General features: G+C 40.3%; 1 protein-coding gene, 1 long non-coding RNA gene and 1 pseudogene across 4 annotated transcripts; all 3 read right to left on the bottom strand.

Annotated features, from left to right (window-relative positions):
- Positions 1-14,114: 14,114 nt before the first annotated feature.
- LOC110140563 (small ribosomal subunit protein uS8-like) lies at positions 14,115-14,547 on the bottom strand. Its single transcript, XM_070458437.1, has one exon. The coding sequence runs from the start codon at positions 14,506-14,508 to the stop codon at positions 14,116-14,118; it is 393 nt and encodes a 130-aa protein (XP_070314538.1). The 5' UTR covers positions 14,509-14,547; the 3' UTR covers position 14,115.
- A 24,519-nt stretch (positions 14,548-39,066) lies between these two features.
- Positions 39,067-41,249, bottom strand: LOC110140565 (zinc finger protein 791-like; annotated as a pseudogene).
- Positions 41,250-52,177: 10,928 nt separating this feature from the next.
- On the bottom strand, positions 52,178-66,227 carry LOC110125770 (uncharacterized). Of its 3 annotated transcripts, none has more exons than XR_011486346.1 (5): positions 65,639-66,227; positions 58,337-58,790; positions 53,698-53,824; positions 53,274-53,334; positions 52,178-52,428 (listed from the first exon to the last, which is right to left on the bottom strand). It is a non-coding gene; the product is annotated as an uncharacterized lncRNA (long non-coding RNA). The 3 variants fall into 3 exon arrangements; XR_011486348.1 differs by having other exon boundaries at positions 53,702-53,824; XR_011486347.1 differs by lacking the exon at positions 65,639-66,227 and adding an exon at positions 61,781-63,684.
- Positions 66,228-72,089: the final 5,862 nt, after the last annotated feature.

The following is a 72,089-nucleotide window of genomic DNA, read 5'->3' as shown; positions in this document are numbered from 1 at the left end:
GAATGTGGGAAAGCCTTCATGTGGAAAGTGACTTTTCAAAGACACATGGTAACACACACTGGTGATGTACCTTTCAAATGTCAGAAATGTGAGAAAGCATTCATTATTTTCAGTGATCTTCGAAAGCATGAAAGGAATCACACTAGAAAGAAATCCTATCAATGTAAACAATGTGGAAAAGCCTTTAAAAGTCCTAAAAGTATTCAAATTCATGGAAGAATTCACAGAGGAGTGAAACCCTATGAGTGTAACCAGTGTGGTAAAGCCTTCAATTATTTGACTTCCTTAAAGGAACACAAAGGACATCACATAAGAGAGATGCCATATGTATGTAAAACATGTTCTAAAGTATTGATTTCTGCAAGCTCTCTTCAAAAACATGAAAGAATCCACACTGGAGAAAAACCCTATGAGTGTAAGGAATGTGGAAAATCCTACATATTTAACTATTACTTCCAGAAACACATGATAACACATACTGGAGATGGTCCTTATAAATGTAAAGAATGTGAGAAAGCATTCATTAATGCCAGTTCTCTTAAAATACATCAGAAAAGTCACATTGGAGAGAAACCATATCAATGTCATCAATGTGGTAAAAGTTATAGATATCAATCATATATAAATAAACATTTAAGAACCCATACTTTAGAGACATCCAGTGATTGAAAAATACTCAGGAAAACCTTCACTTCCTCTTATGTGCTGGTGTATGAAAACATTCACATTGGACAAGAATCCTATAAAATATGAAAAATGTGGAAAAGACTTTTTGTTTCCCTGTAAGAATAAACACCTTCCTTCTGTCAGGAAGCCTTTGGGTACTTTTTGTTACTTGTACCTCAATATAATCCCCCAATATGTTTTTTATTGTATTTTATTTTATATGATTAAAAGGGTTTTTTTTTGTGTGTGTGTGAAACAGTTTTTGTAGTTTCAGATATTTTACCGAGTCTTTTGGAAGCTTTTCTTACCTAAGAAACTAGGTTTTCATTTCTGGAAAGAATAAAGTTCCCATTTTACTTATGATAGTCTTTAAAACCTTGCAGTTTTTTTCAGTTAATCATTACACAGTAACAGTTACTTTTATCCTGTGCATAAAAGGTTAGCTACTTCATCCTCAGGCCATTTTCTTAGATTTAGTTACAGTTTTGTGTCAAAAGTAAATTTTTTTCCTTTGCTTTTTTTTTTCATGTATTTTTATTAGTTGGAGGCTAATTATAATATTTTAGTGAGTTTTGCCATACATTGACATGAATCAGCCATGGATTTACATATGTTCCCCATCCTGAACCCCCTTCCCACCTCCCTCCCCATCCCATCCCTCTGGGTCATCCCAGTGCACCAGCCCCGAGCACTTGTCTCATGCATCCAACCTAGACTGGTGATCTGTTTCACACTTGATAATATACATGTTTCAGTGCTGTTCTCTCAGATCATCTCACCCTCGCCTTCTCCCATAGAGTCCAAAAGTCTGTTCTATATATCTGTGTCTCTTTTTCTGTCTTGCATATAGGGTTATCATTACCATCTTTCTAAATTTCATATATATGCATTAGTATCAAAAGTAATTTCTAATTTTTTTTATAATTTCTAATTTTTAACTGTAGAAGTTAAATCATAGGATGTTTCAATACCTTTGTGCCAATGACCCTTAAGATCACAACTCTACTGGAGTCAATTACTGTGATGAAATAAATTCTATTAAGAATGAATACAGATAAACAAGATCCTAATGTATAGCACAGAAAACTGTACTTAACATCCTGTAATAAAGTAGAAATATATGAAATGAGATATATTTGTATATATATATTTGTGTATATATATATGTATAAAAGATCACTTTGCTGTAGCAGAAATTGACATAATATTGCAAATCAACTCTACTTCAATAAAAATTAAGAAATGAATGTTACAAGCCCATAAGACTGTGGTATGTAACAATAAAAGGGCACTCAAAGGTCTTCTTCTAGAAGTTGCACTTGTGTTAGAGGATTGGATTGCTACGCAAGGGAGCAAGGTGCTTTTCTTTATTGAATGCTTTCAGATGTTTACTTTATCACTGATGACTGGAATCATTTTCTTCAAGGCAAAAATTTTCTCATGCAGTTAAACTTAATTAGTAAGAAGTTTCATTCAATCACATTAGTAAGGCAAGGGAACTATTGGTTATTTTTATGATTTCATTTTTTTAAATCACTGAGTTGGGGTTGTAAAATACATAAATTCAGTTCTTCTGTATTCTAGGTAATATTTTTTAAATCTCTCTTATGACATAATCAAGGCCTATAAATTTATGTAAATTGTGAGACAATAAAAGATGGCTTGAGAGAAAGATAGGACCATTCTGCCAGTGAACCTTTTCTGAAAGACTTTACAGTTTTCAAAAAATTAATTTTATTGAAGTATAGATGATTTACCATGTTGTATTAACTTATGCTGTATAACAAAGTGATTCCATTGTATATGACATTGTTTTTATATTTTATTCTATTAGAGTTTTTCACAAGATATTGATCCTATACTATACTGTAGGACCTTGATGTTGATCTGTTCAATGTATAATAGTTTAATTAGGTCAGTTTGAAACTTCCAGTTCATCCCTCCTCCCATCATCTCTCCCCTGTGGCAACAAGAAGTCTATTCTCGATGTCTGTGAGTTTGTTTCTGTTTTTTAGACAAATTCATTTGTGACATATTTTAGATTCTACATATAACTGATATCAGCTGTCTGTCTTTCTGGTATCAGAAAGGGAGGGAGAACAGTTTCCAGGTAAATCCCAATTTATGGAAAGATTTAGTGTGTTACTTCTACTAGAAAAAAATCAGGAATCAGTTTCCTTAGGGCCACTGTAGTTATTTGTATGTCAGAGTTCACTAGGGTTTGAAGCAAAACCTGATCAAAAATTTCCTTCCAGTATGAAATGTAAATAAGAGTGTTTAATGAATTATCTCACAGTGTGTTTGAGAAGAACCCTTGCATCCATCTGGGCTACAGGGTTCAAACTTCTAACCAGGGCAAAGTGTTTTAAAATTCTTTACCTTAAGTACCAAATCAGTGGGGATTGGAAAGGCTCAATGCTGGGAAAGATAAAAGATTGAAATGGATTTAGACTGGGATATCCCTGGTGGTCCAGTGTTTAAGAATGCACACTTCCAAATCAGGGGGCACAGTTCTTTTCCTGGTTGGGGGAGATCTGCATGCTGCATGGCAATGCAAAAAAAAAATAAATTATGATTTATTATTAAATCATTGCCCAAGTGTGCCTTCGGGTGGGATGTGGGAGGAGGTTCAAGAGCAAGGGGACATATGTAAACCTATTACTGATTCATGTTGATGTATGGCAGAAACCCACACAACATTGTGATGCAGTTTTCCTCCAGTTAAAAAAAAAATTCTTTTTAATTAGGATTCAGACTGTGTTACAGATGATGGAGAGGTCTCAGTATGGTGTTGGTGTGCCAATATCTGAGGAATGTATGTGTTTGAATTTGTTCTTAAATCACATACAGGTGAATTACAATGGAACCAGAAAGGGAATAGATTCTAGAAAATCTATGTCAAATATTACTCACCGGCAGGATATCTCCAACTCTAGATTTATTTTTGGATTATCACAAGTCTCATAGTCTGTTCAACAGATACCAGTCAGAAGGAAAGACAAATCATCTACCAAACTGCTTGGACTTCCCTGGTGGTCCTGTGGCTAAGACTCTGCTCCCAGTGCAGAGGGCCCTTATTCCATCCTTGGTCAGGGAATTGGCTCCCACACGCTGACACTGAGAGTTTACATGCTGCAACAAAGATCTCAAGTGCTGCAGCCACATAAACAGAAATCAACATTTAGATAAAATATCAAACTCATTTTTTTCAATGGCCCATTACCTGTGAATGAACAGACCATTATAAACATTTAACTCTAGTTGCATTGTAGAGGTAACACTGAAATTCACCCATGGATTCCACAGGCTTCAAATGGGAAGCGAAAAAACTCAATTATTTGATTAAAGGAAAAATCTCTACCTTTAAACGTTACATACTTGTGTTGAAAGATAATTTACAAAATTAACATTAGTATTCATTTCTAAAATTTGTGGAAATCCACCTTTTAAGGATATGCTTGAAGAAAGATGCTTAGTAAACACAACATAATTATAAACTTTAAAACAACTCTTTTAAGATTTCTGAAACATGAAGCATTGATTACTTTTCATCAAATTATCTCATGTTGGGACTTCTCTGATGGTCCAGTGTCAAAGATTTCATACTTCCAGTGCAGGGGATCCAAGTTCCATCCTTGTTCCAGGAACTTCATCTGGCATGCCACAACTAATGAAAGGTTGTTGCTGAACCATGAAAGACGCTGGGATTCTTGGCCTCTGGAGGAGAAGAATTCAATCCGGGACCAGAGACGAGGCTCGATCACTCAGACCTTTTGTATAATAGAGTAAAAGTATAAAAGAGACAGAGAAAGTTTATGACATAGATGTCAGAAGGGGACAGAAAGAGTGCCCCCTCGCTAGTGTTAGCAATGGAGTTATATACTTTTTAATTACTTATTACAGTGAATCAAAAGAATGTCTGGAGGTTGCAAAGACCTTACTAGACCCACTCCCATAATTTACATCTTAAGATAACAGGATTAGCCAGGTTTTTGCCAAAAACTGTCCTCATGCAGGATACATTATTATTATATAATCCTAAGGAATGTAGAGGGGAAAAAAATTTGTCCTTTCCTCCTCCTTGAAAATTCCAGACCCCTCTCCCCTTGGGGATCCCCAGACTTCTTATCAACCTGTCTAGGAATTGACTCTCTCACTAAGAGTTCTCATTCCACAACTAAAACATCCAGCATCCCTTAAGAAAGATCGAAAATCCTCTGTACTACAAGTAAGACCTGACTCAGTCATATAAATAAATTATTTTAACTTATAAAATAAATTATTTTAAAATTGTTTAAAGTCTTTTATTGTAATATTTATTTTATTTGGCTGTGTCTGGTCTTAGTTGTGGTATATTTCCTTGCAGCATGGCAGGAACTTTCATTGCACCCCATAGACTTAATGTCTAGTGGTGTGAAGGCATAGGTCCATCATGAGCTTGTGGGATCATAATTCTCTGACCAAGAATCAAACTCCTGTCTCCTGCATTGAAAAGTGGATTCTTAACCATGGCCCAACAGGGAAGTCCATAATATGGACTTCCCTGTTTATATATAGGGAAGTCCATAAATATATGTATATTTTTTAATTGTCATGATGACTCATGTATATACAAATATCCTGAAATGTATAAAATGTACACTTAATGGGTGCCTTCTAACAATATGTGTAATACATCTAAATAAAGCTTTTCAAATAAACCAGCAGATAAAGTGTTTTTTCACAATGGAAAATAGTTTTGCAATGCAGTCTCTTGGGAACCTAAGACTTGCCTGTACACAATACATCAATTTCTTCACTTAGTTGCCTTCAGTTTTGTGTGGTGTGGTCAGAATGCTGAAGATCCGCTGTCTTAGGACATTTCAATAGTACAATACAGTACAAGTGTATCAGACCATCACTTTGTAATCTTTAAGTGCAACTTTATTAGTCATTTAGTTATACCTCAATAACACTGTGGCCACGGGGTGGCAGGAGTTTCCAGGTGCATTCCTATTTTACCTATAATTTATAATTTTTTTCATTTATCAGTAGAAATGGGAGTACAATTGCCTTATATATATATATATTATAGCTGTTGACATTGCAAAGTTTTCTAGGCACACAGGGAGCACTGATCTAAAATTTCCCACATGTCAGGCTCCCAGTGCCAGAGCATCAGGTCACTCTGAATTCCTGCCATTGCCACCATTCAGCAGCAACTACATATAAAACATGACATTAGAGCACTCCTTAACACCATACACAAAAATAAACTCAAAATGGACTAGAGACTTTCAAGTAAGGCTGGGCACTATACAACTCTGAGGAAAATACAGGCAGAGCCCTCTTTTACATAAATTACAGCAATCTATTCTTCAGGCCACCACCTAGAGTAATGAAAATAAAACACAAATAAACAAATGGGATCTAATTAATCTTACAAGATTTTGTGCACAGTACTCTTGTCTGGAGAATCCTATGGATAGAGGAGTCTTTTGGACTACAGTCCATAGGGTCACAAAGACTTGTACATGACTGAAGCAATTAGCACACATTCATATGACAGAAGGTAAAAGTTTAGACTTTGTCTCCTTTTGTGTACAGTAACTTTCATTTTATGTGTTTTGTGTTTCCTTTTTAAAATAATTGAGCCAAAAAGTGTGCTATGATCATATTTTCTTTCTTGAAGAAAAAAGTTGGTTTGTTGCACCTGGAGCACATTCCACCCACCCACCCGCCCCCCATTCTTGTTTTCCCAGTTTTTCTTGACTTGCAGACTTAAGTTCCAACCCCTCTGTAAAATGCCACTTAGTAAGACTGTACAGTTTAAAAAAAAGTTTTTGCACAGCAAAAGAAAACATAAGACCATCCTCAGAATAGGACAAAATATTGGCAGTTGAAGCAACCAATATGGGAATTAATCTCCAAAATTTAGAAAAGAGCTCATGCAGCTGAATATAAAAAAACAAAACCAAAAAAAGGATGATCTAAATAGACATTTCTGCAAAGAAGACATACAGATAGCCAAAAGTGCATGAAAGGTTGCTCAATATTACTAATTGTTAAAGAAATACAAATCAAAACTACAAGGAGGCGTCACTTCACACTGCTTAGAATGGCCATCATCAAAAGTTCTACAAACAGCTTCCCTGGTGACTCAGTGGTAAAAAATCTGCCTGCTAAGGCAGGAGACACGGGTTCAATCCCTGATCTGGGAAGATTCCACATGCTGTGGAGTAACTAAGCCCATGCACCACAAGTATTGAGCATGTGTTCTAGAACTGGACACAGAGCAGATGACCCCACACACCATAGAGTGCTTGCTCTGAAACAAGAGATGCCACTGCAATGAGAAGCCCTCCCACCTCAACTAGAGGGTAGCCCCCACTTAGAGCAACTGGAGAAAGTCAGTGCAGTAACAAAAACCCAACACAACCAAAAATAAAAATATATATATATGTGTGTATGTATATGTATAAAGATCTACAAAAAATAAATGCTAGAGAGGGTGTCGAAAAAAGGGAACTCTCCTACACTGTTGATTAGAGTGTAAGTTGTTACAGCCACTATGGGGTACAGTATGGAAGGTCCTTAAAAAACTAGAGCTATCATAAGAGCCAGCAATCCCACTCCTAGGCATATACCTGGAGAAAACCATAATTCAAAAACATACATGCATCCCAATATTAATCGCAGCAGTATTTACAAAATCCAGGACATGGAAGGAGACATAGCTGAAAAACAAAAAGACATTGAAACAACCCAAGTGTCCATCAAAAGAAGAGTGGATAAAGGAGATATGCTACATATATACAAAGAAATGTTGGCCATAAAAAAGAACAAAATAATTTTCTGCCATTTGAAGTCCCATGGATGGACTATGACATTGTCCTGCTGAATGGAATGGGTCAGACAAAAGGATGGATGTCATATGTCATCAAGTATATGTGGGGTCTAGAAAGGGGGACAAATGAACTTGTTTGCAGGAAAGAGATAGTCTTTTCTACAGAGAGCAAACATATGGTTACCAGATGGTAAGGAAGGAGAGAGAAATTAGGAGATTGGGATGAAATGTACACACTACTGTAGTTAGAATACATAACTGATGGGGACCTCTTGTGTACCTGAGAACTCTGCTCTGTACTCTGTGATATGGGAACAGAATTTAAGTAAAGAGTGTATATGTGTGGTTGATAAACTTGCTGTACACTTGAGGCTAGCACAGCATTGTAGATCAGTTACACTCCACTAATAATTATAAATTAGTAAATTAATTACATTTCCTTACCTAAGAAGTTAATGAACACACCTCACAGCCTGTAGGTTTGCTGATATTTGTCTTCGCAGGCAACTTGTTTTAGTCACAAAGTCCTGTCCAACTCTTTGTGACCCCATGGACTGTGTAGCCCACCTGGCTCCACCTGCTCCTCTGTGGGATTTCCCAGACAAGAACAGTGGAGTGCGTTGCCATTTCCTTCTCCAGGGAATCTTCCCAGATATTGAACCTGGGTCTTTTTCACAGGCGGATTCCTTACCACTGAGCCACCTGGAAAGCCCTCACACCCAGCTAGGCCCATTGATTCAGACCTACCAGAGCAAAGTGCTCTGGGATTCTTTCACTTAGGTTCCAAAAGACTGGTGATAGGGCAGATATGGTTGGAAGCTGTAGCTATGTCAAGGATCAAAGATGAAAGTGGAGCGAGCCCTTGGTTAATTCTCATTTAAGTGTCTGCATTTCTTAAGGAGAAGCATGGCTCTATGTGCAGCCACAGAGCCTTGCACCAAACCCTTGACCCCTGGGGGACATCAGACCATCTTACTGGCAGGTCTGGCCCTGGCCATCCTCATATCTCTACTTGCACCATCTTGAAGTGAAACAGGAATTCCGATGCAGGAGAAGATGCCGAGGACAGCAGAGGCAATCCCAGGGCAGGAAAAGGTTCTATTTGAAACCAAAACCATGCTTGAATAGGTCACATCCCACCTTGGAAAAGACCCTGATTCTGGGAAGGACTGAGGCAAATGGAGAAGGGCCTGGCGAGGATGAGATGGTTAGATAGCTTCAACTCATTGGACATTAAGCAAACTGAGAGATAACTGAGAATAGAGAAGTCAGAGCTGCTAAAGTCCATGGTGTCTCAGAGTCCCGCGGTCTTAACAATACCTTCCATATGTCCTCACTCAGGCATGAGGGGCGGGGCATTACAATCTGTCCAATCAAGAGGCCATTGAGTCAGGTGGGCGGGGTGATGCTTCCTGGGTGGGGACTTCTGTCTCTGTGCAGAGACTACTGTGTCCTGAGCCATTCACTCGCCTGGTCTCTGTCATGTACCTTTTGTTGCCCTTTAATCTGCACTGCTCGTTGGAGTTGCTGGGATGGATTCAGACCTAGGAAATCTTGGAATGGTTAGTGTGGTCCCCCTGGGCTAAGGATTTTGCAGAGGGACTGGTTGGCACTGCCTGAAACTGGTCGTTTTTTGACTCAGCACCTCGCGGTCAGTAACATATCTGGGGATACCCAGAGTCTGGATTCTTCTGGGTCCTCAGTACCCCCGGGGTCTCAGCGGAAAGGTTGGCCCCGCGACTCACCTCCTGCAGCCCTTCTTCTCCCTCCGATTGTGTGGTGACATTGTGCGCGGTCTTAGGATGACTACGGGGACTTTTCTCCAGGGTCTGGACGTGGGATTAGCCATTGTCTGACTGGTCCCAGCACCTCCTTTTTGTCCAGGAGGCACCCGTTTTCCTCTGAGTTTTTTTAATGCTTCAGATGCAGAATCTCAACTCAAAGACTTTAGCTCAACAGAGTGTCTCTTTGTAGGGCTGGCAATGAATTATTAAATTTCCAGATCACGCCCCTCATTTCCAAATTCAATTTTGCCTCTGCTATTCAAATGTATTGATATAAACTATTCTTCTCCGTGGTACCTTTCATACTAAAAGGGGAAACAGACCTAGTTCGCAGAGCTGAAAACTGAACTTTGTAAACTGGCAAACACTCACACAGGCAAAGCTTATTTTAGAGGGTAGAGCTACAAAGCTCTCAGCATAGAAACTGAGACGGGTGCATGAGCCCCCAAAGGCAAGAATAGCAACAGTTTATATCTCTACCATTGAACAATTGATCTGTTCATTTCTGGCTGGCTTGGGGCACCTGATGTATGTAATTTTTGACCAATCAGTTTAAAAAGCTACAATGTCCAGTTTGTCATTTTTATGACTTTTTGATTCCCCAGTCCTTGGGTTTGTTTTTTTTTCAGGCTTTCAGTTGGCAGCCTGCGACTCTTTCTCATGACCTCCCGGCTATTGTTTAAGAACCAGATGTATATTTAAAACTTAATGATCCAGCTGGTATATTTTTCCTTGATAATCTGTATGGCAATTACTGATTGTCTTATCATGGGTCTGGATGTTTTATGGCCCTTCAGACCAGGAAGGCATTCCTCTGAATGCCTGAAAACTGTAACAACAAGTATAGCTATATAGATTTTATATATATATATATATATATATATATAGCAAGATGCTTATGTGAAATTAAAGTTGGACTTAAAAACTAAAATTGAAAAAAATAACCGAGGCCTCAAGCCTTACACTGACTGCCTAACAACTTTTGCCTTAATACAAGTTCAATATTTTAATTTTTTATCCTATTTGTACAGTGGTGCATGGCATTTTTGTGAGGGCAAATGGTGGGTGGTTGGGGGAGCCTGTGCATATTTCACCTGAGGGGAAGCCTGCAATAACCACGTGGAAGTAGGTGTATGAAAGCCTTTCTCCTTCCAACTTTTTACTGGAACAGATACACCATAGTAAGTTCTTTCCTAGATATTGTTTGCTTGTTTTTTAAACTTTTCTTCACAATCAACCCTGCCCATCCCTGGTTAGTCCCCTTGAAAAGATTTACTTATTTATTTAAGTTTATTTTTTCAATGTATAAAACATGTTGAATTAATAAAGAATGAAAAACGATATAAAGTAGTTCCAAAGTGGTAGTGTAACAGGGAAGAGTCAACTTGGACTTTCCCAAGCTAGATCTATTTCTTTAGCCACTTTTGTTATTATAATCACACATAATGGCCTGCCTCATAATCCTGTCCCTCTGCCTACCTGTTAAGCTAAAGTGCCTTTGTTCAGAGCCCTGTCCACCTGTAGATGGCAGGAAGGAAGAAATTAAACACATCCCCCTGCCTGAGGCTTGCCATTCTAGGAGATATATGCAAGATTAAATAGACTTTTGTTTCCTCACCTCACTCGATCTCTGATCCATAAAAGAACCTGGCATCCAGACCCTGACAAGATGGTTATTTTGAGGCAATAGTCTGCCATCTCCCGGGTCACCTGGCTTTCTGAATTAAAATAGTATTCCTTGCCTCAACCCCTCCTCTCCCCAGTTAATTAGCCTCAGTAAGAGAGGTGAATTTCAGAGGGAAGAAATTGCATTGTTACATTCCATTTATTTAGAATTTTTGTTTTACCTTTTTCATTTCCTGAGTATGGTGAGTTCTTTTGTATCACCGTTTGTTTTATTTGATGTCAAATGATATTCCAGGATTTAGACTTGCAGACAAAAAAGTATTCAAGTATGATTCATTGTGTAATAAACTTGCCTTGAAAATAATGATTGACGTATTTTTTTCTGAAAGGAATAGATGTTAGGGGTTTTCTGGGTGAACTATTAGAAGTGGCTTATAATTTTCTTCTCTCACTTCCACATAAACACATAATTCATAATTCTCATTCCACATAAACATAATTTTCATAAATTGCCCCCTTGCAGCTTGTGAGGGGAAGTACTTGAAGGCCCTTATATATTTGGAATCATAGAGTTTATAGCTTTGTCAGATTGGCCTCTTTCAGATAGCAATACACTTCTATGCTTTCCGTCATGTGTTTTCATAGCTGGAGATTTCATTTCTTTAATTAGGGAACAGTTTTTTTTATCTTATGGATGTACCAGTGATTATTTGACTCTTTCAGGATATGCTGCTTATCTATTAACTCATGCCAGGTGTGAATTAAGCCCATACAGGTATTTCTGTGTAAGTTTTGTGTGAATACAAGAGTTGACCTCTTTTGGACAGATAACAAGGAGTGGTATTGCTGGGTCTTAAAATATGTAGTAAGAGTATATTTTGTTTTCAATGAAAGCTCCTGTCTTCCTTCTTAAAGGTACCAAATTCCATTACCCTAGCACTGAGTCTGCCTGCCAATGTGGGACATTCAGATTTGGTACCTGGTCCAGGAAGAGAACCTAGAGAAGGAAATGGCAACTGACTCTAGTATTCTTGCCTGGAGGACCCCATGGAGCCTGGCATGCTAGAGTCCATGAGGTCACACACAGTCAGATATGACTTAGTGAGTGAACAACAAGAACAACAGCAGTGAATGAGATTATCTTCACATCTATTTGGTGTTCTGAATGTTTTCCTTTTATGAAATGTGTGTAGACGAAATGTATAGACAAAAATGCTTGAAATAAATATCATTTTAAGAACATTGATTTTGGTGTGAAAAGTCTTTCACCTTCTTCATTATTATCCACCATCTGCAGCACATTCTGGAGAAGGCAATGGCAACCCACTCCAGTACTCTTGCCTGGAAAATCCCATGGGTGGAGGAGCCTTGTAGGCCGCAGTCCATGGGGTCGCTAGGAGTCAGACACAACTGAGTGACTTCACTTTCACTTTTCACTTTCATTCATTGGAGAAGGAACTGGCAACCCACTCCAGTATTCTTGCCTGGAGAATCCCGTGGACAGGGGAGCCTGGTGGGCTGCCATCTATGGGGTTGCACAGCATCGGACACGACTGAAGTGACCTAGCAGCAGCAGCAGCAGCAGCAGCACATTCTAAGATAGAGGGTAAAGTCTGCATGAATTTTTAATGAATGAGTCTTCTGAGGAGAACTGGAAGCTTTTCTTCCTATTCCTATCACCAAACTTGGGCATCCAGGAGGCCTGTAGAAATCAAATTTTTACTAAAGTCCACCTGGCCACACAGTCCTAAAGTCCTCCAGGCCTTCAGAAGTAATCTAATGTTCCTGACTAAATGTAAATCTTCTTGTGGGGAAGCCCTGCTTTTAAGTTGTCTAATAAAGATCACAGCCTATGTGCTTCCTTTTCTTCTCTCTCTATAATTTCATGCAGCTGGGAAGTTATTTAAACTTAGAGCTCAGACCTGAGGAAAAAGCAATAACAACTGAGACCACAAAAGCCCTCTACTCGTGTGTCTCAGAGCTTCTACCAGCCAAACTAAAGAGCCCACACTGAGATAATAGCCAGAATAGCTCTTTCTGGTCAAGCCCTGTCCCCTTGAGGAAAGGATAATAAGAGCTACAGATAGCAAGCATATTCACTGAAGTTCATATGCACTGATGGTGAATTTGCCCATTTAAAGGTTTCATCAGTGGATTCCTCCAAAACAACATAAAGTCTCCATTCTGCAATTGCAGGACCTAGTGTTTCCTGAGTAGACACCCTAGCTGCTGCCTGGCCGACTTCCAGTCTGGAGTTTATGGCATTAGAAGCTGTGATTCCCAATCTCATGAGAAAATTTGAAGTAAAGTCTTCATGAGAATCTCATGAAAAAATTTGAAGTAAAGTCTTCCTAGAACAATGAGACAGGTGACTTCAAAGGGTAACTGGTGTCTCCAAAACTGGGAAAGAGAAAATAAAGAGGGTTCTCAAATATGGCACAAATATTGTTTTTAAGGCCTATGCTGGGGGGAAAAAAAAAGTTGTTTTGCATTACACATGCAAAAATGAAAGAAAAATATCCATAAACCTCAGAATAACCTTCTTTAACACAAGATTTAAAATACACATAATGATAGTAAGTGAAGGAAAAGAAAGACAGAAACAGAAGGTATAACTAACAATCACTGAGATTTTCCAAAAATTACGACAGACAACAACGGTAGACCCATGAAGCTCAGTGAACTTTAAATATGAAAACACCTGAAATGGAGACCAAAGTATATCATATTCAAAGCAAAGAAAAATCAAAGGCAAAAGAATATATTTTCAGAATCTAGAGTAGGTGGGGTGGGAAACATCCCTGGTGGTCCATGGTTAAGACTCTACCCGCCGATGCAGGGGACACAGCTTTGATCCCTGGTCCAGGAGGATCCCACGTGCCTCAGGGCAACTAAGCCCTTGCATCCTTAGAGCTAATGCTTTGCAACAAGAGAAGCCACTTCAATGAGAAGCCCATGCACCACAGCTACACAGAAATCCCTACGGGACTCAACCAGAGAAAGCTCACATGCAGCAACAAAGACCCAGGGGAGCCAAAAATAAAGTTTTTTTAACTGTATAGGATTCTATATCAAGCAGTATCATCCTTAAAAAATAAATAAGAACTTTCTGAAACAAAAATTGAGGGTGTTTGTCATTACGTTGAAGTTGATGTTAGTCAACCTGCTTTTCTTTTTCCCCACCTAGGGCATTTTATTTGTACATATACATCCCTAGAAAAAGAATCCAAGGATTTTCCCTCCTGTATGTTTTCGTCTTGCTTCTTCACGGTCCATGATGCCAGCTGAGGTTGTCAGTACAATGAAACCAAACTGACAGGATGGGAGCAGGTTATTCTGCCATTTTTCTAGATCTTTGAGTTGCACATCAAATCTGGGGCTGATCACTCCACACTTATTTAGCCTGCCTGTGAGGTTCACAACAATTTTCCCAGCCCTGTGATCATCAATAATTTCAAATTCGCCAATGTAACCATGCTTCATCATCACTGTTAGAAACCTGACGATGACTTTGGAGCATGGTCGAATACGGACCTGGTGTTTGCCTCTCTTTTCAGTGTTGTTGATACTTTTGAGAGCATCAGCCAGGACATTCATGCGCACCATTCTGGCGGCACGGAAAGATGGCAGAAAGAGGACGGGAGGGGCGAGCGCATGGAATTATGGGTTCAGTCAACCTGCTTTGAAAGAAATGTTCAAAATTCATAAAAAGAAAAAACTTCATAAAAAGAATACAAATGATGAAAGCAGATTAGAAGACAATTTTTTTATGATTGTTCTATAATTGATTTATTTTTTATTTTTTCCATTTATTTTTATTAGTTGGAGGCTAATTACTTTACAAAATTGTAGTGGTTTTTGCCATACATTGACATGAATCAGCCATGGATTTACATGTGTTCCCCATCCTGATCCCTCCTCCTGCCTTCCTCTCCATCCCATCCCTCTGGGTCTTCCCAGTGCACCAGCCCTGAGCACTTGTCTCATGCATCCAGCCTGGGCTGCTGATCTGTTTCACCCTTGATAGTATACTTGTTTCAATGCTGTTCTCTCAGAACCTTCCACCCTCGCCTTCTCCCACAGAGTCTAGAAGTCTGTTCTGTACATCTGTGTCTCTTTTTCTGTTTTGCATATAGGGTTATCATTACCATCTTTCTAAATTCCATATATATGTGTTAGTATGCTGTAATGGTCTTTATCTTTCTGGCTTACTTCACTCTGTATAATGGGCTCCAGTTTCATTCATCTCATTAGAACTGATTCAAATGAATTCTTTTTAATGGCTGAGTAATATTCCATGGTGTATATGTACTACAGCTTCCTTATCCATTCGTCTGCTGATGGGCATCTAGGTTGCTTCCATGTCCTGGCTATTATAAACAGTGCTGCAATGAACATTGGGGTACACGTGTCTCTTTCAGATCTGGTTTCCTTGGTGTGTATGCCCAGGAGTGGAATTGCTGGGTCATATGGCAGTTCTATTTCCAGTTTTTTAAGGAATCTCCACACTGTTCTCCATAGTGGCTGTACTAGTTTGCATTCCCACCAACAGTGTAAGAGGGTTTCCTTTTCTCCACACCCTCTCCAGCATTTATAGCTTGTAGACTTTTGGATAGCAGCCATTCTGACTGGCATGTAATGGTACCTCATTGTGGTTTTGATTTACATTTCTCTGATAATGAGTGATGTTGAGCATCTTTTCATGTGTTTGTTAGCCATCTGTATGTCTTCTTTGGAGAAGTGTCTGTTTATATCTTTGGCCCATTTTTTGATTGGGTCATTTATTTTTCTGGAATTGAGCTGCAGGAGTTGCTTGTATATTTTTGAGATTAATCCTCTGTCTGTTTCTTCATTTGCTATTATTTTCTCCCATTCTGAAGGCTGTCTTTTCACCTTGCTTATAGTTTCCTTTGTTGTGCAAAAGCTTTTAAGTTTAATTAGGTCCCATTTGTTTATTTTTGTTTTTATTTCCAGTATTCTGGGAGGTGGGTCATAGAAGATCCTGCTGTGATTTATGTTGGAGAGTGTTTTGCCTATGTTCTCCTCTAGGAGTTTTATAGTTTCTGGTCTTACATTTAGATCTTTAATCCATTTTGAGTTTATTTTTGTGTATGGTGTTAGAAAGTGTTCTAGTTTCATTCTTTTACAAGTGGTTGACCAGTTTTCCCAGCACCACTTGTTAAAGAGGTTGTCTTTTTTCCATTGTCTATTCTTGCCTCCTTTGTCGAAGATAAGGTGTCTGTAGGTACGTGGATTTATCTCTGGGCTTTCTATTTTGTTCCATTGATCTATATTTCTGTCTTGAAGAAGACAGTTTTTATATTATATATAACAAATGTAAAAACTAATTTATGTAAAAAAGAAAAAACACAACGATGACATTGCTAATGAAATCCTTGTGGAGTGAAATAAGAGATGGGGGAATTGAGAATAGTCTGGTATGAGGTACCTGCAGAACCACTGCAGAAGTCAAGTGTTACTTGACAGAGGATGTGGGTTAGTTCTAAATGTATACCAGAAACTCAAGAGCAACTACTAAAAACGTTGTTTTTTTTTTTTTAAATATGTAATTGGTAGCGTAAAAGAGGATAAAATGAAGAATCAGGTAAAATGCCCAATTAAAGCCAGAGAAGGTTGAAAAAAGGGGGAAGGAAATTGAACAAAAGAGCCAGGGCAACAAACAGAAACAGTAGAAGGTATGGTAGATATTAACCCAACTGTAATCACCACTTCAATCACCAATAGTCTCAAAACAAATGAAAGACACATACACTAATGTCAGATGTTAAAAATTCTAATTTTATGTTGTATACAAAAAAACTCATTTTAAATATGAACACACAGGTAGATGAAAGGTAAAGGGATACAGAAAGATGTACCATGCCAAAACTAATCAAAAGAAAGGTGGCATTGGCATATCAATTTCAGACTATGCAGATTTCAGACCTAGGAAACCTAAGATAAAAAGCAGCTTTACATAATGACAGTAAGCTGCATTCTCCAAGAAGGCAAATGAATCCTTCATGTGTACACTCAGAACAACAAAGGAGCAAAATAAAGCAAGGCCTGAAAGAATGCAAGGACAAATACATGAAACCATCATTACAGTCATACATCCTCACCCTCGTGTCAAAAGCTATAAATTTCATTAGGCAGAAAATCAGGAAGGACAGAGTTGAACTGAATAAGCACTATAAAACAATTTAATTGTAATTTATGGAATGCTTTATGCAACAAGGACAGAATACACATTCTCAAGTTTACCTGGAACATTCACCAAGACAGAACACACACTCTGGGATATAAAACATGCCTTAACAAATCTGAAAAAAAAAAAATCATATAAACTATATGAAAGTGAAAGTCGCTCAGTCATGTCTGACTCTTTGCGACCCCATGGACTATATAGTCCATGGAATTCTCCAGCCCAGAATACTGAAGTGGGTAGCCTTTCCCTTTCCCAGGGGATCTTCTCAACCCAGGGATCAAACCCAGGTCTTCCGCATTGCAGGTGGATTCTTTACCAACTGAGCCACCAAGGAAGCCCCTGAAAGACATTTATCTAGATATAAATAATAACAACAATAAAAAAGAAACAGATGTCAATAACAGCAAGAAAGCTGGAAAACACATCAATATATGGAGATCCAACAAATCTTAAAATAATACATAAGATCAAAGATGTCTCAAGAAAAAGGAAATTTATCTTCAACTAAATGAAGCAAAAACATGTTTCAAAAGATGTGGGATGCAGCAAAAGCAGTGCCTAGAGGGAAATTTATGCCAGGAAACATATATACTGGGAAAACACCAAGATGCAGAATTTAAAAGATAATAAAAATTAGGGGAAAAATATAATTGTGGGATATTGATGGAGAAGAAAATTTTAACTCTTGGTTACTTGACAAGATTAGCAACACTGATAAAGATCTAGTCAAGATAACTAAGAAAAGGGAGACAAAAAGTATGAATATCAGAAAGGAACAGAGAGGTAAATGAAAATGAAAAAGGATTTGATAAAATCCAACATCCATTGATGATTACAAACTACTAACAGAGGTAACTTTCACTTCTTGAGAAGGAACACCTTCATGAGTCCTGTGGCCAAATCTATAACATGCTTATCCCTGTAAAATATCTGAAAGGATCCATATACAATGACAAAGATAGCTTCTGGAATTAATAAGAGGCTGAGATCAATGGTTCATCAATTGCTTTCCTACAGACCCAAGTGAACTTGGACCCAGGTACTCAAACGCACTCAAAACTTGGACCAAGAGGGAAAAGCAATTCAAATGAAAAGGATATCCTTTAAACAAATACCACGGGAAATAAAGCATAGTTACATAAAGCACACACATGCACACAGACATACAACAAATGTAGACACAGACCTTACACATTTCAAAAAAAATTTCAAAACATTTGTTAGATCTAAATGTAAAATGCAGGGAGAGGGGACCGGGATGGGGAATACATGTAAATCCATGGCTAATTCATTTCAATGTATGACAAAAACCACTGCAATGATGTAAAGTAATTAGCCTCCAACTAATAAAAATAAATGGAAAAAAAAATAAAATATTTCATAGTTTAAAAAAATAAATAAATAAATGTAAAATGCAAAAGCAATAAACTCCTAGAAAATAATAAAGAAGGAAATGTAGGTGACTTTGGGTTCTTTGATGAATTTTCAAATATAACACAAAATGCAAGGTTCTGTAAAAGAAAACAGAAAGGTAGAATTTCACTTCATAGAAAGGAAAAAAACACCTTGCTCTGAGGAGGATGGTGTTAAGAGAACGAAAAGGCAAGCCAGGGTGCAGGGGAAAAAATCTCTGCAAAACTCCTATGTGATAAATGATATGGTATCCAACATATCCAAAGAACTATTAAAGCTCAATAGTATGAAGAATAAAACCTAATTAAAAATAGGCAAAATGTCTGAATAAACAGTTTCCCAAAGAAGATATATTGAAAAGATACAGGCTATATGAAAACGTACTCAACATCAAATGTCAATGGGAAATGGAAAATAAAACAGCCATGAGGCATCAGGTGACAGTCATAAATGGCTTAAATTCAAAACACTTGAACACAAAATATTGGTGAAGATGTGGATATAATCCTGAGTTACTACTGAGGGGAAAGGAACTTGGTATCCCAATAATGAAAGATAGGAGATTTCCATCAAGAAAACAGACTCTTACTTTGTATAGTAAGATCCAGCAATCACACTCTTAGTAGTTTGCTATTTATCCCCATGTTTGCAGAAAATTTGTACACAAAGTTTACCCAGGATTCGCATGAGTTAAACAAGATATGCTTCAAGAGTCAAATAAATCATCAGTGGTATATTCATATGATGAAATACTCAGTGATAAAAAAAGAAGTGAAGCGGCTTCCCTGGTGATCCAGTGGGTAAGAATCTACTTTGCAATGCAGGGCACATCAGTTTGATCCCCCACATGCTGTGGGGCAATTAAGCTAGCACGCCACAACAACTGAGCCTGTGCCCCACAGCTACTGAAACCCCCGTGCCCTAAAGCCCATGCTCCAAACAAGAGAAATCATCAGCAAAAGTAGCCCCCACTCTCTGGAACCTCACACGCACAGCGAAGAAGCCCCAGCGCAGCCAAAAATAAATGAGGTTTCAAGCCATGGAAACACATGGAGGAAGCTTAAAAGTATATCGCTAAGTGAAAGAAGACAATCAAACAAAGCTATATACTGTATGGTTCCAAGCATCTGACAATCTGGCAAAGACAAAAGCATGAGACAGTAAAATGATCTTCAGTTCTGAAGGACTTGGGGGCTAAAAAAAGAGACGAATCAATAGGTGAAGCACAGAGTATTTTTAGGGAAGTGAAAGTACACTGCTGTGCTGTACCTAGTCGTGTTCAACTCTTTGCGACCCCATAGACTGTAGTCCACCAGACTCCTCTGTCCATGGGGATTCTCCAGACAAAAATACTAGAGTGGGTTGCCATGCCCTCCGCCAAGGGATCTTCCCAACCCAGGGATTGAACCCAGGTCTCCCTCATTGCAGGCAGATTCTTTACCATCTAAGCCATCAGGGAAGCCCAAGAATACTGGAGTGGGTAGCCTATCCACATTGCAAGAGGATTCTTTACCTGCTGAGCTACCGGGGAAGCCCAAAAGTACACAACATGTGCAAAAACAATGGACAGAAGTATTTGCCAAGCCCAGGAGGCATTAAACATACATTATGCAATACAATACAAAAAACCCATGCTAAAGTAATCTATGGACTTTAATACATCAGTATTGGTTCAACAATTGTCACACACGATTTTTTTTAAGTGAATTCTGAGTTATGTGAGAACTCTATAATTTCTGATCAATTTTTCTCTTAACCTAAAAGTGATCTAAAAGCTGAGTCTGGAGTTCCCTGGTGTTCCAGTGGTTAGGACTCAGTGCTTTCACTGCCCTGGCCCCAGGTTCAATCACTGGTCAGGGAATTAAGATCCTGCAAGTTGTGTGGTGCAGCCGCAAAAAAAAAGAAAAAAGAAAGAAAGAAAAGAAACAAGTATATTAGAGGGGAAAAATGAAGAAAGATCTGTACAACTCACCCCTGATGACTGCCTGATGTTTAGTTAGATGTGGTGACCACTGGGTTTGGTTCTCCATCAAGGCTGTCCCAATTCAGGGATAAAGGGCAGCAAGTCTCCATTGACTTCCATCAGGAACCAGGGTGCACTGTCATCCTTAGTCTAGGCACTTCCCTGAGCTGTGCATTCAGTTGATTCCCAGCAACTACGCAGGGAACCAAGGTGTTGGAGATGGGTGACTCCTCCGGCACCACAGGATCTTTCAAAGGACCAAAGAAAGAAATGTCCTCTCTCCAAGGGAGGCATAAGCCAGACAGACAAGGTTTGGCTCCATCATACAGCAACTAAGTGTGAGCAGCTGAGCTGGGCTGCTGTTTCCAGGACCAGGGCTATAACAGGAACCTTGGTGGAGAGTCATACGATCAGAGCTTATGGGAGGCCTCTATTTTCTAGAGAACCTGGAATATGAGTAACTGAGCAAGACGCTACTGGGCCTTCTGGAAACAAGACAGCTGCCTCTTGTCTGCAGAAAAAACAGCCTCCTAAGCCTTCTTCATAGTAGAGTAAATTTAATCAGAGACAAGAGAAAATGCAAAAAGAAAGAAAAACAGTCAAGGAAGACAAAGTAATATATGGAATACATTCTATGGAATAATAAATAATGCAAGAAGTTAACTCTAGGGGCTACCTGGTTGCTAAGTGGTAAAGAATCCAACTGCCAATGCAGGAGACACCGGTTCAATCCCTAGTCCAGGAAGATCCCACATGCCTCTGAGCAACTAAGCCCATGTGCCAGAACTACTGATCCGTGCTCTAGAGGCTGGAAACTGCAACTACTGAGCCCACATTCATGGGCCCTGCACCCTAGAGCCCCTGCTCCAGAACAAGAGAAGCCACCACAATAAGACCCCACTCACCACAACTAAAGAAAAGCCTGCACAGCGACAAAGACCTAGCACAGTGAAAAAAAACAAAAGAAAAAAAATTTTTTTAAAATATTTTAAGAAGTTAACTCTATGCTGCCCACAATCAGGCAGACCCCAGACTGTTTGGAACTAGAAGTCTGATGATGTTAACTCCAGATTACCTCACCACCAAACAATCAAAAGCATGTCCACGAGCTGACCACATATCCCACAACCTCCTCCCTCACCCTGTCTTTAAAAACCTTTCTCAGAATCTTCCAGAGAGCTCAGGCCTATTAAGTTCCAGCTATCTGGATTAAGTTTGGTTCCATAAACCCACGGAGATAATTACAGCTCTACCAGCATATAGATGTGAGACCCAGGGCAGTGCCTTGCATCAGAAACCTATGGACAACTTAAGGCCTTCCTCCAGAGAGCCTCCCATCATGGCCCACGGGGTTAGAGGCCTCCTCCATGACACGGATAGCTTTACGGAGCTTAAGAAATCAAAACTTAAGTTGGATTTGAACCAACTCCTTTTCTGCACCAAGACTGTGGGTGTTGGTCCACCACTACCAAGAGGGTAAAGATCTCTGTTGCAATAGACGCAGGGCCAACAGCCCCACAGTGACTTAAAACTTTGGATGAGTCTTCTGGAATCTCACCACCTACTGACTGCCTTTATTCCTGTCTCTTGTCTTTTTGTTTCTCTCTGAAATAACTGCTGTCTATGCAGTATTCTTGAAATCCCACGGACAAAAGGAGCCTGGCGGGCTACAGTCCATGGGGTCACAAAAGATGAGTCATGACTTAGCATCTAAACAACAACCAAGTAGTGACTATCTTTTGGGCTCACCTCCTTCACAGGTACACTCATCCTCCTAGCCCCGAGTCCTCCCTCCAGGTCTAATGCCTGGGTAAACCCAACCTCAGTCACACCTTCACTCTAAACACAGGTTCCAGCTAAGACATCAACCTAGGACCACTGGAAGGAGAGCCCCATTCTCATATTCCTGCTCCCAACTCAGTGTCCTCCAACTAGAGAGGAAGCTCCTGTTCCCCAACTCAGAAACTTCTAACTCTGAGACCTCCAAACTGACAACCAGTGCTTGGTGGAGTCAGCAATGCCACACACAGGAAAACCTCGCCAGCAAACACCAGCTCACAGAGGAGGAGCCTCCCAGGCTTGCTTGTCAGCCTGTCCAAGTAAGACGCCCTAGTTGAAAAGGAGGGGTGAGGCTTAACTTTCACTAGTGAAGCATCCAGTATGTGGATCCCAAGTAATGATCTCAAGAACAAAAGAGTGCAAGAAAAATAGGCATTTCGTATTGGATTGTTTATAAAGAAACACTAAAAGTAGTAATTAAAACTGGTTAGCTGAGCATGGCTGGAGTTAAGGGCAGAGAAGTGGGGGAATATATGAAGGGACTCTGAGATACTTTCCTCCCTTGGGAATTTAAACTATGTAAAAACTGCAAGTTCTGGTCCTCCTGGGGGGCAGGGGTGTGCTGTGTGTTTGTTGCTCATCGGTGTCCAGCTCTTTGTAACCCCATGGACTGTAGCCCGCCCGGCCCCTCTGTCCATGGGATTCTCCAGGCAAGAATACTGCAGTGGGTTGCCATTTCCTTCTCCAGAAATAAGGAGCTGTGGGAAGGGATAAATTAGGAGGCTGGGATTAACATACACACACTACTATGTGTAGCATGTGTTTTCCAGCTGGCTCAGTGGTAAAGAATCTGCCTGTCAATGCAGGAGACATGGTTTCCATTCCTGGGGTCGGAAAGATCATCTAGAGAAGGGAATGGCTATCCACTCCAGTATTCCTGCCTGGATAATTCCACACATAGAGGAACCAGGCAAGTTACAGTTCATGGGGCTGTAAAGAGTCTGACATGACCGAGCGACTTTCACGTTCATTTTTCAATTAAAAAAAAAAAAAGATAAAGGGACAAAAGCCTCTGAAACCAAAAGATTTGGTGGGCTTCCGCATTGGTGAACACGTGGTGGTGCTGGGGCTGTGGCAGGCCTGGAGTGGACATGGAAGTTCTGTGCCTCTTCTGTGCCAAACCTTGCCCAACATATTTCTTCCATCTGTTCATTTGTATTCTTCAAAATATCATCTGCAATAAATCAGCGATAACAACTTAAAAATCAGATTCTTTAAACAGAAAATGGATATAAAACTGCAACCTATAAAAAAAAGCAACCTTTCAAACTAAAAAACAAGGGACATTAAGGTTTGTCCTGCTATTACAGTAGACAGAATGGTCCCCTGATGACCCTCCATGTGGTCAAGGAACACTCTGGAAGAGGCATAGGGCTTGAGGGTGCAGAGCTGCCCAGAGAGGCTCCAAGTCAGGCCGAAGACGCCAGCCACAGGGAGCTGACCATGCACTTGGGGTTCTTGCTGCCAGCCACACACCACCGCTACCAACCATCGGGTACTGAGGTCCGCGCGGCGCTGGGAGAGCACTGTAGTTAGATTTCCGAGTTGACCGCGAGGAGGCCAGTTAAGGCCGGTCCCGACCAGACCTCTGGTGAGTCCCAGCAAACCAGGGCAGCACACTCCCCTTTGTGAAGTGTTCTGGATGTTTCTGTGTCCTTCCCTGGATTCCAACGACCAGTGCATATAAGAGTGCAACAAGAAGATAACGATGGGCTACCATAAATCCCGAAGCGTAGGCTAAATGCCTCCTCCCGAGCATGTAAGGGACCACGAAAGGACAGCCGCGTGCAGAAGGCGCGTCGTCCCGCCCACCTGCTTCAGCGGCCTCCTGGTTGGGCAGATCCCAATGCCCCGCCCCTCATGCCTGAGAAATGACCCAGGGACCTGCCACCTCCAAGCACCTTTGGTTTGTGACAGAGGTATTTCCTCGCCTGGGATTGCCTGTGCTGTCTTCACCTGTTTCTCCTGCCCTGGGATTCTTGATTCTGTTTCAAGGCGGAGCAAGTACAGATTACAGTATGGCCCACATCAGAGCCGACTGGCGCAAGAGGGTCTTATGGAGGTCCTCCATGGGTCAAGGGCTTGGTGGAAGGCTCTATGGCCATTCATGGAAATGTGGTTCTTCTCAAGAAAAGCAGAGGATGTCCTTGGTGGTCCAGTGGTTAAGAACCAGTCTGCCAATTCAAGTAACACAGATTTGATCCTTGGTCCAGGAAGATCACAAATGCCACTAGATAGCTGAGCCAGGGGGCCACAGCTACTGACCTCGCACTCGGCAGTAAAAGGAGCCCCTGCAATGAGAAGCCCACTTACAGAGACTAGAGCAAGCTCGGAGCACAGCAACGAAGACCAAGCATGACCAGAAAAAAAGAAAAGAGAAACAAATATGAATTCACCATCTACAATAAAGGGGCTGACTACATTTTCATCTTTGGTCCTTGACAGACCTGAGCCTTCCATCCATCCCATCACCATCCCCACTCCTGAGGTACTTATCCTAAAGAATTCCAGATCACTTGGCTCCGGTAGGAGGTCTGAATCACTCAACCCTGTGTGGGTGCTAGGGCAAACCTCAGTCAAACCACAGGCTGTGAGGTGTATGCTTTAATTTCTCAGGTGGATGTTTTACACTGGAAGGCAATTTTATCTATTTGTAATTATTATTGGAGCATAGCTGATCTACAATGCTGTGCTAGCCTCATGTACAGCAGGTGAATCAGCCACACAAATACATACACACAGTCTTTTCTTAATTTCCCCTCCCATATAGGCCATTACAGAGTACAGGGTAGAATTTCCTTGGCTATATAAGAGGTCCCCATCAGTTATATATTCCACATTTAGTAGTGTGTACATGTCATCCCAGTCTCCTAATTTATCCCTCTGTCCTTACCTGCTATTAACCATACATTTGCTCTCCACAGCCCTGACTCTACATCTGTCCTGAAAACCAGTTCACTTGCACCCCCCTTTTATACTATACATATAAGTGACATCACACAACATCCATCCTTCTCTGTCTGACCCACTCCACTCAGGACAATCTCATGGTCCATCCGTGTGGCTGCAAATGGCATCATTTTCTTTTTTTTTAATGGGCTGATATTCCATTACATTTGTATACCATACCTTCTTTATCCATCCCTCTGTTGATTAACATTTGGGTTGTTTACATGTCCTGGCTATTGTAAATACTGCTTCAATGAACATTGGGATGCAGGTGTATTTTCAAATTATGATTTTCTCCAGCTATATGCCTAGGAGTGGTTTTGCTGGGTCTTAGAATAGCTCTTAATATCTTCTGCTTCTGTTAGGTCCATACCATTTCTGTCCTTTATTGTGCCCATCTTTGCATGAAATGTTCCCTGCGTATCTCTAATTTTCTTGAAGAGATCTCTTATCTTTCCCATTCTATTGTTTTCCTCTATGTCTTTGCACTGATCACTGAGGAAGGCTTTCTTATCTCTCCTTGCTGTTCTTTGGAACTCTGCATTTAAATGGATATATCTTTCCTTTTTTCCTTTGCCTTTTAGCTTCTCTACTTTTCTCAGCTATTTGTAAGGCCTCCTCAGACAACTATTTTGCCTTTTTGTACTTCTTTTTCTTGGGGATGGTCTTGATCACTGCCTCCTGTACAATGTCACAAACCTCTGTCCATAGTTCTTCAGGCACTCTGTTTTTAGTTTTTTAAGGAACTTCCATAGTGTTCTCCATAGTGGCTGCACCAATTCACATTCTAACAATTCACATTCTAAACAACAGTGTAGGAAGGTTCTCTTTTCTCCACACCCTCTCTAGCATTTATTGTTTGTACATCTTTTGATGATGGCCATTCTGACCAGTGTGAGGTGCTATCACCTTGTAGTTTTGATTTGCATCTCTTTAACAATTAGTAATACTGTACATCTTTTCTTGTGCTTTTGGCCATCTGTATGTCTTTGTTGTAAAAATCTCTATTTAGATCTTCATATATTTTGATTTTTAAAAAAAATTTTATATTCAGTTGCATTTGCTGTTCATATATTTTGGATATTAATTCCATGTGGTTGCTTCATTTGCACATATTTTCTCCTATTCTGAGGATGGTTGTTTTGTTTATGGTCTCCTTTGCTGTGCAAAAACTTTTAAGATTAATTAGATCCCATTTTTTGGTTTTATTTTCATTACTATAGGAGGTGGACCAAAGAATAGATTGCTGTGATTTATGATAGAGTGTCCCGTCTATGTTTTCCTCAGAGAGTTTTATAGTGTCCAGCCTTACTTGAAAGTCTATAATCCATTTTGAGTTTATTTTTGTGTATGGTGTTAAAGAGTGTCCTAATTTCACTGTTTCATGTGTACCTGCTGCTGTATAGTGGCCATGGTGGCTATACAGAGGGAGCAGAGGATCATCTGGCTTTGAGAGCCTGGCATGTGAGAAATTTTAGATCAATGTTCCCGTGGCTAGAAAACCCTGCAATGTCAACAGCTAATATATGACAGTTATACTCCTATTTCCACTGACAAATGAAAAACAATAAATTGTATGTAACATAGGTATGCATCTAGAAACTTGTCCCACTCCATGGACATAGCTTTATTGAGGTATACCTAGTAGATTCATTGGAAAAGACCCTGATGCTGAGAAAGATTGAAAGCAAAAGGAGAAGGGGGCAGCAGAGGATGAGATGGTTAGATAGCATCACCGACTCAATGGGCATGAATTTGATGAAACTCCCATAGATAGTGAAGGACAGGGAAGCCTGACATGATGCAGTCCATGGGGTCACAAAGAGTCGGGCATGATTTAGCAACTGAAGAACAACCATTGACTAATAAAACTGCATTTAAAGATTACAGCATAATGATGATCTGATATACTTGTACTATATTGTACGACTGAAATGTCCTGGAAGAGTGGATCTTAAGCATTCTGACCACATACAAAAAAATGAAGGCAACTAAGTGACATATGTTATTAAGTAATCTGGAAACCCTTTTTTGGTTCCTAAGAGACTTCACTGCAAAACCCTTTTCCATTGTAAAAACACTTCATGCGTTGGTTTATTTGAACAGCTTTATTGAGATGTATTACACATATTGTAGAAGGCATTCATTAAGTGTACATTTTATAAATTTCAAATATTTGTAGGTACATGCAATCATCACTAGAGTCAACTTAAAAAAAAGTTACTTGGGGACTTCCCAGGTGCCTTATGGGTTAAGAATCCACAAGCAGAGGACAAGGATACAATTCCTCATGGGGGAACTAAGCCCTCACACCACAACCTGAGAGAAGCCTAAAGTTCACAGTGAAAGATCCTGCATGTTGCAAGGAAGTGTGCTGCCATGAAGACCAACTAAATAAAATAAATGAATAAATATTGCAAAAAAGAAGTGTTTAAAAAAATATTTGTTTGGCTGAGTCGAGTCTTAGTTGTGGCACAGGGCATTTTTTATCTTTGTTGGGGAATGCTGGATGTAGTTTTAGTTGTTTTAGTTGCCAAATGGGAACATTTAGTTGAGGGATGTGGGATGAAGTTCCCTAAGCAGGGATGGAAACCAGGCCCCCTGGATTGAGGATGTGGAGTCTTAGCCACTTGACCACCAGGGAAATCCCACATTGAGATAAGTTTATAGAAAGTAATCCATGCCTCATGTTCCAGAAGATCTTCAGTATGAAAAAGCTGCTTTAAAACTTTATGTTATGTTGTATTTACTAAGGATCTTTCCTCAAGTGTATCTTGGAATGGTGAACTTCTATTAATTTTAGAAACAAAAACTAGTATTAAAGTTAATTCTGTAAGGGTGGGGGAACTGAAGCAGGGATCAGATTCCCAAATAGGAGCAATAATTGTTTGGGACAGAGGGGAAGCATCTGAGGCTGTTTTAAGAGTGCAGCTGCTGATCTGTGAGGACTGAATGGAGTGAGAACCACACAGGCAATCCTGTAATCTTTCTTAATGGAATTCATTTCATCGCAGTCTTTGACTAGAGGTGTATCTTATAGGTCACTGGTAATATGGCACTGAAAATACCCATGATGAATAAACAAATTACTTTTTTTGACAAAAACTGTGACTGAAAATAAGAAAATGGCCTAAGGATAATGTAGCTGACCTCCTATTTATGGGATAAAACTGACTGATACTGAACAATGATAAAAGGAAGAAAACTGCAAGGTTTTTCAGAATACTCATAAACAAGATGGACACTTTAATATATCCTCTGAGGAAATGGAAAACAACACGTGTTAGCTAACAAATGCTTCAAAAATGATTGGTGTGTATTTGAAATGAGTACAAAAATGACTGTTTCACAAAAAATCCGTTTTAGACAGAAAATAAAACACGATAAAAACACACTGAAGAATTATGTTCAGTTACAAGTAATAGGAAATACCCACAGCCTTCCTAACAGAAGGAAGGTGCTTCTTCCCACATGGAAACAGTGGGTCAAGGATGGCATTCACAATGCACTAGAGAAACAAAAGATATAATCCAGAGAAGAGTGGGATCAGAGAATATTCCCAACCATAAAACTGAAATATTTTCATAGCGGACACAAGACGCCTCACAGAAAAGATTCAAACTCTGCTGGGGATCTTTGATGTGGAAGCTGTGATGACATCAGGGGAACAAGACATCTGTAAAAATGGAAATCAAACATTGGTTGCTGCTATTGAGGTTACTCATGACTACAAGGACACAGAATCTGGAAAATAAGCTGGAAGATGGTGTTCTTGAAATTCCTATATATCTGCCTCTCTCCCAGTGTCAGACTCCAGTATCTGAGGAGTGTCTTATTTGTATCTGCTTTTCACACACAGGTGAGCTATTGGTGAATGCTGATGTGGAACTACAAAGGGGATGAATTCTGAGAAGTCTAGGTCCTAGTATTACTCATAAGCAAGATATCTCCAACTCTAGATTTTGTGTATTATCACAAGTCCCACAGTCTATTCAACAAATACCAGTCAGAAGGAAATACAGAAAGCAAATAGGAAAAAATCATAATTTACATAACTCTTTGACATCCTAGTTATTTATTTCAAGTTTTTAATAGACTGGAAAATGACAGAAGACTCCTAAATGCACAACCAGCAAAAGGTGTCTTTCCAAGTAAAATATTTCTAATTACAAATGTACAAGAATTGCCACATGAAACTACTAGGAAAATCCCTAAAAATACCAAATTGCCATTTTTCAATGACCCATTAACAGAGAATAAACATAACATTTTAAAAATTGAAGCCTCACTGCATACTAAAAATGCACTTAAATTCACCGATGACTTCAACAGTTTTCAAATATAAGAGGAAAAAAATTACTTATCTGATTAAAGGAGAAAGCACTACCTTTAAACCTTATGTACTATTGTTGGAAGACAACTTATAGAATTAAATCGCGTTAATATTGATTTCTGAACTTAGTAGAAATCCAAGGATACACTTGAAAGATTTTCAGTAAGCACAGCATATTTTAAAACTTTAATGCAACTCTTTTGGAATTTCTGTGGCAATCCAGTGGTTAAGACTCTGGCTTCACCATTCAAAGATACACTTGAGGAAACATCTTTAGAGTCACAACATTTTTATAAATTTTTTTTTGGTTGTTCTCTTAGTTGTGGCACAAGGAATCTTCATTGCAGTATGCAGGATCTCTCTCTCTCTCTCTCTCTCTCTCTCTCTCTCTCTCTCTCTCTCTCTCTCTCTCTCTCTCTCTCTTTCTTTCTCTCTCTCTCTCTATCTTTCTTTGTGGCATGTGGGGTCTAGTTTTCAGAACAGGGATCGAACTCTAGCCTCCAGCATTGAGGCCATGGAGTCTTAACCACTGGACTACCAGGGAAGTCCCTGTAAACTGTTTAAGAAAACTCTTTCAGGACTTTCCTGGCAGACTACTGAAGAGTTTGATCTTCCACTGCAGGGGGCACAGGTTCAATCCTTGGTCTGGGAACTAAGATCCTACATGCCAATGGCATGGCCAAAAACAATAATAAACAACAATAAAACAACTCTTTCATATTGAACACTTTCTGGAACATGACACCTGGATTGCTTTCCATCAAGTTTCTCATGTTTCTTACATTTATATTTCCTCTCTGTGGAAGTTTTTATATGTAATGATATAAGCCAATTCAAGTGTTTCCCAGGCTGTTCACAACCAAGGTTTTAACTAGTGAATCCTCCTATGCTTTCATACACTGCTAAGATTAGAATAGCCATTCCTAAAATTTTTACATTTTATATGATTTCCATCCAGTGTGTAGTCTCATGTGTTTTTGAATGGTTGAGAGACAAATGAAGGATTTCCAACATTCCTGTCAAATTGATAGGGTTTCTGTCCAGTGTCAATTCTTTCATGCACTTGAACCTAAGTGGAAGGTAAGGTTTTCCCATGTATTTTACACTCATAGGTATTTTATCTAGTATGGGTTCTTAAATGAACTTTAACACTTTTTATAACATTGATATGGGTTTCTCTCCAGTGTGTTTCCTATACTGTGTTTTAAGAGAAATGGGATTAATGAATGCTCTCTCACATTCTTTACCTTTATAAGGTTCCTCTCCAGTGTGTGTTTTCATGTGTTTCTGAAGAATAGCCTTCACTCTGAAGGCTTTCCCACATTCTTTACACTCAGGGCTTTTTTTCCAGTGTGGATTCTTCCATGTTTTCAAAGAGACCAAGCATTACTCAGTTCTTTAGAATATGTTTTACCTATATACAGTGTCTGTCCTGTGTGCAGTCTTTTGTGTGCCTGAAAGGAACAGAAATAACTGAAGTTTCACCATACTGTTTACATTCATAGGCCTTTCTCTCTGAACTCTTTCATGTATTTGAATACTTTCAGGACTTTTAAAGGTTTTTCCACATTGTTTACCTTCATAGGGTTTCTCTCCATTGTGACTCCTTTCATGTAGTCTAAGAAAACTAAGATAAATTAATGCTTTCTCACATTTCTGATATTTATAAGGTAAATCTCCAGTATGTATCGTACCATGTGTTTTTGAAAAGTTATTTGCCGCATGAAGACTTTCCCACACTGTGTATTTACATTCATAGGGTTTTTCCCCTATGTGAGTTCTTTTGTGCTGTCAAAAGGATTTTTGATATGGAAAGACTTTTCCACACTCATAACATTCGTAGGGTTTCTCTCCAGTGTAACTCCTTTCATGTGTTCTGAGGTCACTGGGATAAATGAATGTCTTCCCACACTCTTCACATTTATATATCTTCTCAGGACACTTTTGAGGCTCTCTTGGTTTATCTTCAATGTGACATTTCTTGTGTCTAGTAAGGGATGAATGATGCATGTAGGTTTTTCCATATGCAGTGCAATCCAGTGGTTTCAAATCAGTGTTTTTCTTCAGATTGCATATTGAAATAAGGTTGAAGTCTTCTCTGCATGAACTAATGTCTTTTCTTTCAGAGAGACTCTCTATCATAGTACTTCTTTAAATCACGAGAAGATTATTAATATATTAATTATTTTACATTTATTATACTTATTATGATTTACAAAAATAGTGAGTTTTTCTATGTTCTGTGAATTGTTACAAGTTGAATATACTAAATGTTCTACAATGGAACCTCAACCTTTCTATTAAAAAGTGATGTTGAGATACAGGCTTTATGAATACTGATGGCACATGAACTGTATTGGAAACACTGACCATTTATAGCACATTAAAAATATTTTTCATAAATATTTTCAAAGAAAAACTAAACTTGAAGATAGGTCTATTTCTTTCTCTGCTTCTTTTAAAATTTTCATCACAGACCACACTTTTCACATGAGACATGTTTTGTGTTGTGAGTATGGCTCACCTAAATTTTCTCCCCTGGTTTTTCTCCTGATCTTCAATGTCAAGATCTTTCTGGCTTGATCCTGAAATGCAGACCTAGAAAAATGATCCCAAAGTATTAGAAATTACAGGAAAATCATGAAATATTAGGTCCATGATGAGCTGTGACACAACTCAGTTTCTTGTTTTCTTTTTCTTTTTTTCACCACACTGTGCAGCTTGAGGGATATTATTAATAGTTCCCTGATAGTGGTTGAACTCGGGCCACACAACTGAAAGTGCTGAGACCTAATCATAAAACTGCCAGGGAATTTCTTTGTTTTTTTCTCTACTTTCTTTACCAATGTCCTCCCTTTCCACATTCCACATCTTTGAACAATACTGATGTAAGGAACACTTGTTCTCTCATTGAAAAAAGGAGGGAATTTCTTCGTTCTTACATACTGAGATCAATGAGGACAATTGTTAGGTAGTTTGAACATTCTTTGGCATTGCCTTTCTTTGGGATTGGAATGAAAACTGACCTTTTCCAGTCCTGTGGCCACTGTTGAGTTTTCCAAATTTGCCAACATATCAAGTATAGTACTTTAATGGCATCATCTTTTACAGTTTTAAATAGTTCAGCTGGAATTCCATCACCTTCACTAGCTTTGTTTGTAGTAATGCTCCTTAAGGCCCATTTGACTTCACACTCCAAGATGTCTGGTTCTAGTGAGTGACCACACTATTGTGGTTGTTCATGTCATTAAGACCTTTTTTGTATAGTTCTTCTGTATATTCTTGCCACCTCTACTTAATCTCTTCTGCTTCTGTTAGGTCCTTCTGTCCTTCATCATGACCATCTTTGCATGAAATGTTCCCTTGGTGTATCTAATTTTCCTTAAGAGTTTTCTAATCTTCCCCACTTTATTGTTTTCCTCTACTTCTTTGCATTGTTCATTAAAGAAGGCCTTCTTATCGCCTTGCTATTCTCTGGAACTCTGCATTCAATTGGGTATATCTTTCCTTTTCTCCCTTTCTTTTCATTTCACTTCTTTCCTCAGCTATTTGCAAAGCATCTTCAGACAAGCATTTTGCCTTCTTGCATTTCTTTTTCCTTGGGATGGTTTTGGTCAATGCCTCCTGTACAACATTTTGGTCAATGCCTCCTGAACCTCTGTCCATAGTTCTTCAGGCACTCTATCAGATTTAATCCCTTGAATCTATTTGTCACTTCCACTGTATAATCATAAGGGATTTGATTTAGACCTAAATGGTCTAGTTGTTTTCCCTACTATCTTCAATTTAAGTCTGAATTTTGCAATAAGGAGTTCATGATCTGAACTACAGTCAGCTCCCAGTCTTAAGGTGACTATAGGGACTCATTCCCATGGTTAGGTGGCAGGATTAGCTGTTTTCTCATCAATCCCAGCCCCTCCTTTCTGCCCAGGGGGAACCTGCTTTCCACTTGAGCATCCTAAACTTTTGACGTGTGGAATCTGAAATTGAAGACCTTAGCCCCCACATTTTGCAGGGCTAGAAATCATTAAATTTCCAGATTGCTTCCCTCATTTCCAAATTCAATTTTGCCTCTGCGATTCAAATGATCTATAAACTACTCATTCCACCATGCATTTCATACACACCCAATATTTTCATTGTTTATCCTATTTGCGCTGCCAAGTAGTGGATGGTGATTTTGCAGGGCCGGCGGGGGCTGGGGGGAAGGCAGTATGTGAATACGATAGATGAGCAGAAAGCCAGGAATAATTACTTGCAAAGTAGGTGAAAGAAATCCTTTCTCCTCCCCATTTTTTACTGGGAACAGCTATCCCATAAGAAGTCCTTTACTGAAAGTTGTTTTTTGAAACTTCCCGATGATCTTGCCCTGCTGAGTCCTAAGTTTGTTGTTGTGCAGTTGCTCAATTGTGTCTGACTCTTTGCAACCCCATGGACTACAACACATCAGGCTTCCCTATCCTTCACTATATCCCAGAGTTTGCTCAAACTCATGTCCATTGAATTGGTGATGCCATTCAACCATCTCATCCTCTGTCAGCCTCTTCTCCTCCTGCCTTCAATCATTCCCAGCATCAGGGAAGCCTGGCATGCTGCAGTCCATGGGGTCGCAAAGAGTCAGACACAACTGAGCAACTGAACAACAACAATAATATGCCATGGAATACTACTCAGTCATAAAAAAGAATAATGCCATTTGCACAACATGAATTAACCTATAGATTATCATACTAAGTGAAGTACATTAAGAAGAGAAAGACGAATACCAGATGATATCACATAATCTTATCTAGAAAACAGACTTGTGGTTGCCAAGGGGAGAAGGGATGGAGGAAGGGATGAACTGGGAGTTTGAAATTGGAAGATGCAAACTATTATACATAGAACAGATAAACAACAAGTACCCCTGCATAGCATAGGGTACTGTATTAAATATCCTGTGATGCTGTAATTGAATAAAATATAAAAACAATGTATGTATAACTGAATCATTTTGCTATATAGCCAAAAATTAATACAACATTGTAAATCAACTGTAGTTCAATAAAATTAATGTTTTGTAAAAGGAATATAGTCTTTCAGAAAGAAAGTGTTCGCTGGCATAGTAGTCCTTTCTTTTTCTCTTGCTAGCTTTTTATTGTCTCACAATTTACTTAGATTTATAGACCTCAGTTATGTTATAAAGGAGATTATAAACATAATACCTAGCATACTAAGATGTGAATTTATGTATTTTATAATCCTGGCTGTAACAGTGATACAAGATAAAATACGAAATCATGGACTTCCCTGGTGGACCTCTGATTAAGAATCCTACTTGCAATGCAGAGGACAGGTTCCATCCCTGGTTTGGGAAGATCCCACATGCCGTGGTGGAACTAAACCATTGCACAGCAACTACTGAGCTCTGCCTCTAGAGCCTGTGAGCTGCAACTACTAACCCTGTGTACTGAAATTACTGAAGCCTGGGCCCCTAAAACCTGTGTTCTAAACAAGAGAAGCCACCAAAATGAGAGGGCCTCACATCACAACTAAAGAGTAGTCCCCACTCTTCCCAACCACAGAAAGCCCCCACACAGCAATGAAAGCCCAACACACAATGAAAGCCCAACACAGCCAGAAAGTTTAAATACTAATTAATTAAAATTTAAAAATATAAAATTATAAAGATAACCAATAGTGCCTTCTTCTTTCTAATAGAATTCAGTGAAGCTTCTTAACTGATAACTTTTAGCTCCATGACAATTTTTTTATATCAACAACATGATTATACTCATCAATGATAAAGTTAACTGCTCAAAAGCATTCAATAAAGAATACCATCTTGCTATCTTGAACAGTAATCAAATCTTCTAACAGAGGTTAAATTTCTATAAGAATTCCTTTTCAGCACCCTGTTACTATTACACACCACAGTCTTATAAGGTTTGAGATCATTTTTTTAAAAAATAATTTTATTGAAATATAGTTGTTTAACTATAATTTGTTACAGGATATTGAAAACATGTCCTGGTGGCTCAAAGGGTTTCCCTGGTGCTTCATATGGTAAACAATCTGCCTGCAATGCAGGAGACCCAGGTGTGATCCCTGGGTTGGGAAGATCCCCTGGAGAAGGGAATGACTATCCACTCCAGTAGACTTGCCTAGATAATTCCATGGACAGAGGAGCCTGGTGGGCTACAGTCGATGGGGTCACAAAGAGTCAGACACAACTGTCTAACACTTTCACTTTCCTGTGCTATACAGTAATACCTTGTTTACCTGTAATCATTCTTAATATAATTCATTTCATCCAAGTATTTGATCAGAGGTTTGATCTTATGGGTCACTGGCAAGATGGCACTGAAAATACCCATGATGTAACTTTTGAGGATAAGAATGAGTAAGAAATCATTATTGTTAATGAAAACTGTGACTGAAAACAACAAAATGGCCTGATAAGGTAGCTGACTTTCTATTTACAGGATTAAACTGACTAATATTATATAATGACTAAATGAAGAAAAATTCAAAGTTTTTCAGAATGTTTATGAATAAAATTGGTACTTTAATACATTCTTGGAAGATATAAAAAAACAACATATGTTAGCTAAAAATGCTTCACAAAGAGTTGGTAAAATATTTTAAATGAGTACAAAAATAGTTGCTTCACAAAAAAATTCACACTTTTGGTCATAGAAAATAAATACAATAAAAAACCATATTGAATCTGGAGAAAGAAATGGCAACCTACTCCAGTATTCTTGCCTGGAAAATCCCATGGCCAGAGGAACCTGGTAGGCTACAGTCCATGGGGTCAAAAAAAAAAAAAGAAAAAAAAACCACATTGAATAATTATGTTCAGCTACAAGTAATAGGAAATACCCACAACCTTCCTGACAGAAGGAAGGTGCTTCTTCTCACAGGGAAACAATGGGTCAAGAATGGCACTGCACAATGCACTAAAGAAGCCAAATGACGTGTAGGAGAGAAACAAAGATATAATCCAAAGAAGGGTGGAATCAGAGAATATTCCCTACCATAAAACACTGAAATACTTTCAGAGTAGACACATGTTGCCTTACAGAAGAAATTCAACCTCTGCTGGATCTTTGATGTGGAAGGTGTGAAGACATCAGGGGAAACCACACTTCTATATAAATGGAAATCAAATATTGCTCGCTGATGTTGAGGCTACTCTTGACTACAGGGACACAGAATCTGGAAAATAAGCTGGAAGATGGTGTCCTTGAAGCCCTTATGTATCTGTCTCTCTCGCAGTGTGGGAGCTCCAATATCTGAAGAATGTCTTCAATGTATTTCTTTTTAAATCACACACATGAGCTATCAGTGATTGCCGATATGGAACTACAAATGGGATGGATTCTGGAAAGTTTAGTCCTAATATTACTCACAAGCAAGGTATCTTGAACTCTAGATTTTTTGTATTATCACAAGTCCCATAATCTTTTCAACAAATACAGTCAGAAGGAAACACAAAAAGTAAATAGTAAAAATAATAATTTACATAACAGTATACTCTTTGACACCCTAGCCATATATAAAATTTATTCCAAGTGATTAATAGAATGGAAAATGACAAAAAGCTCCTACATGCACCACCACCAAAAGGGATTTTTTTCCTCAATAAAAAGGGTACAATATATGCATTTATAAATATCCAAGAATTGCCACATAAACTACTACTAATTGCCACATGAAAATCCCGACAAATACTAAACTGCCATTTCTCAGTGGCCCATTAACAGAAAATTAATAGAACATTATAAAAATTTAAGCCTCACTGCATACTAGAAATACACTTAAATTCACCCATGACTCCAACAGGGTTCAAACAAGAGAGAAAAAGTCACTATCTGATTAAAGGAAAAACTATCTCCTTTAAACCTTATGTACTATTGGTGAAAGACAACTTACAGAATTAACTAACATTAATATCCACTTCTGAAATTAGTTAAAATCTACAATTCAAAGATATGATTGAAGAAAGACCTTTAGAATCACAATATGTTTATAAAAATTTTTTGTCACTGAGCTGTGTTTAGTTGTGCTACTCACAATCTTCATTTTAGCATGCAGGACTGTTTTGTTTTATTTTGTTTTGTTTTATGGTTTGGCATGTAATGTCTACTTCCCTGACCAGGGATCAAGCTCAGGCCCTCTGCATTGTGGAGTTTTAACCACTGGACCACCAGGGAAGTTCTTGTAAACTTTTTTTTTTTTTTTTGGCTGTGTCAGGTGTTAGCTGCAGCATGTGGGGTCTTCCTAGTTGTACAGGGGATCTTTCATTACAGTGCATGGGCTTTTGTCTAGTTGTAGCCCACTGACTCCAAAGCACACTGGCTCAGCTCAGGGGCTTAGTTGCCCCCTGGGTCACGTGGGACCTTAGTTCACCAACCAGAGATCAAACCTGTATCCCCTATAATTGGAGGGCAGATTCTTAACCACTGGTTCACCAGGCAAGTCCTAGTCCCTGTAACCTTTTAAGACAACTCTTTCAGGACTTTTCTGGCAGATCGGTGGTTAAGACTCCAAGATTCCACTGGAGGGTCAGAGCATCAATCCATGATTGGGGAACTAAGATTTCACATGCCACATAGCACAGCCAAAATATATTTATAACAACTCTTTTATATTGAAGGTTTTCTGGAACAGTACACACAGATTTCCATCAAGTTTCTCTTGTTACTTACATTTATACTTCCTCTCCATGGGAGTTTTTACATGTAATGATATCAACCAATTGAAGTCTTTTTAAAAATTATTTATTTATGTATTTTCACTGGGTCTTTGTTCTTGTGCAAGCTTTCCTCTAGTTGTGGCAAGTGGGGGCTACTCTCCAGTTGTGGTGCACAGGCTTCTCATTGCAGTTTGTTCTCTTGTTGCGGAGCACCAGCTCTAGAGCACAACAGGCTCAATAGTTGTGGCACATGGGCTTAGGTGCCCTGCAGCATGTGGGATCTTCCCCGATCAGTGATCAAACCAGTGTCTCCTGAATTGGCAGGCAGATTCTTGACCACTGAGCCACTAGGGAAGCCCTAGAAACAAGGTTTTAACCAGTAAATCCTTAATACTTTCATACACAGCTAAGATCAGAAAAGCCTTTCCCACATTCTTCACATTTTGTATGATTTCTGTCCAGTTTGTAGTCTGTCTTTGAATGGTGAGGGACAAATGAAGGATTTCCCACATTCCTGTCATTGACAGGGTTTCTGTCCAGTGTGAGTTAATTTATGTGCTTGAACATAACTGGAAGTGAAGGTTTTTGTGAATATTTTACATTTGTAAGGTTTTTCCTCTACTGTATTTTCATGAACTCTGAAAACATTTTGTGTTCTAAAAGTTTTACCACATTGACACTGATAGGGTCTCTCTCCAATATGACTACTTTCATGTATTTTAAGAGAACTGGGATTCATGAATACTTTCTCACATTTTTTACATTTATAAGGTCCAGCTCCAGTATGTGTTATCATGTGTATCCAAAGGGTTATATTCAATGTGAAGGCTTTCCCACATTCCTTACACTTATAGGGTTTTTCTCCAGTGTAGATTCTTTCATGGTTTTTTAACTGAGCAGGCACTACTCAAAACTTTAGAACATGTTTGGTGTTCTCTTCTGTGATTGGAAGGCACTGAAATAATTGAAGGCTTTACCATACAGGTTACATTCATAGCTTTTCTTACCTCTGTGAATTCTTTCATGTACTTGGATTGTTTTAGGACTGTTAAAGGTTTTTCCACACTGTTTACATTGATACGGTTTCTCTTCATTGTGACTATTTTCATGTATTCTAAGACAACTGGGAGAAATGAATGCTTTCTTACATTTCTGACATTTATAAAAGAAATCTCCAGGGTGTGTTACCATGTGTTTTTGAAAAGTTGTTTTACACAGAACAGCTTTCCCACATTCCTAACATTCATAGGATTTCTCCCTTCCGTGAGTTCTTCCGTGTATTTGCAATGATTTTTTATATGGAAAGGCTTTTCCACATTGTTTACATTCATAAAGTTTCTCTCCAGTGTGACTCCTTTCATGTATTTGAAGAAAACTGGGATAAAGGAATGCTTTCTCACAATTCTGACATTTATAAGGTAAACGTCTAGTATGGGTTACCATGTGTTTTCAAAAACTTATTTGCCACATGAAGGCTTTCCCACATTCTTTACATTTGTAAGGTTTCTCCCTTGTGTGAGTTCTTTGGTGTAGTCAGAAGGATTTTTGATACTAAAGGTTCTTCCACATTGGTAACATTCATAGCAGAGAAGGCAATGGCAATCCAGTCCAGTACTCTTGCCTGGAAAATCCCATGGATGGAGGAGCCTGGTAGGCTGCAGTCCATGGGGTCGTGAAGAGTCAGACATAACTGAGCGACTTCACTTTCACTTTTCATTTTCACGCATTGGAGAAGGAAATGGCAACCCACTCCAGTGTTCTTGCCTGGAGAATCCCAGGGACAGCGGAGCCTGGTGGGCTGCTGTCTTTGGGGTCGCACAGAGTTGGACATGACTGAAGTGACTTAGCAGCAGCAGCAACATTCATAGGGTTTCTCTCCAGTGTGACTCCTTTCATGTGTTCTGAGAGCACTGGGAGAAATGAATGCCTTCCCATGTTCTTTATATTTACATACCTTCTCACAGTACTTTAGATGCTGTCTTGGTTTGTCTTCAGTGTGACATTTCTTGTGTCTAGTAAGGGATGAATGATTCATGAAGGTTTTCCCACATGACTGCATTTCCATGGTTTTAAGCCAGCAGTTTTCTTCTTCAGACTGAGAGTTAGAATAAGGTTGACGTCTTCTCTGCAAAAATTAATATCTTTACTTTCAGAGAGACTCTCAATGATAGGACTTATATAAATCATGAGAACATTAATAATTTCTTTATTATTTTATATTTATTGTATTTATTATGACATATAGAAATAGTGAGCTTTTCTATCTTGTGAGAATTATTATTGAATAAACTGAATGTTTAACAATGGATCTTCAAACTTTTTACTAAAAAGTGATGTGAAATATAGTTTATGAATCTATTGAACTACACTGAAAACACTGAATTTATGTCACATTTAAGAAAATATTTTTCATAAATATTTTCAAACAATAACTAAATTTGCAGATAGGGCTATTTCTTTTGTTTGCATCTTTTAGAATTCTTACAATAGACCAGGATTCCTACATGAGATATTCTTTGTATTGTGAGTATGGCTCGTCTTAATTTCCTCCCCTGGAATTTGCACTGATTTTGAATGCCTGATGTTCCCATTTTGCTTCTGAAATGCAGACCCAGAAAAAAGATCCCAAAGTATTAGAAATTATAGAATAATTATTAGATTTTAGGTTCGTGATGAGCTCTGACATTGACCAGGTTCTTTTTCTTTCTTTTTTTCCCCACAACACTTTGCAGCTTGCAGGACATTAGTTCCCTGACAGGGATTGAACCTAGATCATGGCAGTGAAAGCACTGAGACCTAAGCACTGAACCGCCAGGGAATTCTCTTTTATTTCCCCAAATTTCTTTAACAGTGTCTTCTGTTTCCACAGTCCACATCTTTGAACAATACAGACAGGTAAGAAACAGCTGTTCTCTAGTTGACCAATGAAGGGAACTTTTTCATTATTACCTACTGAGGCCATGTTACTGAAGTTTTCTCACATCTCTGTAGTTTCCTCTGTGAGGAATCCAGTAAAACCCACTCCTCCAAGATGAAGTTCAGAGCCACATCCCCAAAGATCAATAAGTCCTAAAATACCCAAAATATGTGCACAGTAAGAAGCATGAGACTGACAGAACTAGATACCCAGAATCCATTTATATCCTAGGAAATTTATAGGATATATTTATCCATATAAATGGATATAACCTACAATTCTGTTGTTTACAAAGTTATTTGATTCAATCATAAGTAAACTTACTTTCCACACTTCCTCAATAATGTAACAGCATCATGAAGAAACAAAAATTATTTATTTACACATCATATCTGTGGTCACATTATTGCTTATATCACAATCATGGAACTCTCACAATCATGGACTCATAACAGATTCCAGAGAATGTAGGGAAAGGACAGAAATGCTTTATAAATACCAATTTAGGGACATCCATTTCTTGTGAAAAAAAAATTCATTCATCTTCTTCCTGATGATCCAAAATTTACAGTACCCCATGATGCCAAGGATCAAGCCTGCATGAGGTTTCAATGATTAAAAACACAATGAATGGGCTTTCGTGGTGGCTCAGTGGCAAAACATCCACCTGCCAATGTAGAGGAAATGGATTTGATCCCTGTTTCAGGAAGATCCCACGTGCTGAGGAGTGATTAAGCCCTTTCGCCATAACTACTAAGCCTGTACTCTAGAGCCCAGGATTTGCAATTACTGAAGCCCCTGTGCCTAAAGCCCAATCTCCTCAACAAGAGAAGCCACTTCAATGAGAAGCCCACACACCACAACTAGAGAGTAGTCCTGACTCACCACAACTAGAGGAAAGCCCATGTAGCAAGGAAGATCCAGTTGAGCTAAAAATAAAATAAATTTTAAAGGATTGTTAGAAAAAAACACGATTAAGAACTAGAAGCGTTTTTCTAGTCCTATCACCTATCATCAGAGGTCAAGTGACCTGTAGAACTCAAACAATTAACAAAGCCCAGCTGGCCACACTGTCCCAGTGTCCTCCAGGTCTTTAGAAGAAGTCACATGCACTTGCCTCAAAATAAACATTCTTCTACAGAAACACTGCCTTTAATTTGTATAATAATTATTACATACTCTGTTTTTTCTCCTTTATATATAAAACTTGATACAGGTAGAAAGTGATTCCAAACTTAGACCTCAGTTATGGGGAAGAAGCAAATAATGCATTAGGGACCTCCCTGGTGGTCAAGTGGTTAAGAATTCACCTGCCAATCCAATAGACTCAGATGGGTTCGATCCCTGGTCCGGGAAGATCCCACATGCCAAAGGCAACCAAGCTCTTTCACCACAATTACTGAGCTTGTGCTCTAGAGGCCATGTTCTGAAGAGAAGCCGTCACAGTCAGAGGCCCACTCATCACAACTACAGAAAAGCCACGTGCAGCAATGAAGACCGAGCACAGTCAAAAATATATTTAAAAAGATATCTTAGACCACAAAATCCCTATACTCAGGTCTCTCAGGGTCCTTCCAGCCAACTTTTAGAACACACAGGGCAACTAACTGCCAGAAAAAACTCTTTCTCATCACAGCTTAACAGTAAACCCTGGGACTTACTGCCCTTAGGAACAGGTTAAGAGCTACAGTTTAGAAGGGAGTTCACCAAAGCCCATGATACTTGATAGTGAACTTTTCTATGATTATAAAATATGTAAGGGTTTCATCATTGGCTTCCTTCAGAACAACATGAAGTCTCCAGCCTGCAATTTCAGGAACAAGTGTTTCCCAAGCAGCCACTATACCACTGCCAGGTAAAAATCTAGTCTATGATTCATTAATTTAGAACTTGTGATTCTCCATATCAAAAGAGGAGGATGAAAAACTTGAAATAAAGAAGGCCTCCCAGAGCCACGTGAGCACTGACTTCAAAGGGCAAGCTGATGTCCTAAAACTGGGAAAGAGAAAATAAATGCTTCAATATGCTCCCAAATTCTGTTCTTAAGGCCTGCACTGAAAAAACACCCCATTTCACGTGAGTCTAATACAAAGACAAAATAGATCAAAAACAATAGAACATAATATCCGTGAACCCTGGCATAACCTCCTTTAACAGAAGATTTCAGGTACATATAATGAAAATAACTGAAGGAAAAGACAGATGGAAATATTTAATGACCTCTGGGTTTCTCCTAATATTAATGACAGACAATAAATGTAGATCCATGAACCTCAATGAAAAATAAAAATGAAAAACCTAAAATGGAGACCAAAGTATATTGTAGTTGGAGGGAAAAAAAAGGCAAAAAGAATATACTGGAAGAAGGCAAAGGTATACTTTTGGTATAGACAAAGACTAGAATCAAATTACACTTCTTTTCAGGGAAAAAAAACAAAAACAAAAGCAAGAACCAAGTGGGCTGAAAAGTTTCAAAATTTGAAATTAAAAATAAACCTTCCTACAATTTTGTTACCAAGTGCAATTATCCTTAAAAATTAAGAGAAAATAAGGCCATTTGGGACAAAAATGGAGCAAATTTGTCATTAGTACACCAACTTTGAAAGACACATTTTAAAAATCCATTAGAAAAATAAATAAAAATCCATTAGAAAGAATATAAATTATGCAGGAGGATTAAAAGAGGAATAAAGGTGAACATCTTTAACACTTCTTTATAACAGATGAGACTTTGTCTAAAATAATAATAGCAATAATGACACTGACAGTGATAACCTTGTGGATAAGTGAAATAACTGATACCATGTCAAAAGGGACAGAGGAAGGGAATTGAGAATAGAGTGGTGTGAGGTACTTGTACAACCACTGAAGAGGTATTAAGTTGCAGAAGATGAGGTTTAGTTCTAAAGTGTACTAAAAGCTCAAGGGCAATCACTTAAAAAGTTCTTTAAGAAGAGAAACGCTAAGAAAGGGGAAAAAAGGAAGCATTAGGTAAAATGCTCAATTAAATTGGGAGAAGGTAGAAAAAAGTGAAAATATAAGGGCAACAAATAGAAAACTAAAGAGTGCCACATGCCACAAATAAGAGTTGGCATGCCACAACTAAAATTTCCTGCCAGTGTGCTGCAACTAAGACCCAGAGCAAACAAATAAACAAATATTTTTTTTAAAAAAAGAGCTATCACTACACACTATTTAATGACTAAAATGCAAACCACTCAGAACACCAAATAGATGTGAAGATAATTACAAATTCACTGCCAGGGGGGATGGAATCTGGTACCCCAACAAAGGAAAATAAGAGCTTTCTTTCAAAACAAAATGTACTCTCACTTATGTATATTAGGACCCAGCAATCTCACTCCTTGCTATTTCTCCAAATGAAGTCAACTTTTACATTCACAAAAAAATCCTATACAAGTATCTGTACAGGCTTTATTCACAACTGGCAATAATTAACAGGTAAGCAAGATATTGGGCTTCCCTGGTAGCTCAGCTGGTAAAGAATCCTCCTGCAATGCAGGAGACCCCAGTTGGATTCCTGGATCAGGAAGATCCCCTGGAGAAGGGATAGGCTACTACCCATTCCAGTGTCCCTGGTGGCTCAGATGGTGAAGAATCCACCTGCAATGTAGGAACCCTGGGTTGGGAAGATCCCCAGGAGGAGGACATGGCAACCCACTCCAATATTCTTGCCTGGAGAAACCCCATGGACAGAGGAGCCTGGTGGGCTGTAGTCCATGGGTTTGCAAAGAGTCAAACACAACTGAGCCATTAAGCACACATGCGAGCAAGATATCTTGCAAGAGTCAAATAATCAGTGGTATAGCAAGAAGCTAAAATCTGTTCAGTAGTAAAAAAATATCAAGCTATGAAAACACAGGAAGGAAATGTTAAAAGTGTATGTGTATTGCTGCATGAAAGAAGTCAATCTGACAAAGCTATACACTGTATGATTCCAAGTACATAGGGCCTTGAAGTCCTTCCTCTCATAGGCTCCAAGGGGGCCTAAGCCTGAAGACACTGACCTCAGGCTCTGCTCCCCACTACAGGTGCTCTTGACCACCACTGACATATTAAATACACAAACCCTGTTTGACCAACTCAGCAATATCACTCAAAGCCAGTGTTTATGTGTTAATGAGAAAAAAAATTATAAGCCACTTCTATGAGGACACCCAGAAAGCCCGAAATATCTTATTCCTTTTCAGTAAAAACATGTCAGTCAATTGTTTCCAAGGCAACTTAATTTACTACATAAATAATCATCCTTGAATACCTCTCCTCTCTAAGTCTAAATTGTGGAACTTTATTTGAAAGCCACCAAAAGTAAAGGAGAGGACACAAAAACTTACCACACTCACTCAGAGAATGAATTCAAGTGACAAATTTTTAACATATAGAATGTAATACTGGAATTTCTCCTGAAATTCACCTCTTTTAACTTTTCAGAACTATTCCATAAGGTCTTTTAAGCTCTACTGTACACCACTGAAGAAAGAAACTCACATTAACAGATTAACATCTTTGGAGTTCTATTCACTTTATCCTCATGGAAATAACAGGGCTTCCCTGGCGGCTCAGATGGTAAAGAACCTGCCTGCAATGCGGGAGACGCCACTTCAACCCTTGGGTTGGGAAGATTCCCTGGAGAAAGAATTGTCAGTGCACTCCAGTGTTCTTGTCTGAAGAATCCCATGGACAGAGGAGCCTGGCAGACTACAGTCCACGGGATCGCAAAGAGTCGGACATGAATGAGGGACTAACACACACACAACCTAGGGATGGGAAAGAAAGTTTCAAAAGAAAGCTTCCATGAAAAGACTTCCTATAGGATTATCTGTTCCTAGTAAAAAAACAACAACAACAAAAAAAAACAGGAATTGAAAGGATTTGATACAACCTGCTTCCAAGTGATTACTGTCAGCTTCTGCTCATATAAAATACCCAGAGACCACCCTACCACCCTACCACCCTACCTCCCCACCCCAGCTCCCTGAAAAATTGCCACAGACAACTCTACAGAAATAGGATAAACAACTGAAATACTGAGTATTGGTTTGTTTGAAATGTGCCAAAGAGAACAGATCATTTGAATTGGGGAGGCAAAACCGGCTTTGGGAAAGAGGGGAGTGATTTAGAACTTTAATAATATACTGCCAGCCCTACAAAGAACTCCTCTGGGGGGCTAAGATCTTCAAATTGAGATTCTGCACCCCAAACATTTGGAAAACTCAGAGGAAAACTGAAACCGTGTATCTCGGATTGGGCCTTAAACCCACATGCAGGGACTGGAACCCAACATAAACCCACAAAGGGACGTGAACCCTGCCTAAACCCACACTGGGACTCGAACCTGTATACTGGGCTCAAACCCAGCCTAAACTCAAGATTGTGTAGCGGGAATGGCTAATAATGTACTTTCACAGCCTTGAGAAATTCCACAGAAAGAGCACCTGGAAAAACAGCATATATTAAGAAACTGTGCTAATGATTATCTTTCATGTTTTCTTTTAAGAATAATCTTGTCACAAACCCCAAGGCCAGACCCAGAAGGCAGTATGACTGGGATCATGAAAGCATGGACCTTGGAACGCCAGGTCGGCATCAGGCATGAATGCTGCCTATGCACTTGCTGATTGTCCCCGAGACTAGCCCAAAAGTGAACGACCTGGGGTAAAAACAAGGAGATCTGGACTATGTCAGTGTAGTGTCTTGGGAAAGATATGGTCATAGAAAGTCTTGTAGTCTGCAATTAGGAATCAAAGCTGGACTCAGAGTGGACTCGGCTGCAGGTCCCCTGACCCACTGCACCAGATTTCGTGTCCTGTCTTCATTCTCGTCGCTCGTTCCCGGACCATCAGGGCAACAAGATTGAGATATAAGAACCCACGGTCTTTTTTTTTTTTTAAACAGCTCAGGTTTTTATTGAATGTGTTACTAAAGAGGTTTAGTCAAAAAGACCAAAGTCCATGTCATCATCAGATTCTTCTTTCTTTGCTTTTACTTTCTTTTAAACTCACTCACCTAGTGTCTGGACTTACTGAGGCTCAGGGGGACCCTGAAGGTCCAGTGATTAAGAATCCACCTTTGCAATGCACAGGATGTGGGTTCCATCCCTGGTTGATAAACTAAGATCCCACCTGCCACAGAGCAACTAACCCCAGGAGCTCCAACTACTGAAGCCTGCAGAATACAACTAGAATCCACACATCACAAGGAAACATCCTGCATAAGCAACTACAATCCTGAGGGCCACAACTAGGACCGGATGCAGTCTTTAATTTAAAAAAAAAGAGAGAGAGAGAGAAGGAAAGGAAAGTGAGGGAGGGGGAAAGAATCACCTGTTCCTCTCCAAGTAGAGATGAGGCTTACATCATCACTACCTCCCCTTCCTAACAGGCAGGAGAGTGTCTGACCCCTTATTCAAATCAGCAGAAGGGTGGTAACAGATATTAAAATATTTTGAGTCACCTCAGCTTTTCACATAATGAGGGTCTCCAACTTCGAATGTCCTTTCCCTTAGATTCCTGTCCTTGGTCCTAAGGACCATTATCTTGCTGAACTGGACCAGCAGAATGCAGGCCTCATTTTTTTTTCTTTTACTTAGTGACCCGGGGCATATCTCATATTTTTATTTATGGCTTTATAGTTCAGCAAGCCTGCTACCTTTCACAGCATTATAGCTTTCTGAGCAATCACTAGCTTCCAGTGGTCTCCGAAATTTCCCTAGGTTTCCCTTCCTATCTACAATCCCCCACAACTACCTGTAAAACTACCCTATCAAAACAGTGTGCCTGGGGCAAAAAGGAAGGGCCAAAAACCATCAGCTCAGTTCAGTCACTTGGTCCTGTCCAACTCTGTCACCCCATGGACTGCAGCACACCAGGCTTCCCTGTCCATCACCAATACCCAGAGCTTGCTCAGACTCATGTCCACCCAGTCAGTGATGCCATCCAACCAGCTCATCCTCTGTCATCCCCTTCTCTTCCTGCCTTCAATCTTACCCAGCACCAGGGTCTTTTCCAATGAGTCACTTGTTTGCATCAGATGGTCAAAGTATTGGTGCTTCAGCTTCAGCATCAGTCTTTTTCCAATGACTATTCAGTACTGATTTCCTTTAGGATGGACTGGTTGGATTTCCAAGGGACTCAAGAGTCTTCTCCAACACCACAGTTCAAAAGCATCAATTTTTTGGTGCTCAGTTTTCTTTATGGTCCAACTCTCACATCCATACATGACTATTGGAAAAACCATAGCTTTGACTAGACAGACCTTTGTTGGCAAACTAGAGTCTCTGCTTTTTAATATGCTGTCTAGGTTGGTCACAGTTTTTCTTCCAAGGAGCAAGCATCTTTTAATTTCATGGCTGCAGTCACCATGCAGTGATTTTGGAGCCCAAAAAAGAAAGTCTGTCACTGTTTCTATTGTTTCCCCATCTATTTGTCATGAAGTAATGGGTTGGTTGCTGGTGTCGTGGCTACTCATGACTACAAGGACATAGAATCTGGAAAATAAGCTGGAAGATTATTATTCTTGAAGCCCTTATGTATCCATCTCTTTCCCTGTGTGGGAGCTCCGATATCTGAAGAGTTTCTTCTTTGCATCTGATGATTTTGGGGGGCTGTGCTAGGTCTTCATAGCTGCAAGGGCTTTTCTCTAGCTGGGGAGAATAGGGGTTACTCTCTAGTTGCAGTGCACAGGCCTCTCATTGTGTTGACATCTCTTGTGGAGCACAGGCTCTAGAGCACATGCTCAATAGTTGGTGCAGGGGCTTATTTGCTCCACAGTACGTGGGATCTTCTCAGATCAGGGATCAAACCCATATCTCCCCATCTCCTACATTGGCAGGCAGATTCTTTACCACTGAGCCACCAGGGAAGCCCTGTACATGCTTTTAAATGGAACACAAGTGAGCTCTTGGTGAAAACTAACATTGAACCACAAAGAGGATTGATTCTGGAAAGTCTAGGTCCCAGTATTACTCACAAGTAAGATATCTCAACCTCTAGCTTTTTGTTTTTTGGTTTTTGGGTTTTTTTGGAATTCTCATAGCCTATTTAACAAATACTAGGCAGAAGGAATTGCAAAAAGCAAACAGAAAAAAAATACTGATTCACAGTATACTCTCTGACATCCTAGCCATACATAAAATCTATCCCAAGTCATTAACAGAATGGAAAAAGGCTCTTATACCCACTTTCTTATACCCACCAGAAAGAAAGGATACAATACATATAACAGTATTATGTCTCGCAACTGCTACACAAAGCCACTAGGTCAATCCGTACAAATACCAAACTGTCATGTTTCAAAGGCCCACTGAAAATGAATAGAACACTATAAAAAATCTAAGCCTCAGAGCATATTAGAAACACACATATCATACATGGTGGCTCAGACATTAAAGAATCTGCCAGCAATGCAGGAGACCTGGGTTTGATCCCTAGGTTGGGAAGATCCCCTGGAGAAGGGAATGACAACCCACTCCAGTATTCTTGCCTGGAGAATTCCATGAACAGAGGAGCCTGGTGGGCTACAGTTCATGGGGTTGCAAAGAACTGGACATGATTGAGCGACTAACTCTCATTCAAGGATCCAACAGGATCCAAACGTAAAAGAAAAAATCACTACCTTTAAACCTTACATACTATTGTTGAAAGGAAACTGACAGAATGAACTCACATCAATATTTGTTTCTGAAATTAATAGAAATCCACCATTTAAGGATACACTTGAAGAAAGATCCACAATAAACACAACATATTTATAGACTTTTGAAAGAACTCTTTCAGGATTTCTGTGGCATTCTAGTTGTTAAGAATTCACTTCTGGGAGCATGGCTTCCATTCCTTGTTGCGAAACTAAGACTCCCCACATGCTGCTGCTGCTGCTGCTAAATCACTTCAGTTGTGGCTGACTCTGTGCGAACCCATAGACGGCAGCCCACCAGGCTCCCCCGTCCCTGGGATTCTCCAGGCAAGAGCACTGGAGTGGGTTGCCATTGCCTTCTCCAAAGCATTAAAGTGAAAAGTGAAAGTGAACTGCTCAGTCGTCCACATGCTGCAGGGTCTCACAAATAATGACAATAATAACTTAAGAACACAACTCTTTGGAAATGAAGGTTTTCTGCAACATTAGACATGGATTATTTTCAGTGAAGTTACCTCATATGTCTTACAGTCCTTCTCCATGGCAGTTTCTACAAGTAATGATATCGGCCAATAATAGTTTACAAACATAAAACATATAAAAAATACTATTTACAAATAAGATTTTCTCTAGTGAATCCTTTTATGCTTTCATAAACTACAAGGATCAGAAAAGCCTTTCCCACATTCTTCACATTTTATATTATTTCTTTCCAGTGTGTAGTCTAATTTGTCTTTGAATGGTTGAGAGATGGTTTCTGTCCAGTGTGAGTTCTTTCACATGCTTGGACATAAGTGGAAGTGAAGTTTTTCACAAATATCTTACATTTGTAGGGTTTTTCCTCTACTGTGAGTACTTTCGTGAACTCTGAAAACATTTTGTGTTCTAAAAGTTTTACCACATTGACACTGATAGGGTCTCTCTCCAGTATGACTACTTTCATGTATTTTAAGAGAACTGGGATTCATGAATACTTTCTCACATTCTTTACATTTATAAGGTCCATCTCCAGTGTGTATTATCATATGTTTCTGAAGAGTTATATTCAGTGTGAGGCTTTCCCACATTCCTTACACTTTAAGGTTTTTTTCTCCAGTGTAGACTCTTTCATGGTTTTTAAGTGAGCAGGCATTACTCAATACTTTAGGACATGTTTTACATACATATGGTGTCTGTCCTGTGTGAAATCCTTTGTGTGATTGGAAGGCACTGAAATAACTGAAAGCTTTATCACACAGGTTACATTCATAGCATTTTCTCACCTCTGAATTCTTTCATGTATTCCAACAGGTTTAGGAGTTTTAAATGTTTTTCCACACTGTTTACATTGATAGGCTTTCTCTTCATTGTGACTGTTTTCATGCATTCTAAGACAACTGGGAGAAATGAATGCTTTCTCACATTTCTGACATTTATAAAGTAAATCTCCAGTTTGTGTTGCCATGTGTTTTTGAAAAGTTATTTTGCATAGGAAAATTTTCCCACATTCTTTACATTCATAGAATTTCTCCATTCTGTAAGTTCTTCTGTGTGTTTGCAATATTTTTTTAATATGGAAAGGCTTTTCCACACTGCTCACATTCATAGGGTTTCTCTCCAGTGTGACTTCTTTCACGTGCTTGAAGAAAACTTGGATAAAGGAATGCTTTTTCACATTTCTGACATTTATAATGTAAATCTCCAGTGTGTGTTACCATGTGTTTTCAAAAAGTGACTTGCCACATGAAGGCTTACCCACATCCTTTACATTCATAGGGCTTTTCTCCAGTGTGGATTCTTTCATGATCTCGAAGATTCTGGGCAGTAGTCAATTCTTTAGAACATGTTTTACATACATGTGGTATCTCTCCTCTGTGAAGTCATATGTGTGCCTGTAAGGAACCAAAATGTTTGAAGGCTTTACCACACTGCTTACAATCATAGGGTTGCTCTCTGGTGTGAATTACTTCATGTATTCAGATTCTTTTAGGACTTGTAAAGGCTTTTCCACACTGTTTACATTGATAGGGTTTCCTTCCATTGTGACTGCTTTGATGCATTGTAAGAGAATGGGGATAAATGAATGCTTTCTCACCTCACATTTCCTACATTATAAGGTAAATCTCCAGTGTGTGTTACCACATCTATTTGAAAAGTTGATCTCCATGCCAACGCATCCACACATTCTTGACATTCATAGGCTTTCACCCCTGTGTGAGTATTTTTGTGGCTCTGGAGTGATTTTTCATATGGAAAGACTTTTCCACATTGTTCACATGCATAGAGCTTCTCTCCAATATGACTCCTTTTATGTGTTCTGAGAGCACTAGGAGAAACAAATGTCTGCCCACAATTTTTACATTTATATACCTTCTTGTGGTACATTTGATGTTCTCTTGGTTTGTATTCAATGTGACATGACATGTGTCTATTAAGGGATGAATGACTCAAGAAGAATTTTCCACATGCACTGCATTCCCATGGTTTAAAACCAGCAGTTTTCTTCTTCACACTGAGAGTTGGAATAAGCTTCACATTTTCTCCCCAAGAATGAATATCTTTCCTTTCAGAGAGTCTCTCTATCATAGGACTTCTGTAAATAATGAGAAGCACATTATTAATGATTTGCTTCTTAATTATATTTATTATGATTTGTAGGAATAGTGAGGTTTTTAATCTTTTGTGAATTGTTAGAAGTTGAATATACTGAATGTTTGGCAATAGGACTTCCCCTTTTCTATTAAAAAGTGATATTGAAATATATCTTCCAAGGGCTTCCATGGTGGCTCAGATGGTAAAGCATCTGCCTGCAATGCGGGAGACCCAGGTTCAATCCCTGGGTCAGGGAAGATCCCCTGGAGAAGGAAATGGCAACTCACTCCAGTACTCTTGCCTGAAAATTTCCAAGGACAGAGGAGCCTGGTGGGTTACAGTTCATGGGGTCACAAAGAGTAGGACACGACTGAGTGACTTCACACTCACCTAGAATTGAAATATAGGGTTCATGAATACTGACTGCACCTGCACTATATTGTAAACACTAAATAAACATTTATATCAAATTTAAGAAAATATTTTTCAGAGACATTTTCTAAGAATAACCAAATTTGAAGATGGGCATTCTGTTTTGATTACTTCTATTAGAATTTTCATTACAGACCATGATTCCCACACAAGACATGCTTTGCATTGGGAGTACTGCTTGTATGCTCACTTATGTCCAACTCTGTGATCCCATGGACACATATATTTAATATATTTAATATGGCAGGGGAGCCTGCCAAGGTCCCCTGCCCACTGGCAACAATACTGGAATCGGTTGCCATTTCCTTCTCCAGGGGCTCTTCCCAACCCAGGAACTGAACCCACTTCTCCTGCATCTCCTGAACTGGCAGGATGATTCTTTACCACTAATGCCACTTCAGAAGCATGTATCACCTTAATTTTCTCCCCTGGTTTTTGAACTGATCTCCAATGTCATGATCTTCCTGTCTTGCTTCTGAAACAAAAATCCAGAAACATGATCTGGAAGTACCAGAAATTATGGAATAATTATTGGATTTTAGGTCCACTATAAGCTCTGATACAGTCTAGTTTATTTTTCTTTCTTTCTTTTTTTTTTTTTTTTTTTTACCACTTTGTGCAGCTTGAAATCTTACTTCCCCAACCAGGGATTGAACCCAGGTCACAATAGTGAAAGTGCTGAATCATAACCACTGGACCCCTGGGAAATTCCATTCTGCCAGCCTCCCCATCCCTACTTTCTTTACCAATATCCTCCCTTTCCACATTCCACATCTGTAGACTGGTAAGAAACACTTGTTCTCTAATACACAAAGGGAAAGAATTTCTTCATTTTTACCTACTGATTACAAATTCCTGAAGTTTTCTAACGTCACATCTCTGTAGAGTTTCCTCTGTGAAGAATCCAGTAAACTTCACTCCTCCAGGGTGAAGTTCACAGCCACATCCTCAAACACCAATGAGTCCTAAAACACCCAAAATATATGCACAGTAAGATGCATGAGATTAACAGAACTAGACACTCCCACTCCACCTATACGAAAAGTACATATAATTCTGTTGTTTACAAAGAGTTATTCTATGACTCGATCATGAGAAACTTACTCTCCACACTTCTTCAGTAACATAATGGCATCATGAAGAAATGAAAATTATTTACATATCACTTCTGTGGTCACAGTATCACTTATATTACAATCATGGCAGAGCCCAGAGAATGTAGGAAAATGACAGAATTCCTTTACAAATGAAATGTCTTTTTTATGAGGTATAATTGCTTTACAATGTTCTCTTAGTTTCTGCTGTAGTAAAATATCATCATGTTTTATAGTTCTTACCATATGCCTTTCACCTCTTTGTCAGGCTTATTACTAAATATTTTTATTTTTTTATGTGATTTTAAAAGATATCGGTTTTTTTAATACTCCCCCTTCATAGTACCATATTATTTATTCTTTAAATTACAGTTATACATTATCTACAAAAGACATTTTAAATATGAAGGCACAGGTAGATAAGAAGTAAAGGGACAGATGAAAATGTACCAAGCCAAAACTAACCAAATGAAACCTGGCACTGGCATACAAATTTTAGACAATGTAGATTTCAAACAAGGAAAACCTCGGGGTAAAGAGGGACTTTACCTAATGACAACAAGGTCCATTTCCCAAGAAGGCATAAAAGCCTTTCATGTGTACATACATAGCAATAAAGCACCAAAATACTTAAGACAAGACGTGAAGAACGCAGGGAGGGGGACTTCCCTGGTAGTTCAGTGGTTAAGAATCCACCTTCCAATGCAGTGGATGCAGTTTCAATCCTGGTTGGGGAACTAAGATCCCACATACCACAGGGTGACTAAGCTCACTTGCCTCAACAAAAACCCAATGCAGCCAAATAAATATTTAAATATTTTTTTAAAAAAGAAGAAAGTGGGGAGGAATACATGAATCCATTATTACAGTCATTCATGAACACTCACTTATTATAAGCTATATATTACAACAGGCAGAAAATCAGGAAGGACAGAGTTTAACTGAACAGCACTATGATATGACTCATTTTAATTGTAATCTAAAAAATAATTCAAGGAACAAGAGCAGAATACACATTCTCCTGAAATTCATATGGACCATTCAACAAGACAGAACATTTTCTAGGACATACAGCATACTTATGAACAAATCTGAAAGAACAAAAATCATACAAACTATGCTGTCAGAACTCAAAGACATTCATATAGCAATCAATAGATGCAAGAGAACTGGAAAACTCTAGAACACATAAAGATTTTTTTACAAGACATTTATAAATAACACCATGGTATCAAATAAGAAGTCCCAAGACTAATTAAAATTTCTTATATGCTAAATTGTGGGATGCAGTAAAAGCAGTGCCTACAGAGACGTTTATGCCATCACCAAACACACTAGAAGAAAACAAAGATCCGTAAAAAATAATGCAAGCATCTACCCAATGAAACACTAAAGCGAAGAGCATAGCACAATAAAATTAAAAAATCAGAAAGGAAATTAACAGGGCTTCCATGATGATGCAGTGGGTAAAACTCCACAATCCAAATGCAGGGGGCCCGGGTTCTATCTCTAGTCAGGGAACTAGGTCCTATATGCCACAACTAAGAGTTTGCATGTCACAATTAAAAAGATCCTGCCAGGGTGACACAACTAAGACCTGGTGCAAATAAATATTTTTTTTTAATGAGCTATCACTATAATTCTATAGCACTATATATATTTAATGATTAAAATGCAAAACACTCAGAACACCAAATAGATGTGAAGATATCCCTCATTCACTACTGGAGGGAATAGAATTTGGTACCCTACAAAGGAAGACAAGAGCTTTCTTTCAAAACAAAATATACTCCTACTATGTCTATCTTCCAGGCAAGAGTACTGGAGTGGGTTGCCATTTCCTTCTCCAGATGATCTTCCCCACCCAGGGATCAAACCCGGGTCTCCCACATTGTAGGCAGACGCTTTACCGTCTAAGCCACCAGGGAAGTCACTATGTCTATTAAGACCCAACAATTGCACTCTTTGTTATTTGTCTAAATGAGGTCGACTCATATTCACACAAAAGTGAAAAGTGAAAGTGAAGTCACTCAGTTGTGTCCAACTCTTTTCCACCCCATGGATTGTAGCCCATGGAATTTTCCAGGCAAGAGTACTGGAGTGGGTTGCCATTTCCTTCTGCAGGGGATCTTCCTGACCCCAAGCTGGGATCAAAGGGATCAAAGCTGGGTCTCCTGCATTGCAGGCAGAGAGAGGCTTTACCTCTGAGCCACCAGGTATTCACAGAAAATGCATACACAAATCAAAACTGGCATGAGTTAACAGGTAAGCAACATATCCTGAAAGAGTCAAATAACCAGTGGTATATGCATAACATGTATATTCACTAACAAGAAATGAAGTAGGAAGCTACGAAAATACAGAACGGAAAGCTCAACAGTATATTGCTACCTGAAAGAAGTCAATCTGACAAAGCAATAAACTGTGAGATTCCAAGCATATGAGGACCTTCAAGTACCTCCCTTCACAGGCTCAAAAGGGACCTTAGCCTGAAGACACTGATCTCGGGCTCTGCTCCCCACTACAGGGGCTCTCAACCACTACTGAAAACTGTAAATACACAAATCCTGTTTGGCCAACTAGAGAAAATCATTCAAATTCAGTGTTTTTTGTAGAAATGAGAGAAAATTCTAAGCCACTTCTCTCATTCACCCAGAAAACCCCAAGTATCTATTTCTTTCAGAAAAAATATATTGGACTTCCCTGGTGGCACACCGGATGAGCATCCACCTGCGAATGCAGATGATACCTGTTTGATCCTTGATCTAGGAAATCCCACATGCATGGGAGCCCATGCTCGAGTGCCCCAGATCTGCAGCCACGGAAGCCTGCATGCCCTACAGCTCATGTTCCACAACAAGAGAAGCCACTGAAACAAGAAGCCTGTGCTACACAATGAAGACTGGCCCTTGATCTCCACAACTAGAGAAAGCACTCATGCAACAATGAAGATCTAGCACAGCCAAAAATAAATTAATACGAATAAATTTTCTTAATGAAAAAATGTCAATCATTATTTCCAAGGCAAATTTATTTACTACACAATTAATCATATTTGAACGTGACTTCCCTGGTGGCTCAGTAGTAAAGACTCCATCTGCCAATGCAGGAGATTCAGGAGACATGGGTTTGATCCCTGGGTAGGGAAGATCCCCTGGAGGAGGAAATGGCAACTCACTTCAGTATTCTTGCCTGGAAAATCCCAAGGACAGAGGAGCCTGGCAGACTATAGTCCATGGGGTCGGAAAGACTCCAACTCAAGAGAGCGTGCATCCACTGTAGACATACTTGAATATTTTGTCTGCAACTCTAAATCCTAGAATGTCATTTGAAATCAACCAGAAAGAACTAAAGCGTCCAAAAGAGCTTACCATAATCACTTAGGGAATGAAAAAAAGTGAAACAAAAATGCCTCACAACTCAATGTAACACTGGAAACTTTTTTCCCCTGAAATTCAACCCTCTTACCTTTTAGCAACTATTGTATACGCTCTTTCGAGCTCTGTTAATTGAGTACATCTTACACTATTAAGAAAAGAAACTTAAATAAGTGAGGAAATATTTTGAAAGGGACTAACCCAGCGACGGGCATGACTGATCGTCTGGAAAAGTGTCCCCCCGCGAGCGCCCCCAAAATAAATACCCTTCACAAAACAATTTCCCACAAGACGTCTCTTCCCAGAAAACAAAATCGGAAGAGAACGAATTTCATACACCCACTTCCAGATGGTTACTGTCGGCTTTCCAATCAGGTGAAATATCCACAGACCACCCCCTGACCCAAGGTAAAATGGCATTCACGACTCTGCAAATAGAATAAACAATTAATAAAATATTCAGTTTGTTTGAAATGCAGGGCAGAGACGAAGAGTTGATAGGTTATCTGAATTGGAGAGTTGAAACTGGAGGGTAGAGATCCGGAAATTTAACGATTTATTGCTAGCCCTACAAGGAGCAACAAACGAGGACTACGCTCTTCGATTTGAGACGCAGCTTGCGGAACATTTGGAAAACTCAGAGGAAACGGGGTGCCCCTGAGCAGAAAAGAGGGGCTGGGACCTTTCACAAGACAGGTAATCCCACGACCCAAACCTGGAGTCACAAAAACCATGCACGTGGTCATCGCACAATCTGGGGGAGAAGACGGGCTGCGCAGGCAGAGCCGCGCCGAGAGGCTCCGGGACCGAAGTCCCTGCGCGAAGTGACGGAACAAACAAAACTGCCAGGGGTCCCGGCTGTGAGCCAGAGGGGACTGAGCTCCGAGCGGAATCCAGACCCCGCGTATCCGCCGACTCCCGGGGTGACGACGCGGTGCCGGGTCAAAAGATGGCGGGTTCGGATCAATCCCTGCCCGGCGTCCCTTGCCCGGGTCAGCACACTCACCATTTCCAGGCTTCTTGGGATTATCTGAGTCCCTCCCAAGGACTCCAACGACCAGATCAGATGACAGGACGACTGAAGATGAGTAACAGTGACTAGGCCGGTAAACCAGTGAGGAAGGAACAGGATGCTGGCGACTTCGCGCTGTGCAAGAACGAAAACAATCCCGTTCCTTGGGAGTGGAGGGTGGTATTTCCCCGCCCACCGGACTCAGCGGCCTCCTGGTTGGACAGATTCCAATGCCCCGCCTCTCATGCTTGAGGGACAATCTGTTGGAGATGCGCTGGGACCAGTCCCTGTCCGGCACTTTTGCTTGGTGAAAGACGTGTTTCCTAGCCTGGGTTTACCTTTACGGTGTTCTGCAGCTCTTCCTGCAATGAGATTCCTTTTTCTCAAATTTTATTATTATTTTTTAATTGGAAGATAATTGCTTTACAGTGTTGTCTTGGTTTCTGTCCTGCAACAAAGGGAATATATGGTCACCATAGATGTATATTACAGTCTGCAGGGAAGCTGGAGACTATACTTTTGATGCTAAGGTTTCACAAGCCCCATTGGCACGCACTTTAGGGTCAACATAGTCCATTCAACGTAAGTAACCAAGGCACTTTAGGATGTGTGTATTTTGGCAGGAGATAAGTTCTTGTAGTTCTGGTGCTTGTATTTTGTAGGAAAAGAGAGATGGTTAATAGATAGTAAAGCTTTGGTTTATGAAATGCAAATAAGGGCATTGAAGTGAAAGTATAAAATGTCATGTGACATAATACAGAGGCTGGGGTGTGTGTATATCTTTTATTTGATAAGTGCCTCAATCAGTGAAGATGTCATTGATCACTTGTATTTCCACCACATAGTACATCTTAAACACTTCTTCAGGATCTGCATTCTTGTGTAAGAAGATGGAAGGCGGCAATATAAAAAGTCCTGCTTTCTTTGATTAACAGTAAAGATTCCCCATAGTGATAAAATACAGATATGTACAGTTCATGTGCAATTTTATAATTATTAAAAGTCATGCAGGTCAAGCAGCAACAGAATCAGACATCGAATAACAGACTGGTTCAAAATTGGGGAAAGATTATGACAGGGCTATATATTGGCCCTCAGCCTTCTTTTATGGTCCAACTCTCACAACCATACATGACTACTGGTAAAACCATAGCTGGGTGAAATGCTGCACTGGATGAATCACAAGCTGAAATCAGGGTTGCTGGGAGAAATATCAACAACCTCAGATATGCAGAGTGTACTGAAGATTTTAACCAAAACCATTACACAAGAAAAGACAATAAAATGCTTATAGATTGGTTAGCAAGATGTAAAAAAATTTTTTTTGTTCTTGTCCATGTCATGGCATTTGGGACCTGGGTTCCCCGACCAGGGATCAAACCATGTAGTGGTAGCAAAGGATCTCAAACACTAGACAGCCAGGGAAGTCCTGATGTAAAAGCATTTCTACATCCAGGTGAGATATCTTCTATTTAGAAAAATCTAAAAAATTCTATTGAAAATACACACACACACACAACAAAACGTATTAGAACTCATTATTGAGTTCAGCAAAGTGATAGTATACAAGATAAAAATATAAAAGTTAATTGAATTTCAATACACTTGCAATGAACAATCCTTTTTTTAAACTTTTATTGTAGTATAGTTGATTTAGAATATTGTATTGATTTCAGTTATACATAAACATATACATGAATATGTTTGAATATTCATATATGAATATTCATGCTGCTGCTGCTGCTAAGTCGCTTCAGTCCAGTCTGATTCTGTGCGACTCCATCGACAGCAGCCTACCAGGCTCCTCTGTCCCTGGGATTCTCCAGGCAAGAATACTGGAGTGGGTTGCCATTTCCTTCTCCAATGCATACATGCATGCTAAGTCACTTCAGTCATGTCCAACTCTGTGCAACCCATGGACAGCAGCTCACCAGGCTCCTCTGTCCATGGGATTCTCTAGGCAAGAATACTGGAGTGGGTTGCCATTTCCTTCTCCAGTGAATATTCATGTGTTAGTCGCTCAGTTGTGTCTGACTCTTTGAGACCCCATGGACTGCAGCCCACCAGGCTCTTCTGTCCGTGAGATTTTCCAGACAAGGATACTGGAGTGGGTTGCCATTTCCTTCTCCAGGGTGAATATTCATATATAAACTTATATATGAATCATAAACTTATATCCACTCTTTTTTTGATTCTTTTTGCATATAGGTCACTACAGAGTATTGAATAGAGTTCCCTGTTCTATACAGTTCAGTTCAGTTGTTCAGTCATGTCTGACTCTTTGCAACCCCATGGACTGCAACACGCCAGGCCTCCTTGTCCATCACCAACTCCCAGAGTTTACCCAAACTCATGTCCATTGAGTTGGTGATGCCATCCAACCATCTCATCCTCTGTTGTCCCCTTCTCCTCCTGCCCTCAATCTTTCCCAGCATCGGGGTCTTTTAAAATGAGTCAGCTCTTCACATCAGGTGGCCAAAGTCTTCAGTTTCAGCTTCAACATTGGTCCTTTCAATGAACACCCAGGACTGATCTCCTTCAGGATGGACTGGTTGGATCTCCTTGAGGTCCAAGGGACTCTCAAGAGTTTTCTCCAACACCACAGTTCAAAAGCATCAATTCTTCAGTGCTCAGCTTTCTTCACAGTCCAACTCTCACATCCATACATGACCACTGGAAAAACCATAGCTTTGACTAGATGGACCTTTGTTGGCAAAGTAATGTCTCTGCTTTTTAATATGCTGTCTAGATTGGTCATAACTTTCTTTCCAAGTTGTATACAGTAGGTATGTAGTATTTTACCTGATGAGTTCATATTTAAGGGTCTGCTTTTCTTTTCTTTCTTTCTTACCCTGCTTGGTCTTCATTGCTGCATGTGGGCTTTCTCTAGTTGTGGTGTCTGGGCTCCTCACTGCAGTAGCATCTTTTGTTGTTCAAGGGGCTCAGTAGCTGTGACCCTCTGGCTCAGTGGCCCAGAGGCCTGTGGGATCTTCCCGATCTAGGGATCAAACTTGTGTTACCTGCACTGGCAGGACGACTCTTAACCACTGGACCACCAGGGACGTCCTCTGTCTTTCTTAAGAAGAAGCACAGTTCTGTGAGTTACCACACAGGCTTACATCAAGCCTTGACCCCTGGAGGACATAAGGCTTTCTTGCTCCAGCCGGCTCTGGTGTGGGCCATTGTCTCATCTGTACTTGCTCCACCTTGAAACAGAATCAAGAATCCCATTGCAGGAGGGACCCCAGAAGACTGCAGAGGTGATCCCAGGCCAGGAAATAGTTCTGTCACAAACCAAAGGTGCCAGAAGGTTGCAGGTCCCATCCCGCCTTCCGCAGCTCATCACTTAGGCGTATTGGGATCTGTCCAACCAGGAGGCCTCTGAGGCAGGTGGGCGGGGCGGCGCGCCTGAAGCGCCAAGACTTCCTTTATCCTTACCTGCGCTCCCAGGTGGTGTGTTCCCTGCCCTTCTGTGTTCACGGTAGCCCTTCGGTGTCCGTTGCACTGACCAGCACTGGTCGTTGGGGACGAAGGAAGGACGCAGAAAGGTCCAGAACACGTCACAATGGTGAGTGAGCTCCCCGGGATTGGGGAGACTCGCCGAAGGCTCTGTTCGGCCCGGATCCGCGGGACCGGCCTCCTTGCGGTCAACTCGGAAATCTGCGGAGTTGACTCTAATAAGAAAGCCTGGAGGTTCCAGCTTTTTGAGCTGCTGTTCGTTGGGGAGATTTTCCTGTGCCCTGTGTGGTGGTGTTGACCCCGTCAAGCGTCCGTTCTCTGTTCGGAGGACTCCGAGTTGGCTGTTTTCTGAGTTGGGAGCAGGAGTATGAGAACGGAGCTCTCCTTCCAGTGGTCCTGGGTTACTGTCTGAGCTGGAACCTATCTGTGTTTAGGGTGAAGGTGTGACTGAGGTTGGTTTTACCCTGACATTAGAGCTGGATGGAGGACCGGGGGCTAGGATGAGTATACCCTGTGAATGAGGTGAGCCCAAAAGGTAGTTATTACCTTGGAGCTCTCAATGGTGGCTCAGGGAGTAAAGAATCTGCCTGCAATGCAGCAGACACAGGAGCAGCGGGTTCAATCCCTGAGTCAGGACGATCCCCTGGAGAAGGGCATGGTAACCCACTCTTAATCTTGCCTGGAGAATCCCATGGACTGAGAAGCCTGGTGGGCTGCAGTCCATGAGGTCACAAAGAGTCAGACATGACTGAAGCTACTGAACAAGCAAGCACACACACACCTTGTTTTTGCTTAGAAGCTAAGTTGTGTCGGACTCTTTTGCGACCCAGTGGACTCTGGCCTGCCAGGCTGCTTTATCCATGGGATTTCCCAGGTAAGAATACTGCATATAGAGCAGTTATTTCCGATAGAAAGGAAAAGAGAAGAGACAGGAAAATGTAGCCAGTAGGTGGTGAGATTCCAGAAGACTCACTAAAATTTCTAAGTAATTCTGGGGCTGTTGGCCCTGCATCTATTGCCAAAAAAGATCCTTGCTCTCTGGGTAATTGTGGACCAACAGCCACAGCAGAGACATCACTTTGCCTACAAAACTCTGTATAGTCAAAGCTATGGTTTTTCCAGTAGTTAGGTACAGACGTGAGAGTTGGACCATAAAGAAAGCTGAGTGCCAAAGAAGTGATGCTTTTAAATTGTGGTGCTGTAGAAGACTCTTGAGAGTCCCTTGGATTTCAAGGAGATCAAACTAGTCAATCCTAAAGGAAATTAACCCTGAATATTCATTGGAAGGACTGATTCTGAAGCTGCAGCTTCAATACTTTGGCCAGATACGAGGAGCTGACCCACTGGAAAAAATGCTTGGAAAGATTGAAGGCTAAAAGAGAAGGGGATGGCAGAGGATGAGTTGGTTGGATGGCATCATCAACTCAATGGATGAGTTTGAGCACTATCTCTGGGAGATAGAGAAGAACAAAGAAGCCTGACATGCTGCAGTCCAGGGGGTTGCAGAGTTGGACACAACTTAGCGATTGAACAACAAAACTGTAATTATCTCTACGTGTTAATGCAACCAAACTTGGGTCCACTTGCCCTGTGGGCAGTAAAGCCAGTCCATTGACACTGTGATGTGGTAAAGGGAAGTGCAGGTTGTATTGCAGGGCACCAAGGCAGGCATCCATTAAGGCATCCACAAGGTAGCTAGTGCTTAATGGGCCCTGACGCTCTGAAAGGTTTTGAGAAAGGTTTTTTAAAGACAGGGTGAGGGAGGGGGTTCGTGGGATATGTTCATAAACATTCTTCTGATTGGTTGGTGGTGAGGTAATCTTGAATTAACATCATCAAACTTCTGTTTCCAACCAGTCTGGGGTCTACCTGTTTGTGGCCAGTATAGAGTTAACTTTTTTTTTTTTTTTGGGGGGGCTCTTCATTCTTGCATAGACTTTTCTCTACTTGTGGCAAGCCAGGGCTGCTCTCTAGTTGTGGTGTGTGGGTTTTTCATTGCAGTAGCTTCTCTTGTTCTGGAAGAGGGGCTCTAGGTTGCAAAGGAGTTGGAAGTTGTAGCACATGGACTCAGTCGTTGCAGTTCCTGAGCTCTAGAGCATAGGCCCAGTAGTTGTGGCCCACGGGCTTAGTTGCTCTAAGCCATGTAGGATATTCCAGGATCAGGGACTGAACCTGAGTCTTCTACATTGGCAGGCGAATTCTTTACCACTGAGCCACCAGGAAAGCCCCTAGAGTTAACTTCTTCCATTACTATTATTCCATATTACTTTGTCTTACTTAACTGTTTTCCTTTCTTTCTGCATTTGCTCACATCTAATTAAATTTACTCCAAGTCACAAAAGGACAAGAAAGCTAAAGTTTTTCTACAGACGAGAGAAGGTAGAGGTGGGTGTCTGTTCCCAGAAGGCCCAATAGGGTCTTGCTTGGTTACTCATATTCTGGGTTCTCTAAAAAATAGAGGCCTCCCATAAGCATATGGCCCTCCACTGAGGTGCCTATTATAGCCCTGGTCCTGGAAATAGCACCCCAGCAACACACTTATTTGTGGTATGATGGACCCAAACCGTGGCCCTCTGGCTTATACATCCCTTGGAAAGAAGACATTTCTTTCTTTGATCCTTTGAAAAATGCTATGGTGCTAGAGGAGTCACCCTTCTCCAACACCTTGGGTATTGCTTGGGATGAATTAATTGCACAGCTCAGGGAAGTGCCTAAACTAAGGATGACAGTGCACCCTGGTGCCTAATGGAGCTCAGTGGAAACTTGCTGGCCTTCATCCTTTAATGGGAACAGCCTTCATGGAAAACCAAACCCAAGGGGTCACCACATCTAACTAAACATCACACATCATCAGGATGAGTTGTACAGATCTGTCTTCATCTTCTTCTTCTTTATTTATTTATTTATTTATTTATTTTGCAGCTGCACCACACAGTTCAGTTCAGTTCAGTCGCTCAGTCATGTCTGACTCTTTGAGACCCCATGAATCGCAGCACGCCAGGCCTTCCTGTCCATCACCAACTCCTGGAGTTTACTCAAACTCATGCCCATCGAGTCAGTGATGCCATCCAGCCATCTCATCCTCTGTCGTCCCCTTCTCCTCCTGCCCCCAATCCCTCCAAGCATCAGGGTCTTCTCCAATGAGTCAACTCTTTGAATGAGGTGGCCAAAGTACTGGAGTTTCAGCTTCAGCATCAGTCCTTCCAATGAACACCCAGAACTGATCTCCTTCAGGATGGACTGGTTGGATCTCCTTGCAGTCCAAGGGACTCTCAAGAGTCTTCTCCAACACCACAGTTCAAAAGCATCAATTTTTTGGCGCTCAGCTTTCTTCACAGTCTAACTCTCACATCCATACATGACCACTGGAAAAACCATAGCCTTGACCAGACGGACCTTTGTTGGCAAAGTAATGTCTCTGCTTTTTAAGATGCTATCTAGGTTGGTCATAACTTTCCTTCCAAGGAGTAAGCATCTTTTAATTTCATGGCTGCAGTCACCATCTGCAATGATTTTGGAGCCCCAATGTAATACCTATCATAATGCCAGCTAACATCTTTGTAAAAAATTGGCAGATGGCAAGCTGATTGATAGTTTTATATGAGTGGGGAAATGCCACTGGGGAATTAAAGGCTCAAAACTAGCAAATGCCAACCATTAAAATGGAGCCAGACTGTTACAGGTGGTGGAGTCACCTTTAGTGTCTGTGTTTCTAACCAAGGGTCACGATTTGGACTGATCTGACAGACTTAAGCTAAGACCCTGACCCCATAAGGACATAAGACCCTATTATTTCAGGGTCGCCCGATATAGGCCATCCTCGTGTGCTGTACTTACTTGATTCATTTGGGAATTCAATCAGTGTTTCCCTGTGCCTCGGAGTTCACAAAAAACTAGACGAAAACGTGTACGCAGGCAGCTCCCAACCAGGAAGAAGTTCCGCTTTAATGCAAATATCCGTTGCGGGGTCAGGACGCCGCCCGCCAACGGAGGCCGGTTCCGCACACACGCTACCTCCTGCCCTGCTGTCACTCAAGCGTGGGGCGTTGCCTCTCAAACAGTCCAATCAAGAACCCCGCTGGGTAAGGTGGGTGGGGAGACGTACCGCACCGGCGCAGAAGACCCACCTCACCGCGGATCTTGAGTCGCTGATGGCATCTGCTTTGTCGCAGTGTCTCTCGCGCTGTGCTCGCAGTGGTCGTGGGAGTCATAGGAGGGAACTCGAGGAAACCTAGCAATGGTGAGTGGGCTGTCCCGAGATGTGGAGTCGGGGTGGAGGGTCTGGTCGGAACCGGTCGTGGCGGGACTCGGGTCTGCGGAAGCCATGCGTGCTCGGACTTCTGTCCCCTATATCAATCAGCGTGGGGCGGGGCCGGCAACTGGGCCCACGGGGACTTGGCCCTTGAGCCCGGAGTCCCTCTGAGCAGCTCAGCGCCCGCAGCCCCGCGTCTTCCTCAGATTGTGAGGTTACCACAAGGGAGGGTCGTCAGGGAAGAGTCATGACTGCTTCTGCTGGGTTTGTGCGCGGGAGGAACAGTGCTCTGTGGAGTTCATCGTCTCTCGCTTCCCCTCTGAGGGCGAGGAACTCGTTTTCTTCAGTTTTACAAGCGGTTTTGTTTTTAGAGCGGGGTCTCAAATCCACAGCTCTGCACCACCCCCAACCTCCGTCCCCAGCCTGGCTCTGGCAATAAACCTGAATTTCCAGGTCCTTCCTTTCATTCCCAGAGCCAGCTTCACCTTTCAGATTCACAGCACCATTATAACTCTGCAGTGCATTTCAAAGGGACCCAATATTTTAATAGTTTATCCTTTTCCCACAGAGCCATGGATGGCTCTTAAAGACTTGTTTTTTGTTTGTTTTGTTGGTTGGTTTTTTTTGATCTGTGGATATTTTATATGAGTAGAAAGCCGAGGAACCACGTGGAATCATATATATTGTATGAAAACCTTTGCGTCTCCCCGCGAAAGGACACATGCATCCTGTGGAAAGTCTTTAGGATGGAGTTTATTCTTTGCAAACTTTAACAACGTTCTTGTCAGCACTGTCTCTCCCTGGGTTTGTCACCTTGAACAAATTTATTGACTTAAGTCTCCGTTTTCCAAGAAAGGAAAAACATGTTTAATCAATACAGCCGTAAGGACAGTATAAAATAGTTCAAACAGGCAAGAAAGAGGTGACTTTGAGACAAAATAGAATATTTTTGTATTAATTAAATTTTTTAAGAATTTTGCTTTCACTCTTTCTTTCCCTGAACGTGTATAGTAAGTTTCTGAGGCCTGTGCTTACTTTTGGATGTTTTCAAATGGAACTGCAGGGCTTAGACCAGAAGTGTTCAAGTATAATTATTTACAGATGTAATTATTTACAGATGAATTTCTTGCCACAGAAATAATAATTAACTGACATGTTTTATTCTGGATGGAATAGATATTTGGGGGTTTCTGCTTGAACTACTTGTGTGCCTTACTATTTTCCTTCCTTCTTCCCACATAAACACTGGATTTAAGTAATTTTGCTCTAAAACTAGCTTCATGTCATTCACAATCTCAGTGATCCAAAGGAAGTCTAGGGAGAGTAGAGGTCTGAGGTCGGTGAGCCTCAGTAAGGCCCCCATGAGTCTGCAAGGGAAAGTTTTATAGTGAGAGATATAGAACTTTGGAAAGCTGAGGGTTCACCTTTACGTAAGAGTGGGGATGATGCCTTTTTTGGGGTTGTTGTTTTGGTTCCGTAGGCCTAGACTTTTTTCTTTTTTAATTTATTTAGCTGCTCCGGGTCTTAGTTGCTGTAGGCAGGTCTTTGATCTCTGTTCCAGCCTGCGGGATCTTTAGTTGTAGCATGTGGGATCTAGTTCCCTGACCAGGGATTGAACCCAGGCCCCCCTGCAGTTCAAGTGTGGAGTCTTAGCCACTGAACCACCAGGAAAGTCCCTGGCCTAGACATTTTCAGACATGGTGTTTGAGTTTTGCATCCACAGTGTAGGTGCAGTTAGTATAATTTGTCCACAACGGGAAAGTCTGTGAAGATCAGATGTTCTGTCTCAGGGCAAAGGTTTATGAACTGGGAGGTTCCTTTTGGGTGAGAATTTTAAAGTGAATCATGTTGAGAGTTTCCTAACTTGTGAAAATGGAAGTTTGGGAGAAGGAGAGCTTCCATGCTTACAGGAGAGGGGAGGGCATATGGCACTCGCAGAGTTCATTCCTATGACTGCTCACGTGTACCCTGTCCTCCTTAACCAGGGATGACCCACTCTAGGGGTTCCATCTCAACTCAGAGTGTTTAGACCCCAAGTCTGGAATATGTTCAACTTTCTGAAAGTGGATTTTTCTTCTGAATTTTCAGGAAGCAGGCTGCTTCCTGGGGTTTTGTTTTTTTTTTTAATTTTTATTTTATATTAGAATATAGTTGATTTACAATGTTGTGTTAGTTTCATGTGTACAGCCAAGTGATTCCAGTATACATACACATATATCTATTGTTTTTCAGATTATTTTCCCATATTGGTGGTTACAGAATATTGAGTAGAGTTCCCTGTGCTATACAGTAGGTCATTGTTGGTTATATTGTTTATCTATTTTGATTCCAGTATTTGAGTTTCCTTTCCTTTGGATTCTTTGTCTTAAATATTATGCCCCTTTAACTAGTTTGCAGTAGCACTTGAGATTTTAGTTGATTGAGAGAGATGAGGTAAGGCATAAAAATTGTGGAACCAAATAGAATTTTGATTCATTTAGGCAAGAGAACCTCAAGATGTAAGATGGGTGTATTTAAATTCTCAGATGGTCTTTCCGCTTTTTAGATCAGTTTATGTGCCTTGCTCTAGAGAACTTTGACATTTAAAAAGCTCCACTATTTCTAAAGTAATGCACAAAATTCTCCACACCATGCTTCAGCAATATGTGAACTGTGAACTTCCAGATGTTCAAGCTGGTTTAGAAAGGGCAGAGGAACCAGAGATCAAATTGCCAACATCCACTGGATCATCAAAAAAGCAAGAGAGTTGCACAAAAACATATATTTCTGCTCTATTGACTATGCCAAACCCTTTGACTGTGTGGATCACAATAAACTGTGGAAAATTCTGAAAGAGATGGGAATACCAGACCACCTGACCTGCCTCTTGAGAAACCTATATGCAGGTCAGGAAGCAACAGTTAAAACTGGACATGGAACAACAGACTGGTTCCAAATAAGAAAAGGAGTACCTCAAGGCTGTATATTGTCACCCTGCTTATTTAACTTCTATGCAGAGTACATCATGAGAAACACTGGGCTGGAGGAAGCAGAAGCTGGAATCAAGATTGCCGGGAGAAATATCAATAACCTCAGATATGCAGGTGACACCACCCTTGAGGCAGAAAGTGAAGAAGTACTCTAGAGCCTCTTGATGAAAGTTAGAGAGTTGGCTTAAAGCTTAACATTCAAAAAACTAAGATCATGGCATCTGGTCCCATCACTTCATGGCAAATAGATGGGGAAACAGTGGAAACAGTGACAGACTTTATTTTGGGGATCTCCAAAATCACTGGCAAGAATACACAGAAGAACTGTACAAAAAAGATCTTCGCAACCCAATCACAATGGTGTTATCACTCACCTAGAGCCAGACATCCTGGAATGTGAAGTCAAGTGGTCCTTATAAAGCATCACTATGAACAAAGCTAGTAGAGGTGATGGAATTCCAGTTGAGCTATTTCAAACCCTGAAAGATGATGCTGTGAAAGTGCTGCACTCAATATGGCAGCAAACTTGGAAAACTCATCAGTGGCCACAGGACTGGAAGAGGTCAGTTTTCATTCCAATCCCAAAGAAAGGCAATCCCAAAGAATGCTCAAACTACCAAACAATTGCACTCATCCCACACGCTAGTAAAGTAATGCTCAAAATTCTCCAAGCCAGGCTTCAGCAATACATGAACCGTGAACTTCCAGATATTCAAGCTGGTTTTAGAAAAGGCAGAGGAACCAGAGATCAAATTGCCAATATCTACTCGATCATCGAAAAAGCAAGAGCGTTCGAGAAAAACATCTATTCCTGCTTTTTTGACTATGCCAAAGCCTTTGACTGTGTGGATCACAATAAACTCTGGAAAACTCTAAAAGAGATGGGAATACCAGACCACCTGACCTGCCTCTTGAGAAACCTATATGCAGGTCAGGAAGCAACAGTTAAAACTGGACATGGAACAACAGACTGGTTCCAATTAGGAAAAGGAGTACGTCAAGGCTGTATATTGTCACCCTGCTTATTTAACTTATATTCAGAGTGCATCATGAAAAACGCTGGGCTGGAGGAAGCAGAAGCTGGAATCAAGATTGCCGGGAGAAATATCAATAACCTCAGATATGCAGATGACACCACCTTTGTGGCAGAAAGTGAAGAGGAACTAAAAAGCCTCTTGATGAAAGTGGAAGAGGAGAGTGAAAAAGTTGGCTTAAAGCTCAACATTCAGAAAACTAAGATCATGGCATCTGGTCCCATTACCTCATGGGAAATAGATGGGGAAACAGTGTCAGACTTTATTTTGGGGGGCTCCAAAGTCAGTGCAGATGGTGATTGCAGTCATGAAATTAAAAGACGCTTACTCCTTGGAAGGAAAGTTATGACCAACCTAGACAGCATATTAAAAAGCAGAGACATTACTTTGCCAACAAAGGTCCATCTAGTCAAGGCTATGGTTTTCCAGTGGTCATGTATGGATATGAGAGTTGGACTGTGAAGAAAGCTGAGCACTGAAGAATTGATGCTTTTGAACTGTGGTGTTGGAGAAGACTCTTGAGAGTCCCTTGGACTGCAATGAGATCCAACCAGTCCATCCCAAAGGAGATCAGTCCTGGGTGTTCATTGGAAGGACTGTTGTTGAAGCTTAAACTCCAGTACTTTGGCCACCTCATGTGAAGAGCTGACTCATTGGAAAAGACCCTGATGCTGGGAAAGATTGAGGGCAGGAGAGAAGGGGACGACAGAGGATGAGATGGCTGGATGGCATCACCGACTCGATAGACATGGGTTTGGGTAAACTCCAGGAGTTTGTGATGGACAGGGAGGCCTGGCGTGCTGCAGTTCATGGGGTTGCAAAGAGTCGGACAGGACTGAGCAACTGAACTGAACTATTTCTAAGATAAATGGATTCCTAATTTTTTTAAGGAAAAAAATTGTATTTTTTTTTTTAATTTTTGCCTGCGCTACGTGGGCTTTCTCTACTTGTGGAGTGTGCGGGCTACTCTCTAGTTTTGGTGCACAGGCTTCACTTGTTGGGAAACACAGACTCTAGGGCATGGGCTCAGTAGTTGTCCTATATGGGCTTAGTTGCTCTGCAGCTTGTGGAATCTTCCTCAGGCAGGGATCAAACTCATGTTCCCTACATTGGATGGCAGATTCTTAACCCCTGAACCACCAAGGGAGTCCCCAGTATATTTTGAATAATTTAAAATTCTTGCTGTTTTAAATATTTCCACATTCTTGATCTTTCAATTAAGCTTCAATTAATCCTCAAAAGGGTATTTTTCTTCCCTTTATTTTGTGTATCTTGTAATCTTAATTTTAATATATTTGAATTTGCCTTTGACTTTGTAGCTCATTCTTTTGCTTATATGACAATATTCTTTCTATTATCAATAAAATATTTACTTGTAACTTCTAACAGTGGCTTCACTTTGTCTTTCACATTTAATTCTACAGTGAGCAGCCTATTGTCTATGGAATGGAGGGAAATATGCTGCATTTTTCCAGTTGGATAACAGTTTGTCTCTTATGTAGCCAAACGTTCATGATGTTTGCCACTGCTCTCCTGCTTTCTCCTTAACCAACTCTCCACATATAATCTGGCCTATGGAAGACACTTTTCCTTTCCTTGGTTCTGTTTGTTTTTCTTTCTGTTAATACTTGTATCATTTGAATTACCATAGAGGTAGGCCATCACATTTTTCCATAGGGGCCTGTCCATTTTTGGACATTCCTTCTTCCTGTTCAGTTTGGAGAAGTAGTCTTTATTGAGTCCCTAAAAACTGTCTCAGGGGGACTTCCCTGGTGGTTCAGTGATTAAGAATCTGCCTGCTAAGGCAGGGGACACAGGTTCAGTCCCTGATCCAGGAAGATCCCACATGCCACAGGGTAACTACTGAGCCTGGGCACCTGGAGCCTGTGCTCTGCAGCAAAAGAAGCCACCACAATGAGAAGCCCACGCACCACAATGAAGAGTAGCCCCCCGCTTGCCACAGCTAGAGAAAAGCATAGACCCAGTGCAGCCATAAATAAATAAATAAAGTTGAAAAAATAACTGTCTTAGGT

The sequence above is a fragment of the Odocoileus virginianus genome, chromosome 3 (assembly GCF_023699985.2).
Source record: "Odocoileus virginianus isolate 20LAN1187 ecotype Illinois chromosome 3, Ovbor_1.2, whole genome shotgun sequence".
Classification (NCBI taxonomy): Eukaryota; Metazoa; Chordata; class Mammalia; order Artiodactyla; family Cervidae; genus Odocoileus; species Odocoileus virginianus.
The sequence above is the reverse complement of the archived record's forward strand: the minus strand, read 5'-3'. Positions and strand labels throughout refer to the sequence as shown.

Coding starts and splice junctions, on each gene's coding strand:
- LOC110140563 (XM_070458437.1), bottom strand. CDS start 14,508: ATGGTGCGCATGAATGTCCTGGCTGATGCTCTCAAAAGTATCAACAAC.